This window comes from Nesoenas mayeri, assembly GCF_963082525.1.
Source record: "Nesoenas mayeri genome assembly, chromosome: 7".
Classification (NCBI taxonomy): domain Eukaryota; kingdom Metazoa; phylum Chordata; class Aves; order Columbiformes; family Columbidae; genus Nesoenas; species Nesoenas mayeri.
The window spans coordinates 37727344-37799432 of NC_137551.1; the positions used below are offsets into that span (position 1 = coordinate 37727344).

Genomic DNA, 72089 nt, shown 5'->3' on the forward strand with positions numbered 1-72089 from the left:
AGGTCGTCAGCAGCAGCTCAGCTGGGTCCTGCCTTGGCGAAGTCCGTGGGTAACCCAGTGGAAGGACCACACCGCATTGCCAGAACTCTTCTTCAGGGACTATTTAAGATGGTAATTCAATGTGTACATGGAGGCCACCATTTGTATTTCTTTGTGCTTCTGTTGTAGTCTGATTCTATTTTTGTGTATTGGAGAGAAAAGGAGAATTTTTTAAAAATAAATCAATTTAATAGGAGCAGAGATGTAATCCCTGTATGCAAAAACAGTGCTTGAAGGAAAAACTGCAGCAGGTAATGGGTCTCTGTGTCGTGGTTGAGACAGACAAACGACATGGACCACATTCTTTCAAGATGAAAGTAATAGGTGCCATTTATTGCTACAAGTGCATTTTTATACAATTCTACAAGTTCATGTGTCTCTTCACTATTGGTTACAATTTACAGCACTAACATCTCATTGGTTAATTTTCTATCATCCATGTTATTCTTCTATCCCCTTCTCTCTCACGGGTACATCTCTCCTCTCTCCGGATACTCCTTTACTCCCATCCTTCTCAAGGGTAAATCTTAATATCTCAAGGCTGATCTCTACTCCCATATTTTCTGTCAAGGATTCCACAGACCCGCTGCAGTTTCCCACATCTCTGAAAAAAGGGTGGATGGGATGCCGGGATGGGGTGCTGTGGTCCATCTTTGCTTGGGCCAGACTCCCATGGAAGGTTTCTTGAGCTTTCTAGAAACCCAACTGGGTCTGTTCAGCCTGGAGAAGCTCAGAGGGATCTTATTAATGCTTGTAAATATCTCCAGGGTGGGTGTCAGAGGATGGACCAGACTCTGTTCAGTGGTGCCCAATGACAGGGTGAGGGGCAACGGGCACAGACTGAAACACAGGAGGTTCCATCTGAATATGAGGAGAAACTTGTTCACTTTGAGGTGGCAGAGCCTGGCCCAGGCTGCCCAGAGAGGCTGTGGAGTCTCCTGCTCTGAGACATTCAAACCCGCCTGGACCCACCTGTGTGATCTGCTCTGGTGACCCTGTGTGAGCAGGTGGGTTGGACTGGATGATCTCCAGAGGTCCCTTCAACCCAATCAGTCTGTGAACCACAGCAGACTGATGGCACCTCTGCTGTCTTTCCTAGGTCTTTGTATGAAACACCGCTGACTATGGCAGGCACCCTCTTAATGCTCCTCATTGAATTATTTCTCCTTGTAGCCACTGTACTGTGGCAGGATTCAGATTTGAGGGTGGCAGGAGACATTTCAGGAGGTGTTTGCACTTAAGCTGAGACCAGTTTCCCCTAAGCTCCCTCCCTGAGCTGTGAGTTGGGCTCCTCTGGAAGGCACCTGAAAGGAAGGAGCCAACTCAGGAGCTTGGACGAGGCTCAGAAGGAACCTGCTCACACTGGCAATGCAGAAAGGCTGAGCAGCTGAGCTTCTTTGCTTGAAGAGTTAACACAGATGTCAAAAATGGAGTGTTCCTTGGTGTGCAATGCTATAGCAGGCTGTGACACACAGGCTGGGTGATTTGCAACCAGTTTTACATGTCTGCGTGAGCTAAAGCTTCTGACACTCTGTTCTGATTCTCCCCATATTCCCAAACACATGATATAATCAGAATGACACTATGCAATAGCTGGATGACCAGACAGTCTGTGAAAAGTACCAAGCACTGCAGGAGTTCCTCTGGGTCTGTGCAAGAGGATGAGCACAAATGCAAACAGCGTGGGTCTGGACCTGGCGATGAGAACCTGCTTCAGTGCACAACGAGGAACGCCAGCCCTGCACACAAGGGGATGAGACCTTTGCTGATGCTCTCAGCGACGTGGTGAGTGTGTTCGAAGCATCTAATGGCACAAGAGTTTGTGCATGAGGGGTGAGAAGTCTAACACGAGAAAGGTGCTCTTGCAGTTAGATGCCATTTCTGATACCTCCTGATCTTAGAAACATTAGAAATCCACCCCTTGCTGAAGTTCTGAGCAACTTGGTGCCTTCTGTGGGGTTAACTCTTCGGGGATGGGTGTAGCAGCAAGGAAACAGCTCAGCATCTTTTCACCATTTTCCCCACCAGAAACTAGAAATGGGGTAAGAAGGTTTTTCGCTAGTTGAGGGGGTGCCCAAGCAGAGCAAGAAATTGTGTTCATGGTTCATTTCAGCCGGGACACATTGGAGAATTGGAATTATATTAATACTTCATGGGAAAAATTCAGGAAATAACAGTTATGTTAGCTCCGATTTCTATGCTGTGCTTTTTACAGGGGATGCTATAATACTGGCAACAAATAACAACACCTTGGATCATTATTCAAGGATAAGCCTATGGAAGCAAGGAACTGGTTCTTTATCAAGGTAGAGTTCAACATGATAGAAAAGCCACAATTACTTTAGAGCAATGTGTTGGCCTATATAAGAAAGAGAAGGGACTACCATATAATTATAAATCACCTTTTTGGGACTATGCAGTGATGTTCTGCTTGCAAAACTAAGCTATGACTGATGGGTTAGCAGCAGCCAACGTGCTGAACATTTAATTCTAGGACTGTAGTTTGAGCCCAGGTGCAGGTCTGAAGCCAAGCGGGTTTGGAGGGCTCGTTTCTACCCTTAGCAGACAATAGTTGTCTTCCCAAAGAACAACATCCCTGGCACTTTTCCCTCACCAAAAAGGTTGGACGAAGCTTGGGGAGTGCAGTTTGACCTCCAGCTCATGAGCGTGCGAGGGATTTTAGCTGCATAGAAAAAGTGCCCCTGGGGTGTCTGCTGAATTAACGTGGAGAAATGGAAAAGTCTGATGGTGAGTTCCCAAAAACACAGACGGTCTGTCCCCACAATTCTCTCTTTCTAAGCAGGGAAAGACAGGCAGTAGCTGAAAAAGAGAGATGGAGCTTTCATTTCTTAAGAAATTAATCTTTTAATTATTTTACTGGGCTTACATCCTTATATTTTAGTCTCAGCTACATTTTAATCTAATTGCAAAAGCAATAATTCTCTATTTTTAGAGTGATTACCACTTAGGAGGAGACCATAATAAATGCAAACAGGATGTGAGAAATCAAATTTATTTCTATTTTTTGTTCAATTTTCCATCAGCTCCAATATTTGCATGTAATTCATCCTTGCTAAGCATTATGATTTCCCTGTGCTTTACTGTATTATGACATTGCTTCCCAGGATTTTTTTCCTTATTGGCAAAATGGAACAGGGACTATCAAATTTTGTATAGCTGTGCTGTATGGGTAAAAATCAATACATAAATCAAATTTCCACATTCTAGTCATTGCCTTGGAATCAACAGCTGAAGGGAAAGCAAGGCTTGGGTACCCATTACACACAAATAACAGAAAACTCATCCTTTTTATAGAATCACAGAATGGTTTGGGTTGGGACAGGACCTTCAGAGCTCCCCCAGTGCCACCCCTGCCATGAGCAGGGACATCTTCACCAGCTCAGGTTGCTCAGAGCCCCGTCCAGCCTGGCCTTGCATAAGTCATTTAGAAATGGCACTTTTAGTTCCAATAGCATCAGAGAAAAATACATAGTGGAAGCAGGTTAGATATTAATAACTCGTCTTGTAATCAGTAGCAATTAATCTCTATCTGCTGTGTCTGCATCCTCGGGCTTGTGCCGACTCCATCTCCTGGGACCATGTGGCACATGCGTTCTCCTTCTCCCCCGAAAGCACCAGGAACTTCGAGGCTGATGGACCACCATGGCCATGCACATGCACCTTGGTTGACAGACAGACTAACCAATGAGATGCTTCAGTTGGGAGAAGTTTCTGGAAAACTACCATAAATCGCCAAGCTCAGGTTCAACCAGGGTATAAATGAAGCCTCCAGAGACCTCAATTGAGTTGGTTTCTTTGGAGCAGCAGGTCTGTAGTTGAAGATTCTCCTTCTTAGACTGGCCATCTGAGGAACATTCCTTGAGCACTGAGACATCTCATTGACCTGGTAAGTGATCTGGGTACCCTTGAGAGCCCTCACTTTGACACGGAGTGGAAAAATGCACATTTTGAATCATCGCTCTAGAGTTTTGGGATCTTATCCCTTGAGTTTGCATCAGCTATGTAGTAACTGAACCCCTAACCAGTGTCCGAACCTGTGTTTTATAATGTCAGAGTGCTGAATAGTTTTGGATAACTCTGTTTGTAGTTGGTTTTCTGCTAAACAGTTCTGGTTAGAATAAAGCCTGTTTGGAGCTTGTTGGCTGCCTAAAATTGACTTTTGGGGTGATGCCATGACAGCGATTGCACATAGCGATTCGCATCACTCCAGGTGACATCCTGTGCTCCCAGGTGACTTCCAGCATGACCATCACATCCCAGCCCTGAGCATCTCCCTGATGATGGATCTTGTGTTTTATTGCTTTTTTGGGGAGGAGTAGCACGGCAAGGATGGCAAGAAATATCACTTAAATGGTGCAAGAGTACAAACTGCTGTGTGAATCCGGGGTGCTTGTCCCTGCGCTGGACACTCGGGTCTGGGATTTCATGTGGACACCTGAATTTGCCACCACCAGCTCTGCGTCCCACCACTTTAGAGACGCTGAGTTGAATAATAACATGAGCTGACTCAAAAAGTGAGATGCTGGTTGTGGAGGGGACCAGTTCCAGTAAGTGCTGAATGAAGTGTCGAAGAAGTGGGGGTGGAAGAGGGGAAATGATATAATGAAGTAGTGGAAAAATTGAATTATATTAAGAACACTCTGGTATTGGCTTTAAGATCCAATGGCAGTAATAGCGACTACAGTGCAGTAGCATTTACAACCCTCAATTCATATCTACCAGAAAGGATTATTCTATTCTTTTCACAAGATCGAACTAACGTTTCTTCTTCCAAATGACAACACATGACTTAGCTATAATTTTTCCTTTTTTAAATTTTCTTTTTTTTGGAGAAGACCACTTCTTTATTACCTATATAACCAATCAGAAGAAGGGAAGATTTTTTAATTACTATTTTAGGGTGATTACTGCTGTGCTTGCTGAAAGAATTCATACTATTATCTCTGTTAACAGCTTTGTTCATTTACGACTGCCAGATTTTGATAGAACTAATAGCTTTTATTTTCACTATGAGCTTAACTTGCGAGATGTTGCTGCTCAAGCTGAGTCAGAAGACACTTCAGGCTTGTGAGTTTTCCATCATTTTGCTAAGATGAGCTTATTAATTTTTATTCAGACTGAAAAAAAGCCAATGCAAGAAACCATTTCATCCTCTGGACACTCAGTCACTGGTGTTGGTGTCTGATCACTTCCCAGCAGATGATCAGCACAGACTCTACTGTGTTAGCCGTGAGTTTTTAAGATAAACTCAGTTCTTTGCTGTTCATTTCTGGCTGTTTGCGTTGGTGGTTTTGCTTGTTTATTTGTTTGGGTTTTTTGTTTGTTGTTTTTTTAAAATAGTTTTGTTTTTTTCTCCCTTAAAGTGTCTTGTGAAGGATCAATAAATCTTATCAGGAATTTTATGAAATGTCTTATAACTCTACCCTGGAGCTTCTCATTTGCATTAAGACAAATTTCCTGAGGTCTGATTAGAATTAATATCTATTTAAAAGTTCTTTACCGCACTCAAGCATGTAGGTGAGTGTTCTGCAAGGGGGATTTGCTCAGATGCTGTCTTGTAAAACATAAAATAGGAGCAACACGTGCTGACAACTCAACCTCATTCACTTTTTCCTCTAATTTCTGAAAGCAAAACACCATCAAACAAGCAAAGAAAAAATCACACAAGAAAGTTGTTTGGGGGAAAAATAGTCTTTCCTGTAAGTGTCTCTTCTGGCAGTATAATAGGTGTGTTTGTACAAAAATGTGTGTACCATGCTGAGATTCGCAGCCTTCTTGATAAATTGATTTTTCAGTGCCTGTACATACTTCTTCTCTCGGACCCTCTTGGTTTTGGCTTGCGTTCAGCTCTTGCACAAAGCCATTCATCACATCGTGGTTGACTCTGCTCTCTGCTCAAGCGGCCGGGGCTGCCCAAGGCTCCCATTAACTCCATTAACTCCACACCTGCCCCAAAGCTGCTCCAGCCACCGGGATCCCCTTTTGCTCCAATAAGCCTTGGGGCAGATCAGTTTGGTTTGCAATGAAGATAGAAACAGCTTTGAGAATGAAGAGTTCTAATACTTTAATTAAAGGTTTCAGATCCATATAAGCAATTTGAAACTACAGGCTTTCTTTTTCTTTAATTACACGCCCAAACCTTCAGGTTTCCCATTTAATCCTGCGAGGTCTCATGGCTTTCCCTTCCATATCTTTTTCACACTTTGGTTTCTCTAATGAGATAATTAAGCATCTCATGGTTTGTTAAGATGCAATACATGGAAAAGGGTTTTAAAGCTGTTGATTCAGGATGGAAAAACAGGTAATCACAGGTTCTTACTACCTGTTACCTACAACCTTACAGGAGAGCTTTTGTCCTTTTTTAGAGGAAGAAACTGTTCAGATAATCTCACCTATTAAGAATACCATGTGCTTAATTTAATTCCCACTGAAGCGGTTAGATTCTGTGTTTAAAGTCAAGGAGCTGCTTTAAGTCTTGCCCTGCCTCAGTTTATATCCAGAGTATGTACTTTGGATTAAACACAAAAACTGGAACCCATCAAAATACAGAAAAAACCTTAAAAACCCTTCAATGCATCAGGTTAACAAGACAGTATCCAAGTACCAAACACCTCTGTTCCTGCTCGCTGGAGTACTCAGCATTTTCATTGGAGGTAATGACTGTTATTCGAGGAGTGTTCCCTTTTTTCATCCTCTATCAAGTCCCAGACATTGACAAAATCATGGTAAAGGAGAAGAATTTGTCAGGTAATGCCACTTTTTAAAGAAAAATCTACACATGCAGAAGTAAATCTGATGACAGTAGAAGGCTCTGGCAAGCAGCTTGCCCAGGTCTCCTTAAATTATACAACAGTGAACAAAACTTGACGTCTATATGTCAAAATTAATTAATCATAAGGTATGTACAAGACAGCAGAAATTCTTTTCCATGAAGGTTACTACTCTAAACTCTACTGGTGTCTTCTGTTCCCTCGTAACTCATGGTCTAATCCAAGTTCTCCATACCTGAACCACAAACCATGGAATCATAGAACAGTTTGGGTTGGAGGGACCTTCCCAGCTCCCCCAGTTCCCCCTCTGCCATGAGCAGGGACATCTTCACCAGCTCAGGGTGCTCAGAGCCCCGTCCAGCCTGGCCTAGGATGTCTCCAGGGACGGTTCATCCACCACCTCTCTGGGTACCTGGGCCAGGCTCTCACCACCTTCATGGGGAAGAATTTCTCCCTTATATCTCATCTAAAACTACTGTTCCTTAGACCTGAAGCACTGTTAACATCTCTCCCCCAATGGTAACGAAGGGTTGCGCTGACCTACCCTCCTAAGCCACCATGGGAATGTGCCAGTATCACCCCAAATTCAACTATCTGAGCTCCCAGTTGCTCATTTTACAGGGTCTGTTTAGCTTGGAGGAGACTGAGGGGGGACTCATTCATGGGGATCAATATGGAAATGGGGAGTGTCAGGAGGATGGAGCCAGGCTCTTCTGGTGACAACCAGTGATAGGACAAGGGGCAATGGATTCAAACTGGAACACAAGAGGTTCCACTTAAATATGAGGAGAAACTTGTTCCCAGTGAGGGTGTCAGAGCCTGGCCCAGGCTGCCCAGGGGGTTGTGGAGTCTCCTTCTGTGCAGACATTCCAACCCGCCTGGACACCTTCCTGTGTAACCTCATCTGGGTGTTCCTGCTCCATGGGGGGATTGCACTGGATGAGCTTTCCAGGGCCCTTCCGACCCCTGACATTCTGGGATTCTGTGATTTATCAGCACCGGGTGTTTTTTTGTTGTTGTTTGGTTTGTGTTGTTGTTGTTTTGGTTGTTTGTTTCAGTGATGTGGTGTATCCTCCCTCGGTCATTTGAATGAAGAGGCAATATTGAGACTTCAAGCTCTAAACTGGCAGAATTACACAGAAGCAAATGGAAAATGCTGCGTTTGGAGCCAGGGGAACTCCCCCCACAGCTGCAGCGGGACTGGAGGATGCCCTGGATGTCCCCAAGGTTGGGGGCACAGGAAAGCCCTTTGCCGAGAGCTGCCGGGGAAGAGTGAACCTCACACAAAACCCAAATAATTCAAATATCCCTGGGTGCAGTGTAAGCTGCAGCTGATGCTACAATCTCCATCTCTCGCTCTGCATCCGTATTTTAAAATATGGAGTTTAGCCAAGCGACAGGACTTGGAGGCGAAGATAAATTGATGGCTTGTGCCTCGGGCCTTTCCGTCATTGCAAATTGTGCCACGCTGCGCAGAAATTCGCAGTAGATTTGTTTAATCTGCATAGGTACCTTCCAGCATATTTCTTATTGCTGTAAACAAAGAAGAGCAAAAAAGGGAAAGAAATCCAAATTCATACTATGTAAAGCAGCTTGTGTTTTTGTGAGAGAAGTGGCTTGTTCCATGTTCAACATGGCACAGTGGAGCCGTAATTCCATCCGCCTCGGCTGTGAAGTACAGGGAAAGGTGGTCAGACTGCGGGGAGACAAAGCGTGATTTTAAACAATAGGATATTTTAAACAATAGGATATTTTAAACAATAGGATGCAACCTTAATCTTTGCTTTAAACACATAAATCTGTTTTCATAGTGTATCTGACTTGTAACAATTACACATTTTTAAAAACTACATCAGTTGTGGGTTTTACCCATCTAAATTTAAATGGAAAGATGTGACAGTGATTTAGTGACAAACTGATGCTCACATTTCTTTCTAGGACTCAAAAAAGCAATGCTAAGGATACAGAATAAACTGTGCTGAGGTTCAGGTTCAGGTTCAAGTTTCTGCTTGTACAGTACAATGCTTTGTTTCATAATGATACATTAGTGACAAATTTTGATACTTTAATACACTATTCCCTTCTTCAACAACTAATTACTACAATTAGCTTCCCGCATAGTAAATTCTTCTCCCTTCCATCTCGCAGCCAGGAGCCTGTGACAACAAGCACAGAGCTGAGAAGATGCTGTTGTCCTTGCCGTTGGGTCCTTGAGTGGGTCTACAGAGGAACAACCCTCAGCTTTTTAATTGGGAGGATTATTTAGACACCTTTTACTTAACATTTGTCTGGGAATCTCTGCAAACCAAATGCTGAACGGGGTTGTGTGCAACCCCTTGATTTTTGCACAGTCCCCAGCAGTTGCTGTGGGGAGGAAAATGGGATCGCTGATCCTCACCCCCCTGAAAAAGATTAAATGCATCACCTGATACCTGAGCCTAATGGTTCTCTACAACCGTAAATTCCATCCCTGACATGATTTCCCCAACTCTGCTTTGTTTCATGATGTTTGAGTTTCAGGACTAGTTTGCGATGTGACTCGGCAGACTTTTCTGGGGGTAATTCCTGTATCGTGTCTTGATTCCTATGACTATTTCTTCTTAATTATGTTCTAGGCGTAATTCCTATATCCAGTCTTGAGAAAAGGAGGCTCAGGGGAGACGTTCTCACTCTCTACAACTATCTGAAAGGAAGTTGTAGCATGCAGGGTGTTGGTGTCTTCTCCCAAGTACCCTGTTTCCCCAAAAATATGACAGGGTCTTATATTAATTTTTGCTCCAGAAGATGCATTAGGGCTTATTTTCAGGGGATGCCTTATTGTTCTATGAACAACAATCTACATTTATTCTTGAACAAAAAAAAAAATATTTATTTAAATGTTGTCATGTCATCACATTCTGGAGCACCAACGTAACTCTCCAAACCCCAAATTCCATTATGAATTTCTTGTGACTCTGTTTCCTTTAGAATCATTTGCCCCAATTTCTCATGTCTATCAACAGTACTTTCCTTAAATGAGCACTTCTTGTTCATGTCGCCTGCTTGTAATGCATTGGTAGGAAACTGTCAGGTGTCTGCTTTTCTTGGTGAAGGGTCTGTCTGTCCTGCTGCATTCTATTGCCAATTAATTTTACTTTTTTACATGTATAGCTGCCTGGACACTATTTAAATTGATTTTTTTTTTTTTAATGAGCTGTAACTAGAGCTTATTTTTGGAGTAGGGTTTATATTTCGAGCATCCTCAAAAATCCTGAAATATCATGCTAGGGCTTATTTTCAGGGTAGGTCTTATTTTCAGGGAAACAGGGTAGCAAGGGATAGGATGAGATGAAACAGCCTCAGGTTGCACCAGAGGAGGTTCAGATTGAATATTAGGAAAAATTTCTTCATAGAAAGGGTTTAAAAGACACAGAGATGAGGTTCTCAGGGACTTGGGTTAGCGCCAGAGTCAGATTATGGTTGGACTCAATGATCTTAATGCTGTCTTCCAACCAAAACGATTCTGTGATTCCTGCCAAATCCTGCTTTGCCTAATCCTGCGAAGTTCATAGAACCACAGACTCAGAGTAGTTTGTATTGGGAAGGAACTTTAAAGGTGATAATCAAAACATCATCTCTACAAGAAGGAGCAGCTGAGATTTGGGATGCTCTACACTGACCTGGGTGGTCTTCTGACTCCTGGGAGAGCAGAGAAGGACAGATGGATGTTGTGGTTGTAGATCCCACTCATCATCAGTGATCTCTGAGCAGAGTGGTCCCTGCACAAGTCTCTGTTTTGGATTAAACTGATGAGTGAGACAGAAGTTTGTGTAACTCCAGGCAAACACAGAGTTGGGTGGTAGAGACAAGACAATTTAAGCCAATCAAGACATTTAAATTAAACAGTATTCCCTGAAAATAAAACAAAGTTTCAGAACAAATATGAGGCCTTGGTACTTACTTTAACAATGTTCTTTTAAGCTCCAATGGTTGTTTGCTGCTACCCTTACGCTGAATAAAGCTATAGGTAAATGGAAAGTTAAAGGTGTAAGGGTTCAGTACCAATGGCGTGACTGAAGAAGTGCAGGTTGTAACCCTGGGCTGGTGTTTGTAATGGAGCACCGAGAACCTCTTGAGGGTTTTTCTGGTGGTCCATCTGAGAGGGGAAAAACTGCCTTAAGACCCCACACAGCAAGTATTTCAAATCTGCCCAGACTGGAGAGGTCATTTCCATGCCAGGAATCTACCAAGAGCCCAAGGGCAGTACCAGGCTCAGCAATCCCTTGTCCTCTTGGAGGAGCCTGGAATTCTCCTTCATGCAGGGGAAGAGATTTTAATGAGTAGGACATTTTTCACTCCATACTGGAGTTTGAGACAGATTCTGTAATTCCCAGTTTTCTTTTTTTTTTCCAAGCATATGAAAAAATAATTTGCTTTTCCAAAGTTTCCCACCTATATATTTTGGACAGGTTAAAACGGTTCTGTGGGAAGACTGCAGAGCCTTACATTTGTCCCCATCAGCATGTGGCAGGAGTGCTGGGTTGTCCCTCTTTCTGTCCAGGACACCTCAGCGGGTATTATATCTGCACTTCTCATCGCTGGGGTATAACCTTACAGACAGAGTCTTTTGGAGTCAGAGGTTAGCTAAATGCATCACACATCATCCAGGCTTGACACTTATAACGCTGTATTCTGGAAACAGTTAATAGCCAGGAGTACAATGGTGACTTTTATAATTCAAAGTGACCCAAATCATTACGATATCTTTTACCAGTAGTCATCAATTTTCAGAGTAAGTTCCAACAGTTTTCTCCTGCTGGCTATAAAATAACCGTACAAAAGGGCTTGCTAAAGGGGTGAGGTATTTCATGCTCCTGAAATTTTCTCACACTCTTGAGATCCTGAAAATAATACTCAGTCTTCATATTTCCCACTGCAAATGACAGCAGAAACTCATTAATTCATCTCATAAAGAAATACAGGTGAAAATTATATTCACTTATTCACTCCTGCCTTCTGCTCAGCGAGCTGATGTGATGCAGGAGACTGGAACGACTCTTAAAATACAATATATATATACAATATATATTTTATTGTATTTATATTTTCCTGACACAAGTAAAGTCGCTTAAATGGATTCCCCCTCTGCTAAGCCTGCAGAAGTGCCAGGCCACTGCCATTGAGATTCAGGTCTTCTGATTTTAAGTCACATTTCTGAAGGCAAAGCAATTCTTCTGAGAGACCTGAATGACTACGTCTTGCCCACAAGATATTTCTGGTAGGTGTCCGTGAAACCAAAAAATCGGGAACCTAGAAGCAATGGGTAAAATGGGTGTCTTGAAACAGGAAAATAAAATAAATAAAATAAAAATAGAGCATTGGGTGTAGAGAGGAGGCAATGAAAAAAATACCCCTAAAGCAACTGGCTGTGGAAAAATAAATCAAGTCAGCCAAAGGCCGACTAGTAGCTGTGGTATCAGGGTGATCCCATTAGGAATGTAAAGTTGTTTCCAGCTTGATATATTTTTGTGGAAGAAAAATTATCCGGCAGCAAGGATAGAATTCTTAATGGAATAAGTATTTCATTAAGTCCTCTTAATGAAGATATTGGAAAACAATAGACTGAGAACTGCTCTGAAGAAATACAAATATGGAATGAGGGGCTGACTCCTCCTGCCCTGAAAATGAAGTGATGGTGGGTTTATATGAGGCAGCAATGGCCTTGGCTGGCACCTCCAGGCTTCTCAGGATAATGCACTGTTAATTAACTTTCCCTTTCCCCAGGGGATCTTAACGTCCAGTTGGTTTTTAGGCCTATTGAGGAAATTGGGTTTAATTCTCTTTCCCGAGTTAAAATTTTGCAAGCGGGAGTGCTGAGGCAAGGGGGAGGATTTGTCTCCAGCAACGTGAGCACGAGCAGCTTGTTAGGGAATTTCTGGGAATAGAAATTAAGAAATCAGCTTTATAGTATCATTTATTTATTTTTAACAGCGTGCCTTGCAATGCACTGGAAAAATATATTGTGTCTTTAGGAAATGTTTTAATGTGGAGTAAAGAATGGTTTTTCAAACACTTTGTACCGTGTGTCCCAGCCACATGATGCTGCTGTGGTTGGTACAGAGATGGGGCTGGGAAATGTCTTACATCTGGGCAGGAACAACACCAGGTTCCAGTATAAGTTGGGGAACGACCTGTTGGAGAGCAGTGTAGGGGAAAGGGAGCTGGGGGTCCTGGGAACAGCAGGGTGACCATGAGCCAGCACTGGGCCCTTGTGGCCAGGAAGCCAATGGGACCTGGGGTGGGTTAGAAGGGGGTGGTCAGTAGGTCAGAGAGGTTCTCCTGCCCCTCTGCTCTGCCCTGGGGAGACCACACCTGGAATCTTGTGTCCAGCTGTGGCCCCTCAGTTCCAGCAGGACAGGGAACTGCTGCAGAGAGTCCAGCGCAGCCACCAAGATGCTGCAGGGAGTGGAGCATCTCCCGTGTGAGGAAAGGCTGAGGGAGCTGGGGCTCTGGAGCTGGACAAGAGGACACTGAGGGGGGACTCATTCCTGGGGATCAATATGGAAAGGGTGAGTGTCAGGAGGATGGAGCCAGGCTCTTCTGGTGACAACCAGTGACAGGACAAGGGGCAATGGGTGCAAACTGGAACACAGGAGGTTCCACTTAAATATAAGAAGAAACTTGTTCCTGGTGAGGGTGTCAGAGCCTGGCCCAGGCTGCCCAGGGGGTTGTGGAGTCTCCTTCTGTGCAGACATTCCAACCCGCCTGGACACCTTCCTGTGTAACCTCATCTGGGTGTTCCTGCTCCATGGGGGGATTGCACTGGATGAGCTTTCCAGGGCCCTTCAACCCCTCACATTCTGGGATTCTGTGATTCTGTGAAATGTGCCCTAAAGGAGCTGGTGCTGTTCTGCAGCGATTCAAACAAGACTCCAGTAATGCAAAACACTCTTCATTTCATATTTTCCTCAGCTGTACTACTTTGTTCGCTTTTTAAACTGATGCTAAAGGCTTGTTTGGGGAACAAACTTTTGGGAATGTGACTTTGTGAGATGAGTGCTCAAGGCTGAGCCCTTGTGGTTAGGGAGATTCGCAGTTTCACATTCCCTTTTCTGTTGGGAATTGTTTTAAGTACACCGCAAAAAAATACAAAAGACATATTTGACGTGGCTTTGAGGAAACACTGCTGCTCGTGTTTTGGGTAGGGTTCACCTCAACAGCTGAATTATACTCGTTCTCGAGGCTGAGACAAGATGTTTGGGATTACTTCTGCCCTTGAAATACCTTGTTCCTGCAGCTCAATATATCTTCCTGATGGGCAGCGTCAGAGAGGCTGAAATCTCAGACTTTCCTGGTGCCTCGCTGAGGATGACAGAGTGCTAAAGAATAACTTCACATGGCCTTCCAGAGGACAACCGTGCTTTCACCCTATTTTCAGAGATCGCTTGCTGGCTCTTGCCTTTCAGGATCATTATTTTCTATCAAGGTGGCAGCTCCTCATTTTAAAACAAATATTGTCCTTGAAAGCATCCTATCGCCACTGATAAAATGATTCCTCATTGAGTTATCTCCATAAGTACATGTCAGCAATCACTGTGGATAAATTACATACATCAAAGACTTCCAATAACGATACTTTAAGTAGAATTAGTTTCCTGCATTTGCATCGTTAATTAAGCTCAGCACTACCCTTCCACATATGCTGCTTTCCCTAATAGCCTGTGCTGTCTACGAAGTATGAATTATTGCCCCCCTGCTCAGGTTCAGTTTTGATACACTGGGTATAGCAACATGATCTAGTTTGCATTCACTGGATCTCGGAGAGATCTTTAGTTGCATATACCTTATGTAAATGCTGAAATATGAGTAAAATTAAAGCTCAGTACTGCTCACTCTCTATGTGTTGGAAAACAGGCATTACCTACATGGGGTCACAGCTTTCACAGGATTGTATACAGCAGGGTTTATTTGTTTGCCCACTCTCAGCACACATAGCTGCCTGTGCGACGTTTTATACTAAGATGTCTCATCTTTCTTACACCTCAGTAGTTCAGTCCATCTGTCTTTCTTTAGGCTCTAGCAGAGGAGTTCTCTTTAGGGAGCTCATTGGGATAATTTGGGGTTAGATCTGGTGTGCTACAGTGCAGAGGAAGCCAGGGCATACAGTTGTGTCCATTTCCCTGCAAATAAGCAGTGGGACAAAAAGGCTGGGCTTGCAATAAATCAAATCAATCAATAAATAAAATGGGAAGAAGGAGACTTTACAGATCACTCATTAAAAATATACACCTCAGAGGAAAATTTTGTATTACTAGTATCACACATCACACCCCATTATTTCTTTGCTCAGTGAATGCCTTGCCCTCTAGCCTTAGTCAGTCTTAAGCACTTATATAGTAAAATCTTTTATTTTAAATAGTAACTTTACAGTCTTAACAAAATCTTGGCCCTAAAACCTGCAATTAGAACCTTCTAAGCAGTGGGACAAGAGCCTGTGTCACTGTGTTCGAGCTCTTCTCCATCAGCACCTTGGGAAAGGGACTCAGACACCAGGCATCTCTTCCAGCTTCACCTTTGTGTCAGGTGGAAGTTTTCTTACAAATAAAGGCTTTGCTACCTACAGCAAAGCTGCTTCCAAAACTGTGTAACCAGAAGATAATAAGAGCAATTCGTCAGAAAAGAAAAAACAGCAAGCGAATTAAAAAGTGAATGGGAATTGGCAGGCATCAGCAACAAGCCAAATTCGGAGTAAATTAAAGCAGAGTGGTACAAAGTATTTCTAGAAACAAAAGTCTTTCCTAATCCTGTTAGAGCGGGGGCCTGCCCAAATTGTTGTGCAACATCCAGCCAGGAAAAGCATCATCCTCAAAGCAATTCAGCTCCCGGGTCAAATATATTGAAACCACATCCCCATCTTTTTGACACATACACAACATGCCACACGTTTAAAGAGGACCTGCCAGATCACTAGTCCAATTATAGATATATATTAAAATCTCCTCAGATTGGGACTAGTAAATCTCACTGGTCTTTCTGAAACATTTCTGTTACTTTTTTAGGTTTCCAGCACTATCAGAATCCCACGGGTAGAGGGCGAATAAAGGTTGTGCTTCATGTTTCTTTGTTTGGAGAGATTGACAACGACTTGGGGGTTTTTGTTTGTTTGTTTTTTAGCTGGTAGAGACCCCAGGATTCACCTAATCATGTGTAAAAGTTCTGCCCAAACCATAGGGCCAGCTGTGATTCATTCTTGTTTGGTTTCCTTCCTCATCTATCAAGAGGGACACGAGCCTGGAACCACCTGCCAGAACAGCTCTAATTCCCGTTTCCCCCCAATCCATATCTGATTAGTCAATCAAGCAATAAGAGGTGCTAAATAGTCAACTTGTACTTTCTGCTTTTCCATCAGCTCTTCACCGAGCAACCTCAGCCATGGTGTGTGTTGGGTTTTCAGCTCCTAAGGTCCCTGTGAAGCAGTTTTGTAATGAAACCAACTTATTTTAGGGTGGACAGAATCTCTGTAGGAGCCAAAACTGAAAGGAAAGATAAGTATAAATAGATTTTTATATTTATATTGTTCTTCTTTCCCTATTTGTAAAGCTTTTTATTAGTGAGTTATGAGCAAAACAATAGCTGAGTCGAAGCAGTTTTCTTAATATTCAGTATAAAATTCTTGATGCAGAATAAGGAAGGAATTAATTATGTTTATTTCAAGTGTCCAACCATGGCTAAGAATCAAAATCACTCAGTGTTGTCAGAGGCAGGTTTGCTAGTGTGATATTTTATTATGAATTATTGGTTTCTGTCAAATCTTGGCTTTAGGAATCATGTGATTGCACAAGTTTCTCTCCAACTCATTTCCACATTGCAGGAATGTTAGGATTATCAATAAAAACTGCTATGAGGAATAAGGTGGGAAAAAAAGCTATGAACTTTTTATTAAAGCCTCTCACTGTCTATAAATTAATCTTGGGATTTATGAAGCCTTTTGGATTAGAAATGCTGAAGATGCTGGTTTAGAAATATATTGCTTTGACTCCCGGTTCTCCCTCTATTTGTGCATCTGGTGTTACTTTGATCTGAACTTCTGAGGTGAAAACCCAGCAATGACTCTTGACTGAAAGACAGTGCCCTGTCCTTTTGATAGAGGTTTAATTTATATTATTCTTGTGAACATAAGAATTTTACTTTCTATGATTGTTATTTTAGTTGCAGTTAGAGAAGTTTGCAGCTTTATTTCCTGAGTAATTTGAAAGCAGAAGTAGAAAATATTATCAACTTGAAAGAGCATCAAGAAAACATGTCCTTCTTATGCAGCATCCGAATCTTCTCAAAATGTCAATGAAATGACATTATATATATTGTTGGGGTTTTATGTGGATAATTACATTTCTGTTGGCTGGGAACTGAATAGCTCTCTGCATATAACATATAATGTTTTTGTATAAGACATAAAGCTCACAGAGGGTAGTGTCTTCACCCCAGCATTCTCCTGAGCATCCTCATCCTCTCTGAGATGAGAAAATGTCTGTGTAGGTTTATTTCTGAAGAAAAAGCAGGTACATTGTGTTGTAGCCTCTCCACCTCACATACCCGGCCTTCTCTTGCAAGATGGTAACATCTTTGTAAGACTTGAACGCATACTTGGCAAGACATGGTGATAGAATGTCAAATATTTAATGTTCCTCTGTGCTTTTCATTGCATGCTTTATGCTTCTAATGTTGCTTATGAAATGCCTAGAATGTTACGCTAGCTTCTGGCCATAAAAAGTTAATTTACTACATTATTATTATCATAAAACCTGTTTCCAGATCTGCTCTAACTGTATCCAGAAGGAAGCTGAAATATAGTCTTTTCTACTTGTTGGCTCAGGAGTCAGAGCTGGAGAATGGAGATGGGACAGTGTAGGAACCTGCACATCCACCAGTGATGCTCCTGGACTGTTACTGTGTGACTTAATTTCAGGCTCTGAGTTTGTTCTGCTGTACAGGGGCAGCTTAATTTGTTCCCTGGGCTTTTAATGAATTCTAATAATAACTGCAGCTTACCAGTGAGTAATTCTGTAGGGTAGTTTTCCACTGCCCTAAATCAGGATTGTGGTCTTTCTCTGCGAAAGTACTTCTGGGAGGAAGGATCTGAGTGCTGTGTGTATGCAACAGTCAAATAATATGTAATACAGCCCCCGTTGGGCTGTTGGAGATGGGCTATAAAATGTTGAGCTCTTATAGTTTCCACAACTGCAAGGGAAGCTGATCTGTCCCTCTGTGGCTTGTGGGGGTGAAGGGACGTGCAAAGGCTGCTCCTCTGGGTTGAAAGGTGCAGCTAAAGCTGATGGTGCAAAGGAGCTGAAAGTTTTCTAATTCAAGACCTGCATGTGGCTTCCACCAAACTTCTTTCCATCGCTCTGTCACGACTGGGCTATGCTACTTTTTCCCCAAGCAAAACCACTGAATGATATTGTTTCTGTGCTTTTATTGGGTGGAGGAGCAGAAGCTGTTGTTCCTCCCTCCCTGCACAGAAGGGATGCTCCTTCGATTGCACTCCAAAAAACCACAACCAACCAACAGACCCTACACAAAAACCTCACACAACAAAATGAAACCTCAAAAACCACACACCTAAAACCCACCATTTCCCAGTGGTTCGTCTCATTCTTGGATTGCTCTTTAAACCTGAGCAAGCTTTTAAAAGCTGTTCAGTGAGACAGTTGGTAGAACCTCATATTTCAGATTTTAAAAGAAAGTATTTGTGAGTTGTCTTGGGCTACATCTGTGTCTCTGTCATTTAAACTATAAACTGAACAAATGCCATCTTACTGTCACCATGAAAACAATGTCAATGTATATGTTGTCACAGATTTTACAGAGTGAAAGAAAGCTTTATTGTGAGACAAAGTACCACCCATTTTGGAGGTGCAGGTTCCCTTAAATATCATACAGCTTGAAAATTTCAGGCAAAATCATGACAGCTTGTATTACCACACGGTTCTCTGGAATGATTTACAGCTTGAAATCTGTCTTACCTGATGCATACTAGCATTTGATTTAGAGTGTCCTGCAGCACTATTTCACAACTGTTATTGATAGTGTAACGTAAACAGTTCTTTGAGGTTTTTTCCTCTTGTCAAAACAAGATGCCATGCTTAAATTTACTTGTGCCCATGTAACAAAATACTGACACTTATGCCTTATAACTCAAAACAAGAAAAGGCTACTAAAGGTTTGCTCTGGGAGGACTAAGGGGGATTTGTTCTCATCTCCTCTTCCTCCAATACAATTCTTAGTACTTGAACTGATAGTGTTAACTGTAACTCATGGACTAAAGATTTATCGCTTTACTCTTGCTTATCCAGAAGAGATTTTTGCCATTTTGGATAAGTTTTGTCCTGTACTATCTATAGCGACTGGCTGGTTATGGCAGAAAGCTGATGCAAGGGCCTGTGACTGCTGTCTCTGTTGTGCTCCTTCCATCCCCAAGCAAACACGTATTTTACTGTCTCACATGCTCTGAAGGCGTCATTTGCTGTAAACATTTAGACATAAAGTTCTTGTTTGGGTTTTTTTCCATGGTTGTAAAAGCCATCAAGACACCTGTCTTCCCTCCCTGCATAACAGCTGAAACACCTTCAGACTGTTTACTGTCAATATAATTCAAAGTAATAATGTTGTGCTGCATTTTCACCTCTGGCCCAGGCATCAAAATGCTGAAACGTTACAAATTGTACAGGAGTTCATAGTGCTGTGCCCTCCACCAAAATGTTGCTTGCTGCCTTCTGCTTCTGGGGTCTTGGTTTCTGATGGAAGAAAACAGATTGCTGGCTTAGAGTAAGCACTTGTGGGAGGGAGAATTTGCTTTGCTTTGGCTCAGGTGTGTTGTAAATCTGTGTGTGGGCTCCCAGGGTTCAGCTCACTTGGCTTCCCATAGATGCCCAGTGGTATTTATTTTATCCTGACGGCTTCCAGCATGTACCAAACCTGTGGGGCTTTTTTAGGTCCTATATACTATCTGCTATACTTGGGTGGATGCTTGGCAGCCAGGGTAAATCAGATGGCAGCAGACAGCTATGTGTGGCCAACAGAACTCATCTTAATGAAGCCGAAACAGGTAGCACAGCCCTGAAATGGAAACCTGCTTTTTCACAGTGCTGTGCATTGATTTGGGTTTGAAGCTGCTGAACCTCTCGATGTCCATGTCCATTGATGCCATGTGAATTGCTGTGATTGCTATTAAAACAAACAAAACATCCAGTGAAGTTGCTAATGCACAGTGAAGACTGAAATCCCCAGGCAGCTTGTGCGGAGGAGGCTACGGTGTCCATAGGTGGTGAGTTAGTAACCACATACCCTTTTCTTTTTTTTTTAAGTATTTATTTTGGTTTCCACATTGCTTCCTTTGACACATGGGGTGAACTTTGGGGCTGTCCTGGACTTGATGGTCCTTGCAGGTCCCTTCCAACTCAGGACATTCTATCAATGGCTCAGACCCTGTGGCAGGTATGAGATGATGGGGGGGATCCTTGCTGAGGACCAAAGTTCTATCCCAGTTGTTGACCAGTTCTGGGCAGGTCTTACTTGTTTGTGGGGTCATTTGTCATAGAAGGGATCAGAGTGCCCACAAGCTGCTGCTCATGGAGACAAGGACTGGGAAGAAATTTTTGGATACTGACTGCCCTGGATGATCTCTTGTGCAGCTGGGCGTGGAGGTCACAGGGAGATAGAGGAAAACCTTCTCCTAACTCGATGGAAAACCTTCTGTTTTCAAGCAAACCACTTTATACCTTGCAACTTGAGGGTTATGGAACAGTAGCAATTGATTTAAATCCTTGAGTGGTTCCTGGAATACTTGAATATGTCAGTTGTGGTCTTCATTGACTAAGGTCAGCCTGTTGTCTTTCAGTGCCTGTGACTGTACCTGCTGTTATTAGATGGAGTAGAAAATAAGTCTGAATGAATCTCTGAAATATCTCAAACAAGGCACTGGAGAAGGAAGATGAAGGGCTGGAAGATCTGGCTTCTCCAGAGCAAGGGGACCGTGTGTCCTGGTTCATGCCCTGCTTGCAGCCCCATCTCTATGCTACGTCCTTTCCTCAATAGTAGGTTTTTGAGTGTTTTCTTCTTCTCTCATGTCTGTGTTCACATCCTGCTGTGTTCAGAGGTCAAACTGGTTGTACACCAGTGATCCTTAGTCACAAGGACCTGGGTACTGATCCTGACATGTGGGTACTGATCTCAGCCCACCCTGGACACCAGGCAGAAGCCCCTGGATTCTCTTGCCACCCCATGTGCACTTACATCTGATCCCTTGCTGAAGTTTCTTGCCTTCTTTCTTGTCTGAGACAGGAGTCACTTAAATGATGCTCAAAACTATTGATAGCGTGGGTAGAGCCAAGGTGAAAGCTGGAAAGTGGTGATAAATGACTGTCATAAAAGAGCTATTGAATTTACCTCTACCCTGAGACTTCCTCTATCTTCTGGTTTCCCAGTTTCCTTAGAAACTGAGAGACTTGGGAATTTTGGTACTGATTAGAAAAAAACTTGCAATATTTCTCTGCCTGCTGAGTGTAACGCATCAATATTGAGTTCATGACCTGGCTTCATTCTATCAAAAAATATTACAATGCTCCAAAAATAATTTGTTTGGTCTTTTAATTCAGCTAAAGTGAGTTTCAGAATAGGTGAAGATAATTTCTGGACTGATAAAGAAGAAAATCTGGCTGGAAAGTCATGTTTAAAACAGTTTCCTCTTACAGATGGTGATACAAATGAGGGAGTTTTTATTTCCATTTTAGAAATATTTCTACAGTTACTTCTGTAAAACTTCCACTCCAGGATAATTCTCTCCTTACCGAATTCAGATTTTTCGTGTCCCCAGAACTTGTTGTACTTCATAGGTGGAAAGATGAGAGCAAGTCGCAGTCTGCACACGTCTGGGGGCTGTCACGAGTGTCCTTCCCGTGTCTCACCTGAGAAAACAGCAAACTAGCTGATCTTGACATAAAATGCTGCACGGTAGAATTTGTTAAAGCCGAAGTGAATGAGAATCTGAACGGGGTTTAAATGGCTCTAGGTTTCAAAGACATTAATTGAAATTCACAATACATTACCATTCTGTTATATAAGCTGGCAGATCTTTGATAAGTGCACCAACTTTATATGCTGATTTCTCAGAAGAGCTGTAATTTGTCTCGTGTTGTCAGCTGTGATAATGCTCTTCATAAAAAGCCCAGGGCTAACCGGGAATGGTTCTGGGCTGGTGTTTGCAGCTCCTGTACTCCCCATTACCCATCAGAACCCCAGCAGGGTGGGCAGACAGGAATTGCACAGCCTTGGGGTGCCCAGACCCACCTTTGCAAGACTCAAGCCTGCGAAACAGAGAGGGAAATAGGAGCAAATTCAAACATTGCACACTTATAATGCAGCTAAAATAAGGACCAGGAATAGAATTACAGAATCATTTTGGTTGGAAGAGACCATTAATATCATTGAGTCCAACCATAATCTAACTCTGTCACTAAAGCATGTCCCTAAGAACCTCATCTCTGTGTCTTTTATAACAATGCTGTAATTCTTATCCCCATGGTCCTGCTCCTCGTTGACAATGGTTTCATGCTACAGTGCAGCTATAATGTTTTGGTAGAGAATCTTGGGAACTTTTTACATAGCTAAAAGTTTTTTAGACACTTGGCTTTCTTTTGTTTGTGTGAGTAGATGTTGCTTGTAGGTGACAGCATGAAAAGAGCTGAGTTTCTGTCTCATAAACACATAAATGCAGCATCTGCAACACCTGAAATGGTTTATTCCCTCAATGATACCCTCTTTGTGACCCCACGCCTGGAGCTGGAGTCACCCCAAAAGCCACTATTTGTCTGTGTTGCTGGGTTTTGTTAACACACTTTGGCATGAAATGCTTCAAATGATCTTTGCTGTACTTCCTAATTAAGTCTAACCCAAATCTGCAAGCATAGTTTGTTATGCAATATATTAAGACAATATTAGCTGAGAATTGTACCCCCTTTTCAGGTAAGAAGCACTTGTCTTTGGAGAGTGGGGAAAAAGGTTGTTCTGGAGGAAACATCTTTGTTCAGCCCCTTACTGCACACCCTTTCATTTACCTGTCATTTAAGGAGAAGAGCAGCCTTTCAGATCTGAAGTCACATAATCGCTGCAAAAATCTGTGGGGAGAAACTAAATACCTTGGGAATAGCTTTTGCTGGCCTCCTGGATGGTTTAAAGTGCTGAGAAGTGTCTGAGAGAGGTGTCAGCGCAAAGATTAAGAGGAAATTTCCCGAGGCAAAATACTTGTGGGTCTTAAAATGTTTTCTTTGCTTTCAGAAAGTACATTTGTCCAAATGTTTCCCACATGGGCTGAAATAGTAGTTTCTCTTCTATAATTTCATACCTGGCACCAGAGGGTAAAACACATTGCAGAAATGAGCAGGAGGAGGGAAGGTAACCTTGGAGTCAGGGGCTCTATAAATCCTGATGTTTTACCTTAAAAAATGCTTCTGACTTTATGCTTCAGTGAGCACTATTTTAAGAACCTTTGCTTACTTGTTTTCCTCTTTACCTTGGCTCTTTTGAAGCACCGTTATATCTATTTCAGTTTGCAATGTTATTTCTTTGTCACTACATCATAACGGACGTGCCAATCTCAGAAAAATGAAGGAGAGGTTATCAGCCAAACTGCTACTACAATGAAATTCTTTTTTAACTTTCTTTTGTAAACTGTCAATTGGAGATTATCCAAGGAAAGGCACAACCCCATCCACAAAGCCAAAGAGAATCGATCCAAGATGATGCTATGGATAATCTTTTTCCTCTTTCAGCAAACTGGCTTTTTCTTCATAGTTGCCTAAAGAGTTGCAAGCCTTTCATTCTGATTTTTGCACATCTACGGTTCTCTTGCAAAGCATTTGAGTTAATAACTTACTAGCAGAGAAAATAATGGTCTGAACAGCATGAAGATCCAAGACTTGATCCTCTCTGGCCCACCAGCACATGCAGGAGAGAAAATACAATGTCGTTGCTCTATAAAGGTGTTTATGATCGTTTCAGTTTTGTGGCAAAAATGCCTTGACTTGCTGTCTTGTACCTGACCCACAAGCAATTTGTTTTGGCTTGCAGTTGCACTCAGAAATCTCCATCAGCCAGGATTGTCTATTGTATGATGAAGCTTCACATTAGAGCTTGGGATCAAATAAACTTTATAGTTCTGTTCACTTCTAGTGCAGTAACTGGGTAGTCAGGGTTGTTTCATTCCAGGTGTCCACTGAAGTTGTGAATCTTACCAGGTGTCAAGCAGCTTTCCTTTGTTTTAGAACTTCAATATTAAAAAAGTCGGTTTGCAAATGAAACAATATTGTCAACAGAAGGGTAGTGGCGTATTTCCCCCCACCCAATCCTTTTCTTATGTAACCTTTTGCCAGGCTGAATTAACACTTTTTTTTTTTTTTTGGTTTAAAGGTATTAGCAGCCCAGTAATTAGTACCTCGCTGAGGTCACTAGAGGTCAGAGGAACAACCTTATCTGTTTAGAAATCTATTTTTAACACTATTCCTTCATACAGCGAGCTTGCATGCTCTGTCTTGCTTTTTCACAACTATTTCTCTATTTGCTTCCATTTTCTAATATTAAGAGCAACGCTGGAATAACAGAATGGAAATAATTAAATTTGCTCACAATAGCAGGGGTCTTACTTAATTGATCAGAAATGAGACTCACACTCTCCTAACATGCTCAGTTTCTTTTCATATTAATCAGACACCAGTGAGTCCTGTTTGTGTGTTGCTTTTCACAGGGAAATAAGATGTTCATCAGCTTCTGAATGGTACAAACCTGCTCTGCCTCTTCCTTTTGCTGTAATATATTCATACAGCAAGCACTGCATATCTGAGCCCTTGAAATAAATACTTGGGGAGAGCTTCAGAGATGGTTTAATTAAAAATAACCAACCCAACATACCCAAACACACCCATTTTGTATATAATATGCACTTAGTGCTGCTACTCCTGCTACCAAATATTTGTAATTGTACCTTAAATGAATGCAGTTGGAGAGATTTACCATGCAGGACTATGGTTGGATTTCTTTCTAAAGGGTTTGCAGTGGGGCCATTTTTTTCCATTAAGAAAACACTCAAACATCCTGGTTACAATGACTGGTGTTTAACTTCGAATGACTGAAATTCAGTTACAGCTCTTGGAAGTTTTCCAGTCATTCATATATATAATTTTTTTTAACTGAACAAATGGCAAACTTTAACCAGCAGTGCTGGACACCTAACAGTTGAGACACAAACACCAATAAAGACTATACTGTGGTGCCCAAATGAAGACGGAATGATGTAAAATACAAAATCACTTCAAATACTGATGTGCAAGCACAGGCTGTGGTGCTGCCTGCCTATGGATATGATGCTTTGCTTGTGGGAATTAAATGCATCAATATGCAGTCCAAACCTGAGTGTAACAGAAAGTCTTGACCCAGGTTTCCCTCCTGCCTGGAGAAAAAAACAACGTAAGAACATAAATTTTCCACATTGAGTTTTATTTATGGACAGCAGGAACCTTACAGGGTTTACACAGAGTGTGAATCCCTCTGGATTTGAAATGAGCCATTTGTGTACCTGGATTAAGTCATTTGAACCTGCTTGTTGGGGAAAGTGCTTGTGACCCAAGCAGATCTCTTTAGCAGTACATAGGGGTTTTTTCAAGCTATTTGTGTTAATGAAGTTTGTGTTTGTGGAGATTTGGCTCCAACTCCAAGCAAAGGTATTATGTACAGAAAGTCAAATCAGTGTGTTATCTGCACAAACAAAACAAGCGCCTAAGCCCAAGGCTGCATAATAGGTAATAATGCAAACAAACTGCATATTTGTTTATATGCATGTCCCAGTCATGGTATTTCTCCTCATCTGTGGGTTGAGGTTTGGGTTGGTTGTTTGTTTGTTTGGGTTTTTTTAACTCCAAAAATAAGCCTGGTCTTGGAGGCTGGTTTTCTAACGTGGTTCTGGTTTAGGACATGGAGCCTGGTTTGCCAGTTTCTCCCAGTGAGAATTCAAAAGCCCGTGGAAGGACACTGAAACAGTGAGCATTTGTATTGATTTACCGTGGAGAAATTAAACAAAGACCACAGGCAAACTCAAAACTGCAAAGCCTGAATACTTTCAGAAAGAAATAAAATAATGTAGTTGGCTGGACAATTGCAATTCAAAGAGTTACCCCTTTGTAATCCAGGAGCTTTCTCTGAAAGCAAGAAATTGAGTCCCTTGAAGGGAAAGGTCCGAGAGAGAGAATGAGTGTTCAATGACGTTATTAGATTTATTTCATATTTTGTGTTCTGTGTGTTTTTTCTTCCCTCTCATTCTGACATAAAGCAACTCGAAGCATGATGGAGCACTATGAAAAGGAGGCCGTATCCTGGGCTGGTGAGAAGAACCAGTTGTTTCTCTACATATAAGCGCTGTGCTGGTTTTGTGAGCAGCAAACACTGACTGCAGATGTCAGGTGAACTTTCTCATTCGTGGGTGGACCGAAGGTGTGCGCAGCAGGTTAAGGGGGGTAACAAGAGGGCTGCACAAAATACAGCTTTGTATTACTTGCAGAGAAGCTTCGCTTTCCTGTCAGACCATGATTTCATTGCAGGCTTCTTTGTTTTAAGGCTGACTGGTGAGTTTAGGGCAGTGTAGTAAAAAAAAAAGAAATGAAGACTTCTAAAGAAAAAAATACAGCCTGTGGGTTAATGAAACTTCAACTCCTCGTGACAGCCCCTGGCGGTGCATAGTTAAAATACTTAATCCAGTGTTTGCAGAGCTCTGCTGGGCAGTGCTGACTGCGATGATCCGTGGGTCTTGTGCATTCCTCTGTGCTTCTGCTCCCTTTCATAATTTCCTGTGCTCTTTCACCCCTTCCATAGACCCCAGTGACCTTTGCTATTTCTTTATTCTTCATTTCACGCTATTGTGTTCATTGGAGGATCCCGTAGGCACTAGAGAAGAGCAGCACTTTAAATTCTCTTTTGGAGTTCTTTAGCATTTACCTGAATCATGTGTCCATCAGTAAATTCTTTATTGTATCTGTTCAAACACACTGGAGGCTGTCTGTACAATATTTAGTCACAGCTATCCTGACGCCTTCAACATAAGAGGGCACTGACCCAGGTGATATTGCTTCATTATGCTGCCCTATCACAGTATCACAGTATGTTTGGGATTGGAAGGGACCTCAGAAGATCATCTAGTCCAATCCCCCTGCCCTAAAATGAGTTTGCTCTCTGAAGAGCTACTCCAAAGTACACCGTGGCTCTTGGGGTCAATGCAAGACCCCTTTTATCCCTTCAAAAATGTGTGGATGATTTTCAGAGACATTCGATTCCTCTGGGGGTTATGGCCGAGGTGACTTGGACATCTAGTGAGGCTTTTCTAACAGTACCAGTGTCCTCCTGAGCGCTTTTAATATTCTGTTGTTTGATATGAACCATGTAAGTTTTGTTCCTCATTTCAGCAGACAGCTTAGCTGATGAGTTGTGTGAGGTTTTTGTTTGTAACGCTCATCCATGCACTTTAGACAAACTATTCTGAGTCAATTTTATAATAGTACTGAAGTAGATTTAATATCTGTTAACGAGGAATCCAGGATGGGAAAATCAGCTGGAGTTCTCCTTATTTCTCCATGCCCACATATAGGAACCATAAAAAAAAAAGGTATAAAATGCAACAATGGGCTTGTAAAAGCCAACTGTTCAGTTTCTATGATTCACATGAGAAACCCGAGTGCTCTTCAGTTGACTGGAATGTAAAATAAAAGTCATATTGCGAGGACAGGGCTTGTGATCTGCTCAAACAGTGCCCAAGCTCGAGGCACGACAACCTCCAGCGGAGATCAGAAACCCTTGGCAGACACTGAACTTCTCCATGAACCCAGCATGGCCAGAGTGGGCTTTGAACCCAGCAGCAAAGCCCTGCGGACAAGGATGAGTATTAGTCTAGGCCTATGATGGTGCCCGCAGGCATGTTGAGCTCACAGCTGGAGGTGCGATCGAAGCCTGGCAACGCTTCTACACTGCTTGAAATGAGGCCAAACCAGCAGGAATCGGTTCATCCTTTCAGGAGGTGAGAAGTGGCAGACCTGTATTAGGTTTAATTGCTGCTTCTTGCTGAAGGGATTCAAACTCTCTCCCCTTGCCTGCCATGAAAAGCAACTTGGCAGCACCAGGCCTGGGAGAACCTCACTGCCATGGGGATGGAAGGTTGGCAAAGGGGACACTTCATGTCATCTCTGTTTCTGGCTGGGGAAACCTCAACAAATTCTTTATCAGAGGAGGGCAGAGTATGTAGCTGTGAGAGAGAGAGAGGAGGGCAACTAAACTGGGTTTCCTTTAGGTGGAGGACAGGTGTGGATCTTGTGAAGACAACCCCATGTTTCTGTGGAAGCTTCAGAACTGACAGATGAACACCAGCACTCAGCTCTATCACTTCTGTACTAGATGCCTAAACACCTCCACCCCCAGTTTATCTGATTATCCCCTTGGTTTGGTGTGGTTAACCCTCCTCTCCATTTAAGAATGGTGTCAGAATTAAGGATTTCGGGAGTCACAGAATCATAGTGTGTCCTGAGTTCAAAAGGACCCGCAATGATCATTGAGTCCCGCTCCTGTCCCTGCATATGACAACTCCATATATCAATCTGTCCTGAAGCATTTTTTGCACCTTCCTTGAGCTGGCTGTGTAATCAGAGCAAGGCGGTCACACAGCTGATAGAGGATCAATATACTCTGAATAGAACAGAAAGTCTGTCCCAAAGCTAAGCCAGGGAAAAAAACAGGGTCTCATGGCAATCTGCTGTAGGTTAATTCAAAGTCCAGGTGTTTAGCTTTGCAGAGAAGCTGGATATGTGAGAAATGAAACAGGAAACATTGTGAAGCAGAATAAGCACATTGTAGGGCTTACAAGCCTAGAACTTGGAATAGTGGGAAAACCGGAATGAAAACCAAACTCTTTTGTTGTAGTTGTACACCATTTACTAGTTCATAAGCCTGTTGGAAATATTTAATACTGCCTGTAATATTTTTTCATATTGAATTTGCCATATCTTAGCCTAAACCCACTTTTTTTTTCCGCAAGTGGATCTTGTTTTGATTGAGGGACTCTTTCCATCTGATCATGTCTTGGGCACCATTAGGTGCCGGAAGGTTTTTGCTGCTCAAAGGAGAAAGAAGATCACTGCCCTATCCTGACACTGACAAATTGAGTCCTTTTATTTGTTAGACTTTCAACATAAGACTTGCCTGCCGTTTCAATTAAGGAATGTACCGGCTTCAATATCTTCCTCTAAAAGGGATTTGGAGGAAGCAGCATCCCTGCAGGCAAATTCCCCATCGCTGATCAGCAAATCACCTGCCACTGGGGCGGGAGACGACCCCTGGACAAACACAGCACTTGCTGCACCATCTCAACGTGTTTAAGTACATCTATAGATATGTCCCACATTTATATATGTCTTAGTTTGGTGTGCTGTGAAATCTAACTCATAAATGTTGAAAATGTGTTGTGGTTTTGTTTTCTTTTTTTAGCCATAATTAAATCAGTTCCACTACACTATCAGATCAGAGGGATCTTTTCTTTCAACCTGGGGAAATCAAACCATCCTTGGGCTTCAAGCTGTTTCACAGATGAGAACAAGAGTGCTCTTGGTCTTAATGTATGTTAACAAGTAGCTACAGCTGCTGGAGATTTATAAGAGAGGAAAACCTCAGACTGAATCCTCCTTTGACATGCTTTGTGACTTTCAGATGAATATATTTAGTCTTGAAATTAATCTTGGACAATAGTCCACATACACACTGTATGTTTGTCTATACATAAGATGGCTTTGCTTTTCAGAATTACTAGATAATGATGTGTATGTGAAAGAGGGCGGGCTTGCTAGCTTCCTAGAGAAAAATTTGCTCTTGAAATTATTTTGGACACATGTAATAAATCAATATAAATGTTGAAATAAAACTCTGGGGTTTATTCGTGCAAGTCCATGCCAGGGAACATTTCTTGGAATAAGCGATGACATCCTCTTTTCTCTAAAGAGGAATAAGAGTATTATCTACAGAAAAGGTCAATGGTCTGTTCCCTGACTCTCTTTTAAAAGTAGTTAGAGGGAAAACAGAAGATGCTACCCTGTTCAGCTCCTTTCTTATACTGGCTCCATGTACCTGCTGCACTCCTCTTTGACTGAGGACTTTGGTACTCTCTTATAACTTGTAGCCTCCTACCAGCTTTACCTGCACTAGCTGTGCTGCTTAGCAATAAGCTGCCTAAAAGTGTTTTCAGCTTGGGTTTCATAAAAAAAAAGGTCTGAATAGTCACCCAAGAATTAATCAGAAGCTACGGATCCTTTTCAGTAACCTCCTTTTTCTTTGCTTTCAACAGTGGAAATTATTTCAAGATTAACATTAGTCACCCTCTGGCTGCAATGAAATAACTTGAATGCACACTTGCTTGCAGGACACTTGAACATCTGTGGACATATTTCATTCATTATCTCATATTAAACCTAGAGGTACTATTAAAATCCAATATACTGTGCAACAGTTTTGATCTGCAGGGAGCACTGTGATATTTGTAACAGAAGCGACTGCACACAGCATTTAAAACTTAACTGATGTGTCCATTAAATATTTTTTTTTTAATTTTATCCCTTTGTGTGTGTTTTTTCTTCTCATGCAAAGTTTCATTTCCAGTGAATTGTTGGAAAAATAAACCAACATTATTTCAAAATCTGGGAACCGTGTTCACTTGAGCATGTCTCAACTTATGAGGCCAGGACTGAGGGAAGCAGAATGAAGGGGGAGATGGTGATAAGTAACTACCAAGATGGTATCGATGAGCAAAGGCCAGTGCTGTGACATGGGGCCAAACTTATCTTCTCATATTCTTGAAAGACAGATGAAGATGGATGAATATGGGTTGTCCATTTTCTTCTTGTCTACCTTTACAGCTATATGCCGTGCTTGGAAAACAGCACTTTATGGGCTGAGAAACCTTACTTATAAACTAGAAACTGCTACTTGAGAGGTGTTGTACCAAGTTGCTCTGACCTTAATAGGCATCCACAGCCAGCAGCAAGTTTATTCTTGTGGATAATTCAGTGTGGTTTCTGGTTTTTGTGTGTGTTTTGTTTATTCCCCTTTGCTGGTTGGGGATTTGACAGCAGCATCAAAGCTAACATATAATCTGCAGTATATATCATGACTCTCTTTGTTTAGTCTCTTTTGCTGTTGTTCCCTCCCTGCAGACAGAGTGTTAAATCTGATCAATACATGGGTTTGTTCTTAAAAGTTGTATGTTTGTGGGTTTTTTTCTTACTTCCAGCTTGCTGGTAAAACATCCCATAAAAACACTGGTGGGGAGGTTGCAGTCCGGCTGCTCCATGTCCTTTGGAGCTGCTTTTCCACAAAATGTGGAGTCAGGAAACAAGCCATTGACATTTTCTGTAGATAATATCAGGGCTTTTTATTTTACATCACAAAGGCTAAAGTATTGTGTAATATATACTGGAAGGTAGCTGGGTGCAGTGTGATGAGGGACGGGTAAGAACAGGACCTGCAGCTTTCCATGGAGTTCAAAGCCTGTGGATGGTGTTACACCTACTTACAGAACAATTCCAGTTCTCCAAAGAGACCATGGTCTGTAAACTGAGCACCTAAACTGCTCGTTTGAAAATAGAGGTGAATTCCTATGGCTATAATGTTGATAAATTGAGAACCATAGGCTTAAAATCTGTGATCTTAGCCCTGGAAGTTTTGCACCAGGTGGCAGAACAGTGATCGCATCTGTGGTTCCTGCATTTCCCAGACCTTGACCACAGCCTGAACCACAAGCTCTTCGTCTCTGATTTAGGCATAAAAGCAAAGACATCACCACACCCCAAAGGGTAGAGATCACACATGTGCAAAACTGAAAGAAAATTGAGCCCTTATCTTAAATTCTCCAATTCGGGGTGTTTGTGAGGTTCCAGATTTAGCCACCTACCGGGAAATGGAGATTTGCTTCTTAAAACTGTGAGTCATCTCTGCTGAGAAAGGAGATAGGCAGGTTTCAGTCTTGCTCGCTCAGCACTGAAGTGTGTTTTGTTTTATAACCATAACAGGTCGAGAATTTAATATCACAGAATCGACTGGGTTGGAAAAGACCTCAGAGATCATCAAGTCCAACTCCAGCCCATAACAGTTCTGTGGCAACACATTGTTGTCTTTTCTGTTATGGCCATGTAACAATGGCTGTGGCATTGCTCACATTTCAGTCCCATCAAAAAAAAAGGCAGAGGTTACTTCAAAATGGAGAGGGGAAAAACGACTGATAAATGCAGTCTATGTATTGGTTTCATCACGCTGCATTGAATATGTTTTCATGACTGAGCTGTAGAAAAACGATCAAGTTGAGAAATTAAGAAATAGAGGGGATTTGTTGTTTGTTTCTCTTGTGAAGAGGGAAGGGATGGGGAAGATAATCCAAAAAAAGTGGCTGCAAATGTCTCCTGCTCAGCCCTTCCAGAGATGTAATGCATTCAAGATTTATTGTAAGAGCCTCATGATCACATCTGATCTTCATTGCTTATCATTTCTGAGAAAGGCCACGCTGTGATCTTCTAAATAAATGGGTCTTTTGGGATAATCCCAAAATATTTATTGTGCAACAGATATCTAGCTCTGATAGTAGTCAGTTACATATAAATATTAACGAAGATATTGACTATGGTTAATTTTCAACGTTTATAATTTTGCTTACAGGTTTTCAAGGATGGCACTGCTATAACTTATTTATTAATTGTTGTGCTTTTTTTATTCAGTGGTTTATCAGTATTGCAGGAACAATTTGACATGTATGCAAAGCTGCTTGATTATCAGTATCGTTTGATTAGGTCAACGTAGGTATGCTTGGATTTGGTTTTTTTTTTGTTTGCTTCTTCCCAAAGATGCAAAAGTGTCCATGGAACTTGATGGTTGATTCCAAAGTTGCCCTTGGTGCTCTCTAATCCATGTTACCTTCTCTTTACATGGAGGTGGGGAAAGGAAGTTGAGATTAGTGAGGATATTTTAATCCCCATCAGTTTCCCCTTACAGGATAAACATGAAAAGATCTCCATTATTGTCACGTTAAACTACTCAAAACTTGATCCAAAGTTCCCGTTCTTGATTATTTTCTATTATTTTGCATAAATCCAGCAGAACTGTTGTTCCCTATACAGATAGAGCAGCTCACCCACTGGGAAAGGACGTTTTCGATCTCTGTGCTGTGATGTGCTTCTGCTGGAAAGAATTAAAAGTCATATTAAGGTTTAGGAAGAGGCTTGAAAAGGTGGTTTAAAATGCTGGCAAGTGATTAATTGAGCTGCTGCCAAGTTAGAGATGATACGGTGGTGGGAGGTTCCTATGTGGACAGGTACCATGAGAGATGCTCACCTGCTCTGTGCGCACCATCTGTGTGCTTTGCCAGCTCTTCTGTTTGTTCAATTGCGGGTTTTTTTTTGAGAGGGGGATAATGGAATCTTGGAAAAGTTCATCTATTGCCTTGGTAACAAATTTTAAGTTGTCATCTTATTACATTTACCTTATGTATTGACAAGAAGATCTTCTAGATTTGCTCCAGCACAGGTTGTAGTCTTTCTTGCATAGAGTAATAGTGTACATAGACCAATAATTTGCATGTATTATCCACTTGCCTTTACTTGGAATAGGATTTATTATTTGTTTTAAAAGAATAACAAAAAGATACACGCTAATGTCTGCATATATGCTAATTAGAGGTGTGTATATGATGAAGCTTTATTCTTTAAAGTTGTATTAGTCCTGTAAGACAACACTGACTCTTTGTGGATAATTAGATCCTGATGTACCTTTCTTCAATCTCCTGCTATGTTGGGTTCAACAAGCTTTCCTGTGCAATCCTTCAGCTGTCTTCATCACACCTCTGAATGCTTTGGATTATACTGTTGTCTCTGGTCTTTTCCTTTATTAGTCTTTATTTCTGTGCCCAACACTTGATTAGCTTCTCTGAGAGCTGATGAGCACCGAGCTAAAAAATCATCATGTCTCAGTCTGAGTCAACTCAATGTATAGAATTTCAAATGAGAACAGGGACACTTTTCAAGTCTGCATCAATTCTCCCATCAGTATGTTCCTATTCCGAACAGCATATGTCCCTGTGGAACAGTAACGGTGACTTCCATCCTTTGCAAGATCCGATCGCTAACTCCCACCATAGGTTTCCTGCCTTATGTATGTTATCAGGGCCAGAGCCTCCCTTGTGACTTCCTTAAAAGTCTGAGCTGGGAAGCTTTGTAAAATCTTCTTGGAAATCTAGGAAGATTCCATAAAATCTAGACAATGTGATCTTTGTTAGTCTGAACATGAATATAATGAGGTGCACGGTTTACTCCACTGTGCTGTTGATCCTTTGAGTTGCCTATTGTGCATTTATGTTCACAGGATTTATTTGCAGTTTTGTGGATCATCTAATGTGATGCTCAAGGCTTCTCCCAAACTCGAGGGCTGGTCCTGGGACATGGCTTCGTTTTATTAATATATTGCAGTGTTTTTCATGGTGAGGTGCAAGGAAAACTCCAGATAACAGAAGTCCAAGCTCAGCAGAGAGCACCTAAATACAAACTCACATGGATATCTAGGTACTGTTTTAGGAAACACTTTCTGTAGTGTAAATCACATAATTCTGCATTGGCCTTGTTGACTCTACTGTCCTGTTGCCTCTTCTCTTTGAAGTTTGCCTGTTTTCCTGGTTATTGACTATTCTAGCTGGGAAGTTGCTGCCAAAAGCCCCTGTTAAAACACTTTCTGTTAAAGCATTTGGCAATGGTGCAATAAAAGAATTCACTAGATTTGCTGATTTTCTTCAGGTGACTGAATATGAACCCATAATTTCTTGGCACTTTACATGAAATGCCTTTTTTTTCCCCTTATCCTTGCCATGGCTTCTCATATATGAAATCCTCAGATTCTGTAATGAGGCCAGAAATGCTATATATACAGCATAGGCAGATGTCTAGACTGAAACCCAAAGTCCTTAGGAAATTAAGCTGTAGTTTTATTATAATTAGTGATTTTCTTTGAAGTTCCTATAATTAGGATATCATCCATCTTCCAGTGGCTTATTAGCACTGACAGCTTCCTTGGGGCTGTAGACAAACCGAGCACCAGCACATTGATGTATTTGCCCTTTTCTGCAGAAGTCTGTGGGTGTTTCCCATCACTTCGGTTTCTCTACATTGAAGGATACTTTTCTTCTCAAATATTCCAATTTGGCAGATGGGAGAAAAAGGAGATGAATCCGATCCTTAACATGTGAAAACAAATGAAAACAAACAGGGTGGGATTTTTTGTTTGTTAGCTTTTTAAAAAATTCTTTGAATACGGAAAATGTAAATTTAACGGAGTTTAATCCATCTTCTTTAAATATATCAAGGTTGTCATGAAGAATTTCCTCAAGTAATGTATTCTAGGGTAAATTGCTCCTTTATATGATATTATGCAAGAATTAATGTATGACATCAGAATTATATACATACAGCAGAGATAATCACGAGGAAAAATTATCAGGTGAATCTCAGATCATCAGAAAATTTGAAACATGGAAAAGTATTTGACTTTATTTCTTGATCACCTGCTTAACCAAACCAAAGACCGGAGGACAAGTGCTGGTGATGGTTCCAACCAGTGATCTTTTGGGATAGTTTTAGAACATTTTTTAAATGTTGAAAATTAAACTTTGATCTTTGTTTTTTTTTTTTATCACTTTCTAAGAAAAGCAGGCATTTCTCTGTTGGAAAAGAATACTATAGTACTTAAAGATACAACTGGCAGAGTAATACAACTCCAGTGTGCACCTGTATCTTCCTACATTGACGTTTGTTGTTGACTGAAGTTCACTTCTAATCGCGCGCAACTTTCTTCTGCACTGCTGACTTGTATAATTGCTCTTTGCTCTAGAAGCTTAAATCTGAGTATACTAATATTCACTGTCTGATGCTTTTTCAGAGGCTTTATTTTGCAGATGTAGATGACAAATAGTACTTAAAGTGCCATTAATCTCCACAATCACCCTGTGTTTTCCTAAGATTTTTTTCTCAGTTTCTTGCATCGTACAGAAATCTGGAGTGCAAAAAATGGCAATATCCATTCCAAAATACTTCACCTCTACGACAAATATTTTTAGTGTCAGAGCATATTTGAAGCTGCAAAACCTGCTTCCATTGTGTATGCAGTTGGTGATCAGGTTAAACATACCAGCTTTTGACACAGAAAGAGGGTTTGTCTTCCTTTTCTTTAAAGTCTTGGGTGAAGAATGGGAGAAAGCACCCAGTGCATTGTCAGGGATGTATTCTCTCTTTCCTGTATCTTGGGAGATAATTAACTACATTTGGAAAATAATTTTGAGCCATACTGATTTATTCTTATTTGGGACAATGTTTTTGCTCATACCCTATTGATCAAGAAATACAAGTGAAGGTTGTCTTGGTAACCTTTGCAAAACACAGTGTTTTTATCCTTACTCTGAAGACTGGGAGTGTATAAACCCCCATTTTCTCTCTGAGTCTGTATTTCTAATCATTATTAATCAATAATTTTGGTAGCTCTTCAGCCTCCACACCAGCAGGTCTGATTAAAGTGGCTTTGAACATCTTCTACTCTTGCCTTGGGGCTTTTCTTGTGTGTGTTTGGGTTTTGTTGTTGCTTTTGAGGGGTTGGGGGGTTTGTTGTTTTGGCAATTTCCCTCTCCTCATATTGGGAACAAACTAATAAGGACTTTTCCAGTGGATGCCCAAGCAACCCACCTCTCCGTGCTGTACCTCTCGTGCTCATTTCCAGGATACCCATAGAGTTGGCATGTTGATTAGAGCACTTAAAATGAATGTCTAGATTAAGTAATGCTTTTTGTGATTTTGGGTTTGTTGTTTCTGGGTTGGTTGTTTGTTTTTGGTATTGTGCCTTTTTGTTCCTGTTTGGTTTTGTGTCTCAGAGAAAAGAAGGCCAAATACAGTATTGTCTTTGCGTGTGTAGCTAAGACAGTTCTCTTTCCCTCCCTCTCTTTTTTACTCTCCCCTTCGACGGAAAACAGAACAGAAAAGGAAAGAAGGAAGCCCTGGGAAGGGGGCTGCTGCCCTCTGATGGTTCCCGAGGCGAATAACCAGGAGGAAAGTGGTTAATGAGCAGCTCGGAGCATCCCCCTATTTTCCAGCAAAAGCCTCTTCCAAGGCCCAGGAGCAGAACCAGCTGTTTGACCCAACGGGCTGAGCAGGGCAGGATAACTCAATGTCCTGAATTACTGCAGAGAATGCTGGTTTGTGGGGTTTGATTTTCTTATTTTGCAGTTCTTTTTCTTGCAAGAGGTGATTTTGATGTGATTTGACCACTGCAGGTAACTGCTCCTCCAGCAGCAGAAGCCTGAAGTTCATTGCCCTGAGAACTGATGGCATCAGGATTAAATACAGAAATATTTATCACCACCACCTATATCCTGTTGCATAGAAAGCTGAGTTTTAAGCCATTCAAAATGTTGAAGGCTTTGCAGCTGCTCTATTAAAAAAATTTAAAATTATATTAAAAAAGGAAGAGCAAGCTGTGATCTATCAGAGCCCAGGTATGTGTGCGTGTCTTTTATAAACAGACTTTTTGTCTTTGAACTAAGTTTTGACACTCATCTAAGCTCATTTTGGGAAGGTTTCCATCCACAATATCCTCTCCAAAAAAATCCAAAGTGAACCTCATTGAACACCATTGCAATTCTTACCTAGATTGTTTTTAAAAGATGAATGAGTAGACAGGAGGGAGTTGGGATGATACCTGAAAAATGACTATTAGCGTGTGCCCCAATCTTTTGAAGACCGAATGAGAAGCACTGATAAAAATTATCCAGGAAGGGGATGCTTAACTGAGGATAAAAGATCTGTTTCTGTCCTCGCAGTATTTTTTTCTAGATGGATGTTCTTTTAGGACTTTTCTGCAGGAGTGTTCCCTTCCAGACCAGCGTGCGTTCCATGCTCATGTTCTGGGCATTGAGAAGTATTTATCTGATGGAAATGCTGCTGGAAAAACATCCTGATGAAACAGTGTTCCAAGTGCGGGACAAAAGATATATCATAAAAGTTGTAGTTGCTCAGAGTGGCATTGGGACAAAGTATCAGAGCTTCTCATGCATGAAGCTTTGGCCATCACTCATTGATCTGTGCTCCGTGTGGGACTTGGCTCTCTCCAGAAAGGGGGAAACTTTGACTTTTTGACTTCTGGAGGCTCTGTTACTCATACTGGAGCAGCAGTAAGGTGTGTTTCACTAGCAGTGCTAAAATTCTTGAAATTCATTACCTAAGAACCCCATATCTTAGCTCAGCCTAACACCTGGAGGTGTCTAAAAGATGTATAGTTGCGGCTCTTAGGGACATGGGTTAGTGCCCAAGTTAGGTTATGGTTTGACTCAATGGTCTTAAGGGTCTCTTCTAACCAAAATAATACTATGAGTCTATGATTTCCCATGTCGGCAGCTGAGCTTGTTAAAACTAAGTCATGGTTTTAAAGCAAAGGGTTTAGCAGGTGAGAAGGGCAAGGGCGGGAGGAGCTGTTGATGCACATCACACCAAAGGTGTGCTTTCCCAGTTTGCATCATATCTCTGCTTTTTTCTCTCTGCTTTCCCAGTGTGCATCGTATCTCTGCTTTTTTCCTAGTTTGTGACAAAACGGACAGCGCAATTTTATGCAACGTAGCTTTATGGCAGACAGGAATCTGCTCATGCAGAGAGAAGGTACTTGAGTTCTAAAACATCCAGCTGCAAAGTCAGTGAATAATGGAAACCTGGTACAACATGGGTCTGTCTTACCATGAGAATAAAATGCTCACATAAGTGCCGGTCTAAAACCCTCCTGTTTTCATGCCAAAAATCCCTTGAGCTGCATTATGATTGAGTAGCTGTCTTGCTTAAAGGATGCTCAGAGAAAAAGCTGCAATTGTGCGTTTTGCACTCAGTTGCCATGACAAAAGCTACTGTCACGGGGTTGGGGACACTGCCCCCCGTCCCATGGTGATCCTGGTTGCAGGCTCTCCTGCCTTTCACCCACCATCCAAACCTGCCATGGGGCTGCATATTTTTAATTCTCTGATGCTCCTATAATAAAAACCGTGATTGCGCCGGTGATACTGAGCTTGATTTAGAACATCGATTGTTAATTCTGGCAGTTCTCCTACCAGCAGAGATTTTTAAATAGCAGGAGCCGGATGACTCTTTAGCAGAATAGTTCCTGGGGGACGGGGATTGGTTTTATTGACTGAGTCTCTTTGCCTGTGGGTAACAGCAAAGCTGCGCTGGCTCTTTCTTTCTGTAATTGTGCAGCTAACTAGCTTCTGCCGAGCTGTCAAGTAGATATGCCTACACCAAAAATTATTGCATTTGCCTGCTGTGAGGTTTGCAATGTGTCTTATTAAATGTTTCCAGCTGCTGCTAAACATTAAGGTAACTGGTAATTTACCAGGCATTGAGGATCTTCTCTGTTTTCAAAGAAAAAGCTGCCTTTATTCAGCGTTTTTACAGTTGTTGAATTCGGTGGAACTTTTATCCAGAGAGAAACTTTTCAAGTGAATCATAAAGCTAAAATAGATCTCGCATCAATAGGAGCAGAGGAATGTATTGCCAAATAATGTTGTATATGTTTTCTAAAAATCTGTTAGATATTTCGATTATGACCACTTTAGTAGAAGCAACCAAGTGGCTTATTTAGCCAGAGCAAAATAAGTCACTTATTTAGTTGGAGCAATCATTATGGATAGCTCAGTGTGGGCTGGGAGCAAGGGGCTGCCTTAGATTTCTCCTTGGGGAGAAAAATGAAGGAGAAGAGCCATTTTATGCCCATCAGAAGGGTCACATAGGGGACCCACTGCCTGCCTTGCTGGATAATCCTCCTCTTGTTCGTCTCCACCTGCTGAACTGCTGGCAATATCTGCTGGATCCTTCCCTTGAGCTGATCAGACACAGCTCCTGGTGAGAAGCAACGCGCTTCAACTGCTGGCAAGTGATGAATGTGTAAAATTACCCCAGGTTTAGATAAGATGGGAGCTTGATTTTTCTTTCAAGAGTGCATCAAGCTGACAGTGCAAGCTTTTTTCCTCTTTACCTAAGGGTAAACTGCCAGAATTTGTCCTTATTAAGAGGATAAGTGTACTGAACACAGCTCCATTCATTTCAAAGGCTGTCTGGTTGGCAAGAGCCAGACCAATTCCTTTTTGATATCTTAAAAGCTAAATACAATGTTGGATTATGTTGCATCCTTTATTTTTTCCTTTCTCTTTTTCTCTTCCTCTGGTAGAAGTGGCTGTGACACAGCTGCACAATCCCTTCTCACTGAGATTTTGATTGAGCAAACAAATATCTGAGCAGTTAGGATATTATTGTTCATGCCGAATATCTGCCTGCCAGAGATCCCTGTCTTGGATGGCTTCTGGAAACCCTGTTCTTGGGACACAGGGTAATTCCAAAACTCTCATCATTTGCCGTTTAACTTGGACCAGATGCTTCCAAATCCAGGCACTTACCCCATAACTGACCCTTTTGTGGCCTTATTATAAAATACAACAATCCCCAGGGCACACAGCGCTTTGCTACCACTTTCCAGGGCTGTCGTGGCATTTTTGAGGAAGCACAGGGCAAAAAATTTGGAAGAATTTAGTGCTTTCTCCCTTTTGCATTGCCCACTTCTCCCAATTCCTCTCCCTATCAAGCTCATCCCTGTAGGGACTCGGTACCATGGGAGCCATCACCTTCCTTGGCCTCGTTGTCACCTGCTAAACCTCCATCAGCAACATCTGCCAAGCCAACACCATTGCGTGAAGCAGAAAGTACACAGCATAGGGAAGAGATGGTCATTTTGAGCTTGAGAAGAAATGTCCTGTCTTTAATTTGCAATAAAACCTTCAGACTAAGGACCTTAGGGCAGCCTTGTTAGACACCTCCAGCTTTGCAGCCACATTTTTCGGCAGGGGAGCATAAGGTCCCTTGAGACCTCCAGACTGATTTTTAACAGAGCCAGGTGTTCAAACAAGCACGCAAAGGTGGGAATATTGGGTATTTTTCTTATTTCTGGCTCTTCCATGGGAATTTGTACTTTAGTGCAACAGAAATGCCCAAGCAACAGTTAACCACCATATTCCAAAGCAGGAGCCGCCGCTCCTCCATGATTATTCTGTTATAACGACTTTATTTCCCTGCGAGTGCCTGCTGTAAGTGTAATTGTATGGCGTGATGGATGCTGGCTGGGTACAACAGTGACAGATGCACGCTGAAACTGTGTGAAAATTTTTGCAGCCGAAGCAAAACTGGCAACTGTTTGGCTTTGGGCCAGCGTAGCTCCGGGCACGCGGTCTCCGATGGTTTCACTGCAATGTTTACAGCGCTGAAAAGCAGTTCTAGGCATGGTTCTTGTCAGCAGTAAAGAGCAGATAACATCTCTTATTTTCTTGACCTGTGCCACCCTCAAGTCTTCAAAACCTGCCTTATTTTTTTTTTCCCTGCTCTGCCCTCATCATCTTTTTAGTGAAATGCTTAAGGACGATGCTTTGATTCCTTTGAAAGAATCACAGAATCCCAGAGTGTCAGGGGTTGGAAGGGCCCTGGAAAGCTCATCCAGTGCAATCCCCCCATGGAGCAGGAACACCCAGATGAGGTTACACAGGAAGGTGTCCAGGCGGGTTGGAATGTCTGCACAGAAGGAGACTCCACAACCCCCCTGGGCAGCCTGGGCCAGGCTCTGACACCCTCACCCCCAACAAGTTTCTCCTCAAATTTAAGTGGGGCCTCTTGTGTTCCAGTTTGCACCCACTGCCCCTTGTCCTATCATTGGTTGTCACCAGAAGAGCCTGGCTCCATCCTCCTGACACTGCCCCTTTCCATATTGATCCCCATGAATGAGTCCCCCCTCAGTGTCCTCTTGTCCAGCTCCAGAGCCCCAGCTCCCTCAGCCTTTCCTCACACGGGAGATGCTCCACTCCCTGCAGCATCTTGGTGGCTGCGCTGGACTCTCTGCAGCAGTTCCCTGTCCTGCTGGAACTGAGGGGCCACAACTGGACACAAGATTCCAGGTGTGGTCTCCCCAGGGCAGAGCAGAGGGGCAGGAGAACCTCTCTGACCTACTGACCACCCCCTTCTAACTCACCCCAGGTACCATTGGCTTCCTGGCCACAAGGGCCCAGTGCTGGCTCATGGTCACCCTGCTGTCCCCAGGACCCCCAGGTCCCTTTCCCCTACGCTGCTCTCTAATAGGTCATTCCCCAACTTACACTGGAACCTGGGGTTGTTCCTGTCCAGATTCAAGAGTCTACACTTGCCCTTGTTATATTTCATTAAATTTTTCCCACCCAACTCTCCTGAAAGTGCACAGCTGCATGAAGTATTGGGCAGTTTAATCCTGAAACTTTATTTTTTGACATTAAATAGTGAGAAGTTGCCTCTTGTATCTTCTCATCTCCTCTTAAAAAATGACTTTTTTTTTTTTTCCTACATGAGTATGTCTTGCGTCGTAGGGCAGCTATTGAATATGACCATGGAAATCATATTTTAAAGGGAAGCAATGCGGTAAAATTGCTCTCCTTGCCGCAGAGGTGAGGAGCAAAGGAGCAGAAGATGCTGACTGCCATTTGGCACAGTGCCCTTCTCCTGGGCATGTGTTTTAAGTGTGATTTTGCACGATGACATCTGTCCCAAGGTCACATTCCTCTGCTCACTTTCCCTTGGGTGGAACAGGAAGGGAGTTCCCCACTTCTGTGCAGTTCTACAGTTGTGTGTCTATGTGTTCATGTTAAATACTAATTAAACTAGACACAGGGATGATACTGGTCATAAATCATCCCTAATAAAGCCTGCTCTTTGGCTTTTGTCTTGGGCTAAAATGATAGTCTGGTGTAGCAGGTGGGAAAGAAGCGGCCGCACCTGCTCAAAGTGCAGCTTTGCTGTTTGCTTTCGGCAGCAATCAAGGGTCTATAAACAACCTGAAACATATAGGATATGTTTATCCTGAAACATAGGATATTGCTGATGTTCTACAAATTAATAACTTGCAGATACTGGGCTCCTATGGTGTCTTCTGCCCATCCTCTTCCTCCTGCTTCCACCCCCCAGCCATGTATGAAGCACCGAGCAAGGGGAGGATGGACGGGGTCTGTGCTGCTGGGAGGTTTGATGTGAAGGTGACTGATCACAGGTGAGTTTGTCCAAGCGCTTACACTCCTGTTCATGAACAGGAGCCTGCAAACCTGCCTGAGGTCACCAGGGCAGTGCCACAGGGACCTGCAGGAGAAGGTGCATAAGCATGGAAAGAACAGCAGGACAAAATGACGCCCAAATATCTTAGCGACTGTTTCTCCTCATCACCAGAGTCTGCACCCCTTGAGATCCCAAACTACATAGACAACCCAAAAGGTGTCTCTGATCTTCTGCTTTGGACCCAAAGGATGAAGCAGGAATGAGTTCGTAGGTGTTGATGTTGGGGCAACCTGCAGAAAGTTGGGGCAGCAACCGTGGGGCTGTCCTGTGGTCCAGAAAAATCCAGAAAGCAGGAGGTGGGAACCAGCCTCTCTGCTCAGTGCGGGCAAGAGGGCAGAAGTGCTCTTGGAAAGGCGGTGGAGGTGGAATGGGGAGGAGGAACCATTCTAGGAGTGCGTTCTCACAGTGATCCCTCTGGAGAAGAGCAGAGCTCTAAGATGCGTGAGGTCCATTCCTACAGAAGGGTGCTGCTGTCGGGCGCTTTGGGCCATATCTGCTCGCAGACATTTAGGCAGCACGCTTACCAATGGAAACTTGTAAGTATTACACTGACATCTAACAAAAAAATAAAATTAAATTGCTTCAAAGACACAATAATTGAACTATACACACATCTTCAATTTGAATGGAAATGAAACGTCATGATTGTCCATATTAAATAGTAGTTTTTCTTTCCACGCTGTCTTCAGTGGTATCCTTAAAACAGAATGACATCTTTTGGTGCATTTTCAATGGGTCTTTCCTGTTCTTTCTTCTTAGAGTATCTTGCGTGGTCATAGAAATATATGATGATGATAGAAGCAATGTTCAGAAAAATGATGAGCAGCATGATCCAATATGAATATCCGTAAGTGTGTTCAGATTCGGTATTTGTCTGAAGAAGAGAAAAACATCCCTGGGCCAGTTCTACAGACAAGCCGTTTCCTTCAATGTTCACAGGAAAAAGTATCATGGCTATAAGTGTGAAGATTGCTAGAAAATAAAAATACAAATGTTAGAAGTGAAACTGTGGTACTATTTTTGTAGCTACTTGCAAATCTACCTAAATTGGTTAGAATACCTGGACTAGGACAAAGGTTAATGTTTTCCATTAGTAGAATATGAGGGCTTTTAAGGAATTTTTGCCCCACCTTTTGCCAGTGTTTTGACATGGGCAACTATATCTCCTGCGAAAATTAATGGATTCTGACCATTCTTAGATAAGGGCATTTAATGTAATTTTTTTCACTGAATCTAGGGCTGATGTGGATAACACATTTAATCCTTGGGTGATGTGCAGAATGCCTATTTGATATGGGATGTGCAATATCACCACCAGATAAAACTTTGAGGAAACCAGTCTGCATTCAGGGTTTGCCCAGATTTGCTCAAGACTTTAGACTTAGAGACCTCACATTCCTTCTGACGCAAATTATTCAATGACTCTGGGATGAGCCAAAATGAGAGATCTTATCAAATCTGTATCTTTTTCTTATAGGTTTCTGAATATAGTTGAAGTTACTTGGACATTTAGGTAAAGAATGCTTTTACAGCTCTATTTTCATGGTGCTAATGGAGGTATAATCTCTGAACATTAATGAAAATATTTCTGTTCCTCCCCTATAGTTACACCATCCTGCACAAGTTCCCACTGAAACGGGTTCACTTTTTTTTTCAGGAGGACACTTTCAGGCCATCTGGTAGGAGAATTAGAAACCTTCAAGATACACTCATATCAAATGACGCATGATTTTTCATACAAATATGCCCACGGTAAAATACACTTCCAGGTCATAGCACTTAGAGGGCTGTAAAAAGCAACCACCATCAGTCAACACGTGGGTTTGCTTTCTCACTAATATTTATTTTGGCAAGCCCATGGTCCTTTCGTTTCAGGTCAAGGCTCGGAGATTCAGGCTGCGTAACGGGTGCTGGGCTTGGGAACATTCTTGTGTGATGAGACAACCGTCTGCTTGTCTCAAAAGTTGAATAATTGTCTAACCTAGGCTTTTGCTCACTTCTTGTGTCATGTTTCAAGGCATCTATAACTGTTATAGCATCTATATATGCTGTGTTAGCCATGGCTGGAGAAAAAGGGGTGGGTTTCACAACCCTACCTGTACTTGTATGATTAAAACTACATTTATCTATGTTTCCCTTTCCACTAAGCTCTGATTTTTGGCAGAGGCAGCTCCCAGGAGAGGACCTTGCTGGGGGGTACAATGCTCCACCAGCTGAGCATCTTCAGAGCATTTGAAGGACAAAACGCCAGTGCTGAAATACCCTGTAATTAGATGCCCTTAAAGACAATTTTCCGAGTGCAAACCTCATATTAGAGGAACACATAATCCTCTTGAGATTAATCGAACGCAAGAGCTGTAGTCATTACCGCAGCAAGATGAAGAGGGGAGGAAGGTGCATTAGGAGCAACCAGGTGAAGGAGGGGTCACCCCTCTAGGGAGCTTTTGACAGGGTTCATGTCCCTGATAACTCAACGTCTCTACCATTTTTTTTCTGCTTAGGGAATATTAAAACTGGATTCGTTTTATGAAAGTACTTTTTGGAGAAGGAAATAAATTTTGCCGTGACTCACTCCTCCTAAACACTGTGCCCCTGTGTTAGTGCTCTTGTGGATGTATTCAATCCAACACATTTTTTGGAAATGAAGCTAGAGTCCAGCTTACATATTAGACCTTAGAGGCCTAATTTGCTAGGTAACCCAGCAACAAATAATACTACAGATACAATAATCTAGTGACATAAGGTCTTAAAGAGGTTACAACTTGCACTGTAGTCACATCCAGTGCATATTTTTCTATTACAGTTTTATTCTGTATTTGTCAGCTTACTCTGTTCTTCTTGATGTGCATCATGCATGAAATGATTCTTGAAGTGACGCTACATCTGTCGGGGCTTCTTAACTTCCGTTTTTGCTGCTGGTGAATCTGGGCTCCTACTGATTGACGGTGCCACTTTCAGTAAATAATCTTATTTTACTGGTACTTAAAAGATAGTTTTCAGGTTAAAAACCAAAATCAGCTGAACAGAATGCCTTTACAAGTGTTTCCTTTTACAAATACATATGTCTTCATCTTGGAATCTGTCATAATATGGTATTCATCCACATGGTGGACAGAAAGTGGTCAGCATGGGATGCATACTCACCGCATAAGGAATTCCAGGTGTAGACTCCGGTGGGTCCCAAAAACGTCTGGTAGGGGTTACTGACGGCGTTAGTGCAGGTGAATCCAGAGCTCAGGAGGGAGCTCAGTAAACTGAGGACCAGCATCACGATGATCGCGGTGATCGTGTTCTGCGCCTGGGTCTTGTGCAGGTTATCTGCAACTGAAATACAGCGGCTCAGCATTGAAAATCAGCGTTTCCAGCAGGGTCTGGTGGGCTTGGACAACCTTATGGCTTAATGACATGGCTGTGATTAAAAGCTCATAATCGGAGATTGGGCTGGTCTGTAGGGATTGGGGTGTAGAAGGAACAGTAGGTTTGGACACAGCACAAGAACTCAAATCCAAAATGGGGTGAAGGGACGCTAAGTTAAAATAAGTGTGTGTCTGCTAATCCTGCAGGCACATGAACTTCCCAGGCATTGGGTTGGGTAGTAAACTTATCTTCTTTAATACCTCTGTATAGATTTCCTCTTGACGGGTTTGGGCAGAAATTATATGGCTAAATTGGATCAGAACACTAGCTGTTCCTCTGCCCATCGTTCCTGAGATGTCTGGTAACTTCTACAGATGCCTATTTAAAACTTGGCTGTCTGATTGTCGATTATTTCCTTTTAATATAGCAGCAGTGCCCCTCATATGGAATAAATCTGACAAGGGGAACAGGTTCTGAAAGTTCAGTAAAGCCGTTAGCGTGGAAAGGTCTGGTGTGATCCTGGCATCTCTCCTCCTTGCTCCAGATTACTTCAGCTCATACACATAGATTTTTGCCTGTTGTAGTTTTTGGATCTATATGTGTGGCTGGTCATATATATATATGCAATCAATCCACCCTACACTGTAATAAATTTTATTGGTTTTGCCTAAATCCTCCTTGTTATTTGATCTGTTGCTGATAATAAGAGACACAAATGTGAATGCAATATGCTCAAAGTGTAATTGCAGCATAGATGCATTGAAATATATTATTTTCCTCCTTTCAATTTAAAGATTGAAAAGGCAACTATAATGTGCCTGCGGCTGCCTTGCACTATAACAAATATGACAACAATATTTTCAAGCTGCATTCAAATGGGTGTTCTGATAGACAGCCACCTGTAGGAAAACTTCCTTTCTATGCTGCTTTTAACACAAAGCCATTACTGCAAAGTATTTGGTTAGTACATAAATTGGAGAAATCATAGCAGAAAAAAAGTAGTAAAAAGCCCATAAAAAGAAAATAAACACTCGTTACAAAAAAGAAGAGCTATTGGAAAGAAATGAAAAGGAGAGCTCCTCTCTCATTTTCTGTAATATTCCTGTTAGAAGTTAATTTCTCTTTGAGGAAATGGCAGGTAAGGATGTGTTGTGGAAATAAGTTGTAAATTTAAGCAATTCTGCTAGAAGAATAGGGAAGATGGGCATTGAGGAGACATCACTCAATGAAATGGAGTGAGCACAGCACCGGCTGTGCCATGTGCTGGAGCAGCATCGCTGGTTCAAGACATAAATCTGGAGCCGAATCCGACAGGTTTGTGTAATTTCCCTCTGGCAGCCTCACTTAATTTCCTCACTCGGAACATCTCCAGAATTCACTGGCTACACCTATTGCACCCCCTAATTGATGTTGTTTCTGACAGTGTTCCGCAGTTTAGGGGATGTGATTTTGTCAGATTCTGCCTGTTTTAAGCACCCCTGCAACAGCACAGGACTAAAGGTTTGGAATACAATGCTGCTTTTGTGGTGGCAGATTGTTGTGTTTCTTTGTCTGTTTGTTTGTTTTCTAAAAGGGAGTCTTTGCAAACTGAAGGAATCTACAGTAGCTGATCTACTTGAATAGGATTGATAGTAACCCACAGCTGGGTAACCTCTGCATTAGTGGAAAATAACCTAGTTCCAGAATAAAAGCAGAGATTTCTGCCTTTCTCAGGTCTCTCCTTCATTTCCTGTACTACTTTTTTTTTATTATTATTTTTCTTTTAATCTTTAACTCTTCTGTGGTTGGACAGAACTTTTCCTGACCTGCCTGTGAAAGTCCAGCTGCCAGCCTGCAGCTCTGTTCTAAGCAGCAGGAATCGGGCAGGTTTTATAAGGTGTATGATCACTGTGATGTATAATGAACAATAATGAACAATAAGGCAACAAAGATGCTGAAGGGAGTGGAGCATCTCCCGTGTGAGGAAAGGCTGAGGGAGCTGGGGCTCTGGAGCTGGACAAGAGGACACTGAGGGGGGACTCATTAATGTTTATAGATATATAAAGGGTGAGTGTCAGGAGGATGGAGCCAGGCTCTTCTTGGTGACAACCAGTGATAGGAGAAGGGGCAATGGGTTCAAACTGGAACACAGGAGGTTCCACTTAAAGATGAGAAGAAACTTGTTCCTGGTGAGGGTGTCAGAGCCTGGCCCAGGCTGCCCAGGGGGTTGTGGAGTCTCCTTCTGTGCAGACATTCCAACCCGCCTGGACACCTTCCTGTGTAACCTCATCTGGGTGTTCCTGCTCCATGGGGGGATTGCACTGGATGAGCTTTCCAGGGCCCTTCTAATCCCTAACATAGATCCCATAGCACACCTGGGAGCTGATGATAGCATTAATGAAGTTCTAGCACTTTTCAAGCCCTTGTCATGTATTTCAAAAGTTAGTTAATCGATTCATCTCTGCTGTAGCAAATGTCAAAGACTTCCTTGTGTGTTGTTGGCCATGCTGGTTGCCAAGAATCAGGGAAGTCCCGGCTTTACAGGAGACCCTGGGTGTGCCTCTTGCTGCATCTTACAGTTTATACATGTTTGACTTGGGAACACTCAAGGCTGTAAACAATCCCTTTTACAGACTGTTATATTCATAGGTGGTTCCCTTCTAAGATAAATCATTAGAACAGTTAATGAAGGCTCTAAGGAGTTAAGTTATTCAATAACTTTTACATTCTGCCGGATCGTTCTGCTCATCCCCAGAGCCTCCCAAGTAGCTGTATTGATTTATTGCTCTATTAAGGTCATTCCTGGCAGTCTGCTAAAGGGGCTGCCCTGACCGTGCAGTTCATGCACTATATGCTTGCAGAAACCATTTTCTTTCATCTGTCTTTCACCTTTATGCTTGGAAATGTCCTTTAAGGGGGTGGTTTCCAAAATAGCACATTACGATCTTTGAAAAGCAGTTGATCATCTACTTTGTATGGCCATTAATAGAAACCTGGACTATTGCTAACAAGTGCTTTGTATCCCTAAGCTACCTTCTTGGATTTATTTTTTCATTATTTCCATTCTCCTTTTGTCACACCCCCAAATATGACGATGGCATTTGAGAAACACGGTTGGGGTGAACAGCAGAGACCCCCAGCCAGGCCACACTTTACTGAGCCACAGATCACACTGTGATTTAAAAGGATGCTTAAAACTCTTCTTACTGCTGTCTGAAATGCTAGAACAGAGAAAAAACCAGTACTTTGTTTCTCCACAGCACAGGCAATCCTTTTACTTAAGGATATCGTCAAACAGAAGGCATCTACTGTCTTAGGAGGACACAATTATATGGATTTTAAAAGAGTATGTATGCAATTCTGTGAAGTATTTCTTCTATTTCAAGGAAGTACAGAATCATACTTAACATAAAATGTGACAATCATGCCTAGTACAGAGCCTAAGAATTAATTTAAAGTCAGTTCTCTTCATCTTGGTTATATGAACTAGTGAGGGATGTGGGCAAATCCACATTTAGACGATTTATAAAGCACAACTTTCTTTCAGCAGCTGTTGGAAGGGACCAACAACCAAAGCTCGTTGGTTTTGTTCATCCCTAAACAGCTGATCTGTGAGAACTGAGACGACACTTTAAAAATTATAAACACAAAAACCTCAATCTGGTGAAGGGAAACCACTGGTGTGGGGAGATATAACCATAAATAGACCATTTTTATAAATGTATATTTGCTCTTCTAAAATTTACTTTGATTGTTCTGATGTGACTGTAAATAAACAGGTTTGGATGGCTTATGGTTTTGTAGTTGTTAGCTAATGACCTCAATATATGCTGCATGCTTTGCTAGGAACGCTGCTGCGTTCAGGTTTTTTGTGACAATATAATCGCTATAATGTGAACGGGCTTGTGTGATCCAGCTTTGCCACAGGGAATTGAGGTGCCTGTTTGTATAGATACAATTTCTGTACCAAATTAAGGTGGGAAAGAGCCAGGAGATGGGATCTATCTGGAGGCTTAGGTCTGTTATGCTCAACATTGGTGACTTCCCTGGAATGGGACAAGGTACAACAGCCTATCAATAAGGAAAAGAAATATATTCTTCAAATGCATATTAAGTTTAAAAATTGTTTGACCTACCCAGTTTTCATTAGGTTTCTTTTGACTGAATTTTTCCCCTTTCAAACATGTATATCAGCATTATCGCTTCGAACTTGGTGAGACAGCAAGACATAAATGGGTGCAAATCCTTGATCCTTCCACCAGCTTTCAGGCTTATCTACCCTTGGGCTCCGTGAATGCTTTTCTGCACGTTAAGTCGAGCTACTTGTGGACAGAGGTGAGTAAATGATAAATTATGTGAAATCAGTATTGCGTCTGTGGTTTGTACTTGATATGCATAATTTCTAGTACCTGTTTTGCTTTTTCTTGTGTTTTGCTTCTCACACTAAGATTTTTCATGCTTGTCTTCACCTTCTCTGTGGTTGCTCCAGGTAAAAACCCCTTCTACTCTTCCCCTTATTTTTTAACTTTCTTTCATTCACATGTAACACCCCTGTTCCCTTATCTCTCAGTTCTTCTGCCCTCCTTAGTTATTTAACCATTTTAATTCTTTTTCTTCTGTAATAATTCTGCTATGGAGAATAAATACCCCAAACTGCACAAAAATTAAGATCTGTTCCATATCAACACAAGACTCAGTTTAATTTGAATCTACTGACCTATTAGAGAGCAGTGTAGGGGAAAGGGACCTGGGGGTCCTGGGGACAGCAGGGTGACCATGAGCCAGCACTGGGCCCTTGTGGCCAGGAAGCCAATGGTACCTGGGGTGAGTTAGAAGGGGGTGGTCAGTAGGTCAGAGAGGTTCTCCTGCCCCTCTGCTCTGCCCTGGGGAGACCACACCTGGAATCTTGTGTCCAGTTGTGGCCCCTCAGTTCCAGCAGGACAGGGAACTGCTGGAGAGAGTCCAGCGCAGCCACCAAGATGCTGCAGGGAGTGGAGCATCTCCCGTGTGAGGAAAGGCTGAGGGAGCTGGGGCTCTGGAGCTGGACAAGAGGACACTGAGGGGGGACTCATTCCTGGGGATCAATATGGAAAGGGGCAGTGTCAGGAGGATGGAGCCAGGCTCTTCTGGTGACAACCAGGGACAGGACAAGGGGTAATGGGTACAAATTGGAACACAAAAGGTTCCACTTAAATATGAGAAGAAACTTGTTCCCAGTGAGGGTGTCAGAGCCTGGCCCAGGCTGCCCAGGGGGTTGTGAAGTCTCCTTCTGTGCAGACATTCCAACCCGCCTGGACACCTTCCTGTGTAACCTCATCTGGGTGTTCCTGCTCCATGGGGGGATTGCACTGGATGAGCTTTACAGGGCCCTTCCAACCCCTGACGTTCTGGGGTTCTGTGATACTGCATGTTTGCCGAAATGTTATTTTAATAACCTTGTGTCCAAAGCTCATCTCAGAGTTTCTGTGGAGAGATGTGATGATGAGGAGTCACCTGAAAACTGTGTTGGGTGGGGGAAGAAAGGCCTCATAAAATATGAAATGCTATGATGTAATCCATACGTCAGAGTCCAATGTAAGGAAAAAGAGACATGAGCAAGCCTAAGTTTTGAAGATACTAACCAAATAGTTATGTTTGATAATATCACTTCAAAATGGATTGACATGTTCTTAAAGAAAGATATAAAAGATATAATAGATAGAAGATACAAAGAAATATATATATATATATATAAATATATTATGTGTAGGTCAAACGTGTATAAACACCGTATCTATTATTGTTTTACATGTTTTGGTTTTTTCCCTTCAGCAGCCTCATTAAAACCTTCTTCTATGAAAAAGATGTTGATTTGATAGTAGGTGGCTAAATGTTTTAAATCAAACAATTCATTTAACATAAGAAAATCTAAAAAGCATAGTCCTGGAAGGTAAATTAGCTCTGTAATCCTTTAATAAAGTGGTAATTTTGTGTTTCTTTTCTGTTCCTCACTGAAAGCTTCTAAAATAAAAATTTTGCATCTTTTCCCCCTCGTTCCAAATGATCCAGAAGCACACGTTCAGTATAGCATGGAATAATGACATTATATTTAGTAGAAATAAAAGCTAAAGGAATCTCTATTATTTGTCCTGAAATGTATGCAGTTATCACATGAAAATATATGTGATTTAATTATGAATTATAGTTTTTCCTTAGAAAATAACCATTTGAGAGTAGAACCTCCTTACTCCCCCAACAGCCAAGATCAGCCCAGTCTTTTCCCAAAGAGCAAGAATGCTGCAGCATTTCTATGCTGGTTTTGGAGTCTTATCCCACTTAAATCTCCAGATTGGTTTACAGATATTCTCTCTTAAAATATTATAGTCACGGGTGAACACAATGAGCCGTGGTTCCCACATCCATCACCAGCACGATCAAGAAGACGCCATCCACTTCCAACCACGTTCACCCACCTTGGAAGGTGGTCTCTGCCACCTGGAGCCCCACGGCCACGAACTGCTCGCAGGTCCCACTGAAAAGCCCGTAGGTGAGACTCACGGTGACGCTGGAATTCGTGCCCAAAAAGCCGATCTGGCTGTTCATCCAATGCGGGGTCGCCAGCGTGACGCAAATCAGCACGAAGGAGCAAACGCAGGCGCAAAAAGCGGATGCGAACATGGTGGTTTTTTTCCTGGACGGCATCTTGGCAAGCGGAGATTGTCCCACCGGTTTGGGGGAACTGTTTTCTCTATAGTCCTGCTCAGCATGAGGTGGTTTTCCTCCTCCTCGCTCTCTGGGATCTACCAGCAGAAAGTTACCCTGGTAAACTTTAAGCAAATGGCACCGGTAATAAAAACGTAAAATAATTGAACTTTGGTCTGGAGGAAAGGTGTTGCTGTAGTTACAAGCAAACCAGCCTGGCAAATCATCGGTAGATGATTTACTGTTGCGTTGCCAAGCTGTAGCTTTTCAGCTCATGCTAATTTTTGCTAAACCTGTTTCTAGTTTGCGACAGTAAAGATTAATAAACTATTCCTTCTCCATTCAAATTCCCAGCTTGTTTAACAGTCACCCAGAGATCTCTTCTGAGACCTCTTCAGGATTCTTTACGCTCTTTGGGAAAAGACTGGGCTGGTCTTGGCTTTTGGGGGACTGAGGAGGTTCTATCTACTCTCAATAGGTAATTTACTAAGGAAAAACTGAAATTCATAATTAAATCCCATATATTTTCATGTGATAACTACATACATGTCAGGACAAATAATATATTCCCTTAGCTTTTATTTCTACTAATTGTAATGTCATTATTCCATGTTATACTGAATCATCCATGCTAAACTGGATCCTTTGGAGGCTTTTTAATTAAACTTTAGAAAACAGTCTCTTTTAACAGTGCTGCTAAATATCAACCTGTTGAGCTGACTTCCTGAAGCTCAACTGGTTTGTCCTGTAAAGACATTGACATTTTACATTTTTATGAATTTGAAATGGTAAAGAATTTGTTTGGGGGAGAAAATAGCCATTTTTTAACACAGTGATATTATGCTCTCATCATTCCAGTGTTACAATTTATTGATTCCAAACTTGAAAGCAGTAATTACATTTGAAATCAATATATTTGATTTCTGAGATGTACAACTGGGCTTTTATATGATAGTCTTGTGCATTTTTTTTCAAATTATATGGGACTTTAATGATACTTTTGATACTGCTTTTAAGAATTTACTCATTCATAATTTATATGGTCATATATGTACTTAACATAGCAGAAGTCAATCAGTATATGATTTAGGCACTGAAGAGCACAGGGAAGCTTTTCAGCCCTTGTAAAGAAATAAGAAGCAAAAGACCTGCCTCTCATTTTCTATCCAGTACTTCAGTTAAATTTTAACCATAGCAGTATGAGTAAACTTTATTGGACTGATCCACCTCTACAGGTTTATTAATCCCTTAGTTGTGTTCATCGCTTAGTTGAATACAAAGAGCATAGTCCAACTATTTATAGTCCAAGGATATTTTTTAATAAACTCAGGTAAAAAAGCTGTGCTACTTATCCCCTCTGAAATATATTTTAAATCTATATGTTTAATAATTTGTCTTGGTACTAACTCTGAGGAAACTAAGAGCTGCAGTGGATAGCCTGCAGTTCCTTTCTAAGCAATCTTATTATATTCAGTTTTCAGTGACTCAGCTCAAATTTTTGTGGCTCAAACAGTTGAAATTCTCCCGAGGCCGGGGGAATTGCGCTATAAATGAGACTATAATTTGCCTTATTCTTCCCTGTCACCTTGAAGTTAATCTATTGTCTGCCAATGATACGATTCCTTGACTTTTTTTTTCTTACAGCTACCTAAGAAGTATCATATAAATTATAATGAGAATTGCAGTTTGATGTGACAAACCCCATCACTAGAGAGAAAAGAGGTTGGTTTCGTCCGAGTCAGAGAAAGTATTTCCTGCTCAGCACCTCACTGACTCTTCCCCACCCAACACAGACTCAGCCCTGCACAACAACCAGAAAAATTACACTAATTAATTATGAATCAGATGGACAGCGGAGAGATCCTTTGCTATATCAAATAAAAATCCCTGTATTTTTAAAGGTAGATGATGTATTTCTCTTCTGTTTACGTACAAATCAGTTTACTTTAAGCAACCAGATACGAAAAAAAATAGAAAATGAAAGCTTTTCTTTGCAGTCATTTCATATACATTTAATTTTCTATGGTACAAACACATTCTTACATGGGGAAAAAAAAACATATGGTGATTTGTTGCCTTACCCACAGCTCTGGATGGATGTCACTATCTTTGGATGGATGTCACCATGTCCCAAGGGATGTCACCATCTCTGGATGGATGTCACCATGTCCCAAGGGATGTCACCATCTCCCAACAGTGGCAGGCAGGGTCGCAGGGCTCACTCACAGCTAAATGAGCTCAAGGTGAAGCCATTGGAAATTTTCTCTTCTACAACCATGAAGTTTAGTGACAGTTACCAGTGGATTAAAAACTTCTATATTTAGGATTACTGGTGGTTTAACCATATTTAGGGTTACCGGTGGTTTAAAAGCTTCCAGATTTAGTTACAATCATTTTAACAAACAGTTGACAGGTGGCAGGATGATTTAGCAGTGTGGTTGGCATGCAGTCACACTAATATTTGTGATTTTCCTTAGACACATGGTACACCCTTGTGTGTTACACCCTTGTGTATTACACAAAAGTTTCACATCATCTTATTTCCCATTTTTCATGTCTAATTGCAGAGGAGCTCAGCATCTGAGGTGGAAAGATCCTTAAGCTGAGCTTGGCCCCAAAAGGAATCGGTAAAGCTCAACACAAGGCAGGTGGATGTGTAGGATCAGGCCTTGCGTTACCAATGGTGCCTCCACCTCTTCTAACATGCATATATTTTAATTTAAGCAAATTATTATAAATATACTATAGAATACTGAGAATGAGATTGATTTTGGTCGCTTTGCAGCCCACTTTCTGAGGGGTGATGGAAATAGGGATTTGTTTATGCTTTTTCAATTGAGTGAGGGAAATCAGATAAAGCGTCATGAATTTTTTTGTAGCTGGAGATGAAAAATTTGAAGCTCAACTGAACTGCAAAATTATTGCAACAACTGTTTGGGCAAGTGAGAGGGATGTGATCACAACGACTTTTGTGTGTCCACACGTTGCGTGGTAGAATTGTAAGATTCCATCTTCTGATTTCGTTCTTCTCTTGCTTTGACCTTTTTTACAGCACTATTGAGTGGGGGAAAAAAAGGCAACAAACAAAACCAAACGTGTTTTAGATGTTTGGGTTTCTTGCAAGTAAGTGATGACATCTTCTCAGCTGAGAACTTGGTAGAGGAGGAAAGGCCACGTTCAACGTCTACTCCACTTGCCATGAGAACTCCCTCTTAAATGGGAACATTTCTTGCCTCATCTAGTGGCTGCAGGGCAACCCCTTGAAATTGCCTTTTCTCAAAGATTTTGAGATTAAGAAATCAATTCTTCCATTGGAAAGTTTGTCTTCTAAAACCTTTCGCACAACAGATGCCACGGCAGGTGGAGAAGACCCAATACTTCAGTAGCAACTCATGGAACATCTGACTTTTGGCTCATCCTGTTTCTCTCCACTTCAAGTTGTAAAATTCTTGGGAGGGTTTGGAAAGAACAGCACAAGCCATTCTGCTAAAGTTAATAAAAAAAGGGGCAAAAAAAGACATTTCAAACTAAAATTTTGAAAGCATAGAGCTGTTTTCCATTTTTCTTTAAACACAAAGCTCAGTAACTGCAGTTACCAAAGCAACTGAGCTCCATTAAAGCCCCAAAATCATCTGAGGGCATTTTTTTGGTACCACAGAAGATGACTTGCAAAATTTAATGTGTTTAGGTGTCAAAAATCCGCTGTCATTAATGAGAGAATAGTGCAGGTTGAGTGGTCAAGCAGTTTATTGAAGGATGGGGTGGGGAAAAAAGCCTTTTGGTCCTGTAAGAAGCAGAAAATACAGCCTTTGCAGTATTTTCAATTTAATAAAATGTGCCTTTGAAGCTGCATCAAGGTTGGTAATGTTTATAACAGAACAAACCCCAGAGGTGGAAATGGAGAGAAGGGCTGGCAGGGCAGGCTTTGATTTATTGCAATTTCTGTAACAATTATAAAGATACGTAGTCTTGAATACTTAAATATATTCCTAGATACTCATAATTTTAGATTCCAAATGGAAACATCTTAGATATCGACCTCTTTGAAGTCATCAAATTAGCTACCACTGGGATGCTACATATTCTCACACTCTTGCCCAATTATCTGTAGTTTAAAGAGATTTTCCCATCTTTTTAGGCTGAGATATATTTGCAGTTACAGAAGTCGTGTGTCTGTGTTGCTTATTCGCTGGGCTGCCTCTGATTTTCTAACTTCTTCATTATGTTTGACATCCTGGAACACAAATTGTAGTAAAGAGTCAGATCTACTCTGCTGCTACCAAGGATATAATGAACATTTTTCAGTCAATGTGGAAGCCTGGTAAATATTTGGAAGGAAAGCAGTAGGATTATATTCAATTTCATCTACTTTAAGACTATAGATGCTCCACCTTGAATTCCTTTCTCTCCAGGCTGTGGCCACACGTTATTGTCTTTTGGGTTTACAGAAAACAGAAAATATAATTTTATGGTACTTGGTGCTGTCAGGTTCACTATCACACTGGAATACCTCAAATAAATATTTGGTGTTTAAATATCTCCTGTTTCCTATGATATATTTATTGAGCTTGAATTAGAGAAGATAGGCACCTTGCTGCTCTCTGTTACAAGGAGTTGAGATCATTCATGGGAAAGTCTCCACCATTTCTACTGGAATAATGTTATTTCCAGAGTGCAAAAGCAGGGATGCGGGTGCAGGTCCTGCCAGAAGCTGTTGGAGATCCTGCAGCTCCTCCAGCAAACGGGAAACAAGGGTGAAACGGTTGCCAAAGAGCTGACATTGCTGAGAACGTGTTTGATCGGTGATGGGAAGACGGGAAAAGACAGATGACCAGTGGACTGTGAGATGGACAAAGAAAAACCGGTGTTGAAGCTCCGCTGGGCTTAAGCTCATCTACCCCTTATTATTTTCGCTGTGGTATTTCAGTCTTCCAATTCCTTACATTTATTTTCTGATGAAGCAAGTAAGCTCTGTCAATGTAGCTAAATTGCTTCAAATCCCATAGTAGTTTCATCCGTTCCCCTTTCTTTAGAGCACAAATACTGTTCAGACTTTGCCTGGAGAGCGCTGAAAAGGGGTTTAAAGAGGCTCCGTTCTTCAGCTCCTAGACCACATGGAGCTCTAATCTCATTTTTGGGATGAAGCACCATCTCAGAGAACATTGTACGATGTTGTTTTTCTCTAGCCAGCAACTGAAGATAAAATCAGTCTCAGGATTACTCGCTCCTGTTGGCTCCAGCTCATAAACCCAGGCTTAGGACTGTCCTGGATGTGACTGCAAGAAGGTGGAGCTGGGAACGCTGATGTGGATTAGCAAGGCTAAATTTCTCTCATGTTGTAAAATAGTTATACTTGAGTATAGGCTGCTGGAGCAAAAAAAAAGAATACATGAAGTTTCTTTTATAATTTTATTTCATTTTTTCTAGATAATCCCCTTATCTACAGAAATCTCTTTTCCCCTAAACAATGTGTTAATAACTATGGTGTGCGTTTTCTTTGGTTCTTTATTGTACAACTTCGGTATCATAGTATTTTTAATTTCTGCACTAATGTGGTAATTTTATCCAATGTGTATAATAATCCCATTTATTTTATTGCTTGGATATAAGCAGTCATTTGAATTAATATACAGTTTCTTGAAAACAGTTACTAGCGAGAAAATTGCTGACTTGCAGGCATTTGATCTGCAAACACGTTCATTAAAATCAAACGCCTTCCTGGGACTCTGCCCACGTCTGCTGAAAAATGTCAGCATTCTACTAAATTGCTGTTTCCTAGTCAACACGATGCCAAAGGGACATAATTAGGCTATGATTAAGTTTTCTGCAGAAGACACAAATACTCACAGATGTTCTAATATTTTTGTTTTGATGATCTTTTCATACAATCCCTGGTTGTCTCGACATCCTTTGGTACACTTAAAATAAATGTGGTGTGCATGGAGATGGGTTTTGGAAAGTGACATATATGTGAGGTTCTCCTTGAGGAGAGATTTCTTCTGTAGGGGGATTTTCTTGTTTTGCAGGAGGTGCTGTCCTAGGGACTGGAGACAAAATAAAGCAAGATGTGCCTTCAGACTCCCTGATTCTCGCCTTTCCTTCACTAATCCCCTCCTCCCTGGCCTACTTTTCAGCCTGACGTTTCTATTCTGGGTTTCACCGTCCTGATTCATCGGCCCCGTGCAGCCCAAGCTGCTGCAGAGGTTTCTCTGAGGGGAATGCGGGTGCAAAAGGGCGCAGATTGGTCCCTTCCAGCCCAGCTCTGGTGGCACAGCACCATGTTAATGGTGGGGTGAGTAGAGAAGGGAAGGATCCAAGGAGGCTGTTTGATAATAGAATTGTTTTGGTTGGAAAAGACCTTTAAGATCATCGAGTCCAACCGTCAACCCAACACTGTCACATCCGCTGCTAACCCATGTCCATAAGAACCTCATCTGTGTGTCTTTTAAACCCCTCCAGGGATGGTGACTCCACCAGTGCCCTGGGCAGCCTGTTCCAATGCCCCACAGCCCTTCCAGTGAAGAAGTTTTTCCTACTATCCAGTCTAAACCTTCCCTGGTGCAACTTGAGGCTGTTTCCTCATCCTATCACTTGTAACTTGGGAGAAGAGACCAAGCCCTCCATGCTCCAAGCTCCTTTCAGGCATTTCAGAGATTAGAAGGTCTCCCCTCAGCTCCTGTTCTCCAGCTGAACCCCCCAGGTCCCTCAGCTGCTCCCCATAGGACTTGTGCTCCAGCCCCTACCAGCTCCGGACAGAGGACTCTCAGATCCCTCCAAGCTCCATCACGCTGATGATCCCGGGAAAGGAGGATGCCCAACCTCACACCTGCTGCCCAAGGAGAACTTGGTGCTGTAAAACACCCATCCCTTGTGCTCCTGTGCATCCTCAGCTTTGCCTCTGGGAAGCGCAGGAGGAAATGAGCTACTTCCAACACGCACAGGCAGCAGCTCTGTCTTCTGAAATTTTGGCTGGTGTTGTAATCATGACTGTGCCCAAGTGGGAAGCCGGAGCCCCCTTTTAAACTCTACTGTTAACTCACACAGAATCCCAGAACGTCAGGGGTTGGAAGGGCCCTGGAAAGCTCATCCAGTGCAATCCCCCCATGGAGCAGGAACACCCAGATGAGGTTACACAGGAAGGTGTCCAGGCGGGTTGGAATGTCTGCACAGAAGGAGACTCCACAACCCCCCTGGGCAGCCTGGGCCAGGCTCTAACACCCTCACCAGGAAGAAGTTTCTTATATTTAAATGGAACCTCCTGTGTTTCAGTTTGAACCCATTGCCCCTTGTCCTATCATTGGTTGTCACCGAGAAGATCCTGGCTCCATCCTCCTGACACCCTTTATATATCTGTATACATTAATGAGGTCACCCCTCAGTGTCCTCTTGTCCAGCTCCAGAGCCCCAGCTCCCTCAGCCTTTCCTCACACGGGAGATGCTCCACTCCCTGCAGCATCTTGGTGGCTGCGCTGGACTCTCTCCAGCAGTTCCGTGTCCTGCTGGAACGGAGGGGCCATAACTGGACACGATATTCACAGCAACTCCCCGTCTGCAGCCCAGATAATTTCCCGCAGGAGGGAGTTCTGCGGGCGGGCGGTCCCGGCTCGCTGAGCACCCGCCGGAGCGCAGGGGAGCCCGGGGGGGTGAGCCGGGGGGTTGAACCCGGGGGTTCCCGCTGCGGCTGCGGCCGGTGTCCGCCAGGCGGCTCCGCACCCGCCGCCGCGGCGCCGAGGGGAGGTGGGGGGGGGGGGGGGGGGAGGAGGAGGAGGCGGAGGCGGCGGCGAAGGGAAATTTCCTGCCTGGCTGCCGCCGCCTCTCCCGCCGCCCCGGGCCGGAGAGCGCCTGGGCGTCCCGCGCCCGCCGCCGCTGCGCGGGGGCGCCGAGGGGCCCGCGGAGCCGCCGCCGACGGAGCCGGCGAGGTGAGCGGAGCGCGGAGCGAACGAGGGGGCGAGCGGCGAGGCGATGCTGCGGCGCCGGGGCAGGTGCTGCGGGTGCGGACTGGGGGGACGCTGCTCGGCGGCCGCGCAGGTGCCGGGCAGCCCTGTCCGCGGGTGCGGAGGGGCGGCCGGGCGATGTCCCCGTTACCCAGCGGGAGACCGGGCCGTCCGCGGGTGCGCATCGGGAAGGGAAGCGACCGGCGTTTGCGTTCGCTCCCGGAGCCGGCCCCGGCTGCCGGCGCTGCCGCCCGGGGGTGTCTCCGAGACAGGCGGGGGCACGCGAGTCCTTTTCTCAATGGGATGCTCGTCCTCGGGAATTATCGCCGTAATTAGCCGGAGGGATGGGCGAGCCCGGAGGGCAGCGGGGACCCTCCTGTCGAGGCGAGGTGGCCGGTGCCTCCTCGCTGGGGTGGGTGTCACACCATGCTGGGGGTATGGCGATGCGCAATAATTGGGGACGGAGGGAACAGCCAAGCGCTATGCGCCCCAGTGTCAGGCAACTCCATTAACTCATCTCCCCGCCACCCGAGTGGCAAACACGGTGTCTCGGCTGCCGGGCTCTCCTCCAGCCCCCCTGTGTGAACTTCAGCTCTAAAAAGCCATTTATTTCCTGTCAGCACATCCACACCGTTTTCATCCCTGGGCTGTGGGTATGTGCAGTGTTCAGATGGACAGGACCAACAACCGAGGGATGACATGGCTACGTAGAAACTCTTTTACCCTCCCTTGGCAAGATTAGTGTTGTCTAAAAGCCGCACGGTTCTATTTGTGCCATTTATTGGATTGTGAAGGTGTTGGCTGGCCGGTTCATGGGGCTGATAGCGCCCGGAGGAACCGTGGTCGGTGCTGCTGCCCGTGTTGCCTTTGTACTCTCTGGTGGTCCCAAGGAAACACAAGGGAAGCAGCTGCTTGTATGGAGGGAGGTGTAAATCCTGCAGCTGGTGAAAAACTTTGTGTTTTCCTTATACAGACTGTGAAGGAGAAAGCAAATGAGGCTTTAATGGAAAAAACCAATGTGTTACTTCCAAGAACAAAAGTATTGTGGTTCCTCTCCCCTGTGCGTATGGTTTTGTTTGAAATACCGGGAAAAATAATGACAAACCTCACAAAGATAATGTAAAGGTTACTTCTAACTGGTTTGCATCATTGGAATTTTTTTTTTTTTGCTTTAATTGTGGGTTGTAGAAAGAGTTAATGGAGATCTGCTGTGATATTGAACAGCGGTTTTTAATTAGCAAAGGGTGTGCCTTAATTTCTTTAAGTTGTTCTGTGAGGTCCCTCTCCTTGTGGCTATTTCCATAGGGTGATGTGATTTGCTGTGCGTTCGGCTGCGTAGCTTCTAAACCACTGCCTGTGTCTGATTTGTGTGGGGTAGAGGCTGCTGAGTTAAAAGCAAAGACAGAGCTTCTTGAGCTTGTTTTTTTCCCTAAGATGTTATAGGCTCTATGAGAAAACTTAGCAGAAATAAAGAGACTGAGAATTGAAAACTATTTATTACATACATGGCAATCTTCGCTTCTGTGCATGTTGATGAAAATTAATGACATTCAGCTGGAAACTTGATATCATTTAAAAGGGATTTTTATGTGGGTATAATGCATTCTCCTCATTCAGGAGGCAAGTTCCAAGTTTGCTCTGCTGGGTGACAAATAAAACCATGTAAGCTTTGATGTGGGACGATACAGGTGGTACTGGCCTCATCTTGCTCAGGTGGAAGTTGGGTCTTGAGGAGTCCCTAATTGGGGTAACGATCTCTAATTGCTCTCAATGGCACCAAAGGGCTTGTGGGTCTTGCTGCCTCTGCTTTGTGCTTGGGGTGGTGGCCCTGATAGAGACGGGGGTCAGGATGGAGCTGGGACAAGCAGGGACCATCGGGCTGAGGGCTCAGAGGTGAGTGGGGATGTGCTGGCGTGGATGTAAATATCACGTATAGGGGCTTTGCATTAGGGGGACTGAAAGAAATTAACCTAAAAATGTGGGTTTTTTTTTCTCAAGTAACAAAATCGGTTGTTTTGGAAACGTGCGAGAAGAAGGGGAAGAAAATAATGCGCGAAACAAAATGGTGTGGGTGTAGTGTTTGCTTTGATTTGCTCTGTCTTTGCTTACAAATAAACAAGTTACATAGGAGCTGTGTCACACCAGCCATTCTTGCTTGCTGTGCTTTGAATAACGTACTCTGTACTCCTTAAATGCTTTTAATATATTCTACCATGTAAAAGGTAAAAATTGAATTCCTCATTTAAAAGCTTCCTATGCCCCCGACACCTTTAATAAAACCAGACGTCTTTATATACTTGGAATCAGTGTGGTGCTGCTGTTCGGACTTCAGTAATTTATCCTCAGCCTGTGATGTGCAGGTTCAATGATGATCATTTTAGCACATTTGGGTCCTAGTTCACTTTTATATATTGCTTTCTTTCCCCTTTTCCACTTCATATGTTTATCTGTTAGCTAGCTCGATCAGATTTTTACATCTATGTGAGTTAAGAGCTGATCTCTGACAGAACTGTCTTGAATCCCTGTTTTTTGCCTTGGTCTTATTTTCCTTCCCCTGCCTTTCATTATATTTCTGGCTCCCGGGTCACACAGTCAGAGATGCACCATCTGGGCTGAAGGAATTGGAACCTGAAAGATGATGGTTTGGGGATTCTGCAGGTTGGAGGTTTGTGCAAGACCTTCCTCTTCCCTGTGAAGCTGAAGCCGAGGATGGGCAGAACTGTTGTGCGGTTTAACTGGGTTAACGAACGTGTGCTTCATTATAGCAAAACTTGCACTCAGTAAATATGTTTATTTGCCAAAGATCTCCCTTGCACGCTGTGCCTTTCATGTACTTTTTGATTCTTCTGTAAGACAAGTTGGGCCATAAGTTGATTGTTTTTTTGAGCCATTGGACCAAAGCTGCAGACTCGTGTTATTGACTGAAGTAGTTTCAGAGCATGTTACAGGAGTGCTTCAACCGGTGTACTTGGTGATGTTTTTCTCTTTCATTTAAGAGGTTACATGAATTAAAACGGGTGAACACGGGTTGACAAGCTGCAAAGCGAACAAGAGCGGTAGGACATGTGCGGCACAACGCTGCCTTGTCGCAGCTCTGCTTGGTGTTTGCTGAGAAGTCAGTGACACATGTTGAAGTGCTTATATGCTTCATGTTTGAAAATGCCCTGTAAATGTGTTCACCGAGATTTCGGAGCAGGTCACTTGTACTGTAGTGAGGAATAAAAACCAGCCAAGGCAAGTGCTGGATGCTGTGTGGGATGGAAAATCAGAAGATAAAAAGGAGCAGTGAATGTTTGCCTTGCTGATGGGAGCCCAGCACACCCTCCTCACTCAAGGAGTGGGAGGTTCTGCAGGAGAACTTGTTCAGTTTTATAGAGAACCTGAGGATTATGTACCTTTGTACCTCTTTGGAATGATACAGTCATTGTGGAAATGTGTTACTGTATCTCAGTCCTTATTTCCAAAATACTTGTCAGGTTAAATTTATAGCAGGGCTTGAAACCAGCTGGAGATCCTGAGTCTGAAGGTTGTATCAGAGCCCTTGAAGGCCATCGGCAATGAATGAAGATGCTTTAGTGGAAAAAACCTGCCTTTATATAGAAACGTTGAGGGAATGACTGTCTCTGCAAGTACCTTGAAAATTTCTCAGCAAAAGCAGATGGCAAGAAAACGAATGTTTTTGCTACAAGGTCATTGATGTAAGAAGGGACCAGCTGGGTGGTGGTTGCTGATGTCTGTGTGGAGCGGAGCTGGAGAGATTGCAGAGTGTGGTTAGATATCTGAGTTTACTGGAAGGTGTAACTCTTCGGAGTTTCGTCAGGGTTACTCAAAGCAGATGGAGAGAGGCCTAAGAAATTGCTGCTTGTTTGGAATGGAAGGCTTGTTACTAGAATCCTTGTGTTTGAATTTAGAGATAAGCCCATAGTTTACCATGGAATGTAATGTGTACGCTGTGTTTCAAAGACATACTTTTTGTTCTATAAATAGTGTAGTCAGAACAGTGCTACCTGGTGTTCCAGGTGAGTGATGTATGCAAACTCAAACTGGGATACTGTGACTTTCCATCACCGCATCCTTGCTGCCCGGGATGCAGCAGCGGAGGAGCCAAACCTGGGGCTGCTGTTGCGATGATGCAGTGAGTGGGTCTTTGTTTCTTGACGAGCGTTTCATTATTGATTTCTTGATACAATATTAATGAAAGCAGGATCCCTCTGTAACCTAAAATATAATTTGGTGCCCCTGAATCGAAAGTATTGTAAATTGAATGGATACATTATTAAAGAGTTCTGAATGACGCATTCTTTGCGGAGCGTTGTTTATGGGTACCCTGGATGTGATGCTCGTTTGATGGGTTGAGCGCTGTCTTAGGGAATGATTCAGATACTGCTTTAACTGATTTTTGGTGTGATGCAGCAGAATTCAAGCTGAATGAAAAGTGGTTGTAGCCACCAGGCTGCTCTGCTCAGGCTTTCTACATTCTTTTTAGCTGTAATTTTAGCTTTTTATTTTCCTGTATCCTTCTGCACGAGGTTTCATCCCAGTGATGTCTGTCTGATAACAATATGTATTGTATAATCCCAAATGCTCTAAGAGTTAATATTAAAAATAAAAAGTGGCTGTATTTATTCCAGACTTTTTGCTGACATGTTGATATCTTTTAAATATATACATACAACAGACCGGAAAGCTTGTCTAAGTGTTGAAATGAGATACTGGTAAGACCGAGATTAGACAAAACTCAGCAGCAGCGATTTATCGAAGTGTTTGTACAGGATTTATTTTTGAGTTCTTCACAAAGCGGAACATATTTTTAAGGGGTTTGCACAGCGTCGTGCTTTTTAATTCAGTCGACTTACTGCAGGTGTAATAATTCCATCAGTGATATCCTCCTGCCTGCCAAAATCCTCGGCGTTGTCTGCAGAAGATGCCTTTGGGAAATGGAAGAATAGGTGGGAGATTTTCTTGCTGATAGGAGAGGCTGATGCTGCTGGGCTGGATTTTGATTGCAGTGTGCTCTGATTTTTCTTCCTAAGTGAGCCGGCCAACTGATTATCTCCAGCGAAACAGCTCCCTGAGCAAGCGTGGCATTAAAAGCTGCTTTTTTTCTATCCTCATTGTCCTGGAGTACATCTGTCCAACAGCTATGCCCTAAAAATGCCCTTTATCCTTTGGCTTCTGGCTGGTGACTCACTGTGGTCATGGCAGATTAAAAAGCTGCCCTTGAGGAGGTGATGGACCTGTGTGCGGAGGTGATGGACTTGTGTGCAAATGTGATGGACCTGTGTGCAAAGGTGTTTACTGGCACAGGGAAGAAATAAAACCAGAAGGAAATTTGTCGGGGTAGTTTATTGCTTGCAATGACAGCTTGTTGTCACTGGAAAAATGTGGCACGACTCAGTCGTGGGGTTTTCTATCCCTTTTCTCCCCCGCTGTAGAAAGGAAGAAGTGCTCAGTCCTGAAAACTTAAGTTATTGGAGATTTTCTAATGTAAAATAATAATTTTCAGTAAGAATGAGAGATCCGAGCAGGTACAACCAAAATACAAGACTGTAAATCAGGTAGAGGTGAGATGAGATACAAAGTGGGGGAAAACAGTGACAGTTTTTGAGTTCTTGCTGTTGAGAAGAAGCAGGAGAGTCAGGATGGATGAAGCTGCATTAGTTACTGTTTTCTGAAGGCAACGCACACTGAAGATGCAGCGACATCAAGAATCGCCAGGAGGAATTCAGCCTCAAAAAGGCTTTGAGTCAATAGTGACGTGAATTTTTAAGAAAAAGCGAATGAGGAAATAAAAGAAGAGTCATAAGGGAAGCAAGTGAAAATTGTGTTATTCCTGTCACTTAAAAAGATCAGGACAAAGTAATTCGATAAGCTGGAGGATAAACTTTTCTACCACAGCAAGGGAGTCGGATGAATTAAGAATTTTGCCACTTCTCGGGTTTGTTGCTCTGGAGGCACTAGGGGATAATTCAGAATGAAATATTCAATTCCACTTTCAGGACAAGATCTTGCTCTTTTGAGACCAATTGGTTTAGGGTTTTCCTGCTGGTTGAGTGTTTCTTTAATCGTTCTGGTTCTTGAGTTTTCTTCCTCTTCAGTAAAATCAATATCTCTGTCATCTGGAATAACGTCTAAAGAAAGCTCAGCTAATAGAGCTCTGCTGTAGTTCATGATGATGCCCCTTCCAAGGGACTGACTGAAGATTAGCAGAGTAATTTGGATTATTGGCCAGCGTAAACAGACTGACATGAATTGTGGGAGCATGACGCTTTCAAATATAGTTTTCCTCTGGACATGGTATAATGAGGACAAAATAGTTTGGTTGTTTGTATAGAGCTGGTACCTCCCCGCCCTGTGCTCTTGCCGCTTGAAGGTCATGGTCCCCGTGGTCTGTTGGTGTCCCATGTGTTCCCAAGGGTGGGACCGCACTCCATGAAGTTCCTGATACGTCTTCGTGTATCTTGGCATTTGGTCACGTAATTTGTTACATCCCTTGGTTCTTTGAATGAAAATCTTTATCAGGAACGAAGTATAACCTGACCAAGGAGAGAAAGCCTGTGTAATCACAACTTGAAGCCAACAATGAGAATTTGTGGTTGAAGACCCTCTTGTCATCAGTATATTTGATAAAGGCTCTGTAAATATTTCTTTGCCAAGAGCTGTAGTTCTTCAGCTTCGGAGCAGTTTTCACTGCTAAGTGGAATGCATTTTAATTTGTTTCTTAGGAGTGCAATTCACTTTTCAACCAGCCTTTCTGTCTTTTAGTTTAGTTTTGGTGTAATGTCGCAATTTGTAAGCACATCTGTGTGTAAAATCTGCAGAGAATTTGGTGTAATTTATTAAGGTCTTTCCTTGTCTGACTTGCCTGGCTGGTCTCTTGCTCCCATTGTGCTTCAGTTGCAAGTTATAGGCTTTCAAAGTGTACTTAATTTTTATTGTCTTTTGCCATTTAACCTTGTTGTCTTTGTTTTTCATCCTTCGATCGTTACTTTTCTTTGCATTCCCAGCCTCAGTTTCTGCTGTAATATCCTGTGTATTGCTTGAGTAGTAGGCTATTGATTTAAGCAAGCGATGAATCACGTTTGTATCCTGTGTTCTACAGGTTTAGATGTCTCGAGTACTCTCCTAGTTTTTTAATTTACATTTGCGTTTTGTTAATGCATTCGATCATACTGCACAATGTCACTTTAATTACGCAACAGGATTAATTTATCTGCTACCTGTCTTCCTACTGATCTTACGCCATTGGGCAAATTGCTACTGAGAGCAAGATCGTGGTAAACCAGCTTTCATATTACAGAAGAAAAGCCTTTGTAAAACCAAGTTAAAATGATATATGCTTTTCCTGTTAAATAAATGCTTGAGTTGAAATTGATTCACGTTATAGTTTTGTTTGCAGTTGTCAAAAGCTCGTTAATTTCAAGTCAAACCACTCAGCTCGCTGCTTCAAACTGCTTTTAAATTACACGTGCACTGATCAACCTCGAAAAGCCAAATTACAAACTCAGCTGAGGGCACATTTCAAGGCCACCAATACAACACTTAATTCTAATCGGTTTCTCACCCACTAACCTCCCACCTCCAGCATTTCTCCTTTTCCCGGCAGACCTGGGGGAGAGGAAGCTTTAATGACTTAAATATTTCTGGGAAGGCAAGGAGGAAAGGAAAAGGTGGAAACAGGGAACTATATTTAAATAATGACCTCTTCGCACTACTTAGTTTAATCTATTAGAAACAAATTTGGGAAGATGTGGCATTGGGATAATTGGTACTGTTATAATGTGTGATTTTTCCCGGAGACTTGCTCTGGTTCTGTTGTACGTGAACAGACCGTCGCTTGACCTGGGGTACAGAATGATGTACACAAGAGCTCTTGGCAGTCGGGTTCTTCACTTTGTCCTTTATTTTAATACCTTTGACTGGCAAACTGTAGGAGTCATTTAGAAGTTAGATGGAGGTGTGACTTGATGGAGCTGTAATTTGTACTGAAAAAGCTTAAGAATTGCTCTACTACATCAAACTGTTTGCCCTTTTTGGCCTCATTTCCCAGTATCTTCAGAGGAAGAAACTTGAATAACTTCCTTTAAAAATTAAACAGTGTTTTACATTTCCAAACGCCCTTGGTTAGCAGTTTATTCTTTGAAATCAAAGCTTAATGCCTTGCAGAAGAGGTTGCAAGTTTAGTGTAGCTCTGTGTGCAGTTACATCTCCAGGCTCAGTTCTACCAGGCTGTGGCACCACATGTTGCTTTTTCCTCCAGTAATGTTCTATTTAGATATAACAAATTTTAGCAGGTTAATTATGCACAATATCTTTTAGGGATTTAGGTTATTATTTTTTTTGAGGGTGCTCAGTCCTTCCTTATCTACTAGTCTCTTTCACATCAGTTTTAGCAGCTATAATGTCTATATTTCTGCTGTTGATTTTGCTTAGAAAAACCTGCCAAAATAGATCCTGCAGTGACTGAGCCTCCGTGCCATCTTCTGCGTCTTAGGAGAGAAAACCAGTGTGAAAGTACCGCTGGCAGAGTTGGAAACAGTTGATGCTGTACTGTTCCCTGATAATATACCAACTTCTTTGAGTCATTGACCTTTCTGACTGATATCTGACTGCAGTTGGTATTTTCATAGCCGTCAGCGTCTGTGGGAAGTGGAGGTACCTTCTGTTCCTCTCTGAGGGTTTGATAGAAGAGAACTGAAACTCAGGGGTGAGAGCACAGAGCCTGGGAATCGCTGCTGGTTTATCTCCAGCCTGCCCCTGTAATCCATGCAGTACTAAGGTTTTAAGTAATTTATACTATGCAGGATGCTTTGGTGAAGGTGTTCTTGAAGAGCAGCTTTGCATTGTGTACTTCTGTTGAAATAGGAGTTAAAGAAGAAAAGTCATTTGGTTTTTGAGGTGGTGCGAGTTGGGACCCTCAGGCGACTCTGTGCTTTTGGAGACAAAGCTCATCTTGGACTTCTTGGAAGGTGGATAAATAAGAACCCACTGCTCCCATCCAGGCTGGCTCTGGTCCGCTGAGATCCCCTCCAAACTGCTCAGCCCCTTTAAAAGGACACGGCGTGATTTGGGGACAGAGCATCCTTGAGCCGTTGTCCCCAGGATGCCCCGTTGCGAGGGCCAGGCCATGGCCCCGTGGGACGCTGCCATCGCGGGAGATGTAATCGGAACCGGCTCTGAGCGTGGGAAAGGAAGGAACTATCCCGCCGGACGGCGCTTTGCAGAAATATGCCCAGCTGTTGAGGGGCCAGGGGGAGAAAAGCAAGGTTTTGTCAGTTTTTCAGCTAGAAATCCGTTCACAGCTGCGTGCCAGTCTTCAGAGGGGTGTTATATGCTCTTTTGTTGGTTTTGCCCCCATACCTGAATGTATATACATTTCAAACTCTCAAGTTTAATGTCTTTCACTAAACATAGTGCCCTTCAAAACCCCCAGTTCTCTTAGAGCTGAGCATAAACTGTGCTGCTGTCCTGCGCTGTTACACAGTCCCATATCTATCCAACACTTCCTTGGGTGGCTTTTAGCGTCTTAAATCATGATGTTATTATGCAAAGGCATGTTGAAAAGTTGGTGGATTTCTGCTTATTCACTTAACATGTTGCTCAACGTGCTGTCATGTTTTTGATGGCATTGATGTGCGGCTGTCCCGCAGGAGCTCTGCCAATGCTCTGCCCTGCTGCTCTCAACCCTTGTTGCATTCAAGTTGTTAATATCCTCATCACTGATTGAACACACCGGGTTTGCTTTTTATTAAGCTGCTTGTAAAATATGTTGGTGAAGCTGTCGGTGACTCAGATGCATGACAATTACTTCCTTAAAATATGTGTTTGGAAGTGAGCATCTGTGTTCTCATCCTCATCACTGGGCTTTCACCCTTAGTGCTGAACCCTGTAATAACCGTTGCATGACGGATAACGGAAACATCGTCTGTGCAGCAAACACAAAGTAAAGGCCTGATGTGGTTCAAGTGGTTTTCAAGTGTCTGGGGCTCTATTACAGAAAATAACATACCCTCATTTACGGCTTGCTGTAGGTGTGTTTTGTTATGGCCAAGAAACTGGCTGATGATTCAAGGTCAACAGCAGACTGGTGGGATGTGTTAATAAATATCTGTTAGCCTAATAAAATCCATGGTGGGATCACTTTGAAGGCATTTCCTTTTATAAAAGGGTAGATTGATGGAAAACGTTTGTAGTGTATTTTACTTTTAAAAACATTAAAACCAACCAAGCAAACCAAAACTAAACCTAAAAGGCTTGTCCTGCAGAGAGTGATGTGCCCCTTTGATAGCACTTTAAGGCTTAGTTTCCTATGCTCCTGTATTAATTAGACGGACAAACTGAATTTCAGTGGAGAGCAGGTGGTGTATTGTGGTTCCGCGCACACGGAGCATCAGAGTTCAACTTGGAGCTGGGATATTGTGTCTTCCAGTAGCTGGATTATTCTCTTATCAAGGAGAACGAGGTACGCTCTGCAGTCCTCTCACAAGGTGTGGGGGGTGAATTTGTGCTATTTCTCTGTGTTTGGGAGCGGGTGAAGGAGGTTGTGCCCCTGTCTGCTGGCAGAGCAGGATGGGCCCTTGGGCTGCCTCGCGATGGCCGTTTGGTGTTTGCATACACATAACGCTGAGTTTATGCGTATAAGAACTGTATGTTCACACTGTCTGTATTTTAGCAGGATTGCTTTTACCGTGATCAGAATGGAAACTTGCTGGTTGGGTAAACTTTCAAACCGTTGTATCTATGTATGAGGTGTCCTCCTGGTAGTACACTTACCAGCCTTCAGTATATACTGTGTATATATAAGATGTTAACAATACTGTGTTTTTTCCAAGATTAATGTATTCATGTGTTTTCAAAAGCAAATTATTCGTGAATATCACATAATTAAAGCTCCTAGGAAACTAGCCACGTCGCTATTTTAATATTGCCAGAAATCTGAAAACCTGTATTTCCCAGTTTATACATTTCAGTGTGTGCTCCCCAGCACTGTACCCATAAACCAGCAGGCTGGTTTACTTGAGCTCTGT

At 42.5% G+C, this 72089-nt stretch overlaps 1 protein-coding gene across 1 annotated transcript; it reads right to left on the reverse strand.

Annotated features, from left to right (window-relative positions):
* Positions 1–43808: 43808 nt before the first annotated feature.
* Positions 43809–53128, reverse strand: CLRN3 (clarin 3; the record flags this gene model as incomplete). Its single annotated transcript, XM_080347700.1, has 3 exons — positions 43809–44083; positions 46256–46435; positions 52900–53128. The coding sequence occupies 3 exons, from the start codon at positions 53126–53128 to the stop codon at positions 43809–43811; spliced, it is 684 nt and encodes a 227-aa protein (XP_080203826.1).
* Between the last annotated feature and the right edge of the window lie 18961 nt (positions 53129–72089).